Below are 71,881 nucleotides of genomic sequence, written 5' to 3'. Positions count from 1 at the left end.
GGTCTCTTTCCCACTCCCTCCTTCTTTCAGAGCCCACCTGGTAGCTAACTGCCGATTTTTTCTCCTGCTTCCATTCTTGGACTTGACACAGAGTTCAACTGTTTTTGTTTGGCCTCATGGCCCCTCTCAAGATGTACTTACAGCTTCACTTGTACCTCTTCTTATTAACAAGATTTCCAGGTCCACGAGGCAATGGTGGCTCATACCCATAATCCTAGCTACTCAGGAGATGGAGATTTAAGGACTACAGTTCAAAGCCAGGCAGGACAAAAAGTCTGTGAGATTCTTAGCTCCAATTAGCCATTAAAAGGCTGGAAATGGAGCTGTGGTCCATTAGTAAAGCAGTAGCTTCAAGCAAAAAAGCTCAGGAACAGTGTTCAGGACTTTAGTTCAAAGCTTTGGACCATGCATGCACACACGCATGTGCGCACACAAACACACACACACACACAATCTCCAACTCCATCTGGCTCCAGTCCAGTGAAATGAATCAGTAAATGCTGACTGTTGTGAAGAAATCAGTAGCTTAACACAATGCAAGTTTATTACTCATGTAACAATCAAATGTGAGTTTTCCTGTTCTGTAGGTGTCTTAGTCCATTTCCTGTTGCTTCAACAAAGTACCCGAGGCTAGGTAATTTATGAAGAAAAGATTCACAGTTCTGGAGGCTGAAAGTCCAAGGGCATAGGGGATAGTACCTGGAGAGGGTCTTGTGCTACTTCAAGTCCTGATGGAAAAGCAAGAGAGCTATGAACACTTTTGGAAGAAAAAAGCAAGAGGAGTTAGGTTCAACTTATGACAACTCCTATCATAAGAAAGGCATTATCCCTCTTGACTTTTTTTTTGGGGGGGGCTGGTCCTAGGGCTTGAACTCAGGACCTGTCCCTGAGCTTCTTTGTGCTTAAGGCTAATGCTTTACCACTTGAGCCACAGTGCCACTTCTGGCACTTTTTAAGAGCCACCCTTGTAGTCCCTCTTGCTTTAGTTATTTTTTAAGGTAGGGCCTCATGTTGTTGCACTTTTTAAGAGCCACCCTTGTATTCCCTCTTGCTTTAGTTATTTTTTAAGGTAGGGCCTCATGTTTTTGCCTGGGGGCTGGCCCCAAACTGCTATCCCCCTACCTACAGCCCCCTGAAGAGATCACACATGCACATCACTACATGCAGCTCTTTGCTTGGCCTGGTCTTTAGCCATACCTCTCTTGATCTCTTCTTCCTAAGTAATTGAGGTTACTGTTGTGAGCCACTGCACCTGATCTAAGTAGTCTGTAAATAACCAAATCCCCACTAATGCCCCACCTTCCAATACTGCCACAATGGCAATCTAATGTCAGCAAAAGTTTTGGAGGGGACAAATATACTCAAAGCATAATTGACTCCTTTGCACTTTCTGAGGGCCTCAGAATCCTCTTCCTTCTGTGTGTGTGTGTGTGTGTGTGTGTGTGTGTGTGTGTGTGTGTGTGTGTGTCTGTGTCTGTGTCTATGTGTCTGTGTATGTACACATACATGCTGGTACTGGGGCTTCAACTCAGGACCTGGGTGCTACCCTTTTTCTGCTCAAAGCTAGTGCTCTACCACTTTGAGCCACAGCTCCACTTGGGGCCTTTTGGTGGTTAATTGGAGATAAAGAGTCTCATGAACTTTCTTGCCCGAGCTGACTTCAAAACAGGATCCTCAGCTTTCAACTTCCTGAGTAGCTAGGGCTATAGGTGTGAGCCGCTTGCACCAGGCTTCAGAATCCTCTTTACCCAGCCCAGTGGGAATCTCCTTCTGGCCAGGAATAACATCATCACTTTCAAAGCAATTAATTCCCTTGCTGTCTGCTACGTATGCATCCCCACCTGAGTGAGAGAAAGGAAGTGTAGTTTGTGGGGAGTACTGGTACCAGTGGCAATGTCATGTAACATGGAACAGGAGGAAGGGCCTGGGCTTTGGTGCATAACTCGAAGCTCACCTGCAGAGCTCCCTGGAGAAGCTGCCAGTGGCTCCCATCATGGGCTGGGAAAGATACTGCACATTTTTCTCAGTATGATAGAAGTAGTCAAAACTCTCCATGGCAACTGACAGCAACTCAAATCAGCCAGAGATTCAAAGGCCTCTGGTTGTCTGTCTTAGCCAGCAAGTTCAGGTGGTTGAGGCAGCCTAGAGTATAATAGGAGCCAGCACTCACACATAAATATCAGGCCTCTTGATCTCCGTATCTGGGCTGAGCCCTCTCTCTCGGGCAGTTTTCTCCACATAACAAGGAAAGGTGGCTGACAGCTACCTTTGAGTCACATCCTCCCAGTTCCAAAAGGCAAAAGTCCCTTGTCCTCCAGCTCCAGGGTTTAAAAACCACAGAAAAGACTGACTAGCCTGGTAGGAGGATGTGAGTTCCTTTCCTACAGTACTGGTGAGGGCGAAGGGCAGGGCAGACAAAGCATGAAGTACCTGCCACTACATAATGCAGGCTCTTCTTTCACCTAGCTAGACCAGTCCAGGCCTTCAGCCTCTGTGCAGGCTCTGGCTGGGCAGAGCCTTTGAGACCAATGCACGCTTGTTATGCATGACTATGGTTTCTTTTGTTTGCTTTTTTTTGTTGGTGTATGTGTGTGCACATGCGTGGGCGCACACGCGTGCACAAATACTGGGGCTTAAACTCAGGGCCTCAGGCTCTTGCTCAGCCTTTTCTGCTCAAAGCTAGTGTTCTATCATTTGAACCAACACCCTCACTTCCAGCTTTTTGCTGATTAGTTGGCGATAAGGGTTTCTCAGATTTGTCTGCCCAGATGGCTTCAAATCATGCCTTTCAATCTCAGCCTCCTGAGTAGCTAGGATTACAAGTGTGAGCCTGCAGAAATGCTAGAAAGTAGGAGTTAAGTATGTTAAGTAAAGCCATAAGGTAGGGACTTGATCTGAGGGGGCTATGTCCTTATAAGAAGAGGAGAGAGCCACGTGCTGGTGGCTCACACCTGTAATCCTAGCTACTCAGGAATCTGAGATCTGAGGATCATGGTTCAAAGCCAGCCTGGGCAGGAAAGTCTGTGAGATGCTTACCTCTAATTACCCGCAAAAAACTAGAGGTTGAGCTGTGGATCAAGTGGTACAGTGCTAGTCTTGGGTACAAAGAAAGTTCAGGGCCAGTACCCAGGCCCTGAGTTCAAGCCCCAGGACTGGCCAAAAAAAGGAAGGAGGAGGAAGAGGAAGAGGAGGAGATGCAGGAGGAGGAGGAGGAGGACCAGGAGGAGGAGGAGGAGGAGGGACATGAACTAGGCCGTTCTGTCTCCTCACACGATGCCCAAGGGACTCTGCAGATATGTCCCACCAGCAAGAAAGTCCTCCCTAGATGGGATCCTTCTATCTTAGGCCTCCAGAACTATGACCAGAGAAACCCATTGTTCTTTTATCCTTTTGTTTATTTTGCTACTGTTTTTGTTTTGAGACATATTGTCATTATGTATCCTAGGCTGGCCTTTAACTCATGATCTTACTGTCTCTGCCTCCCAACTACTGGGATTATAGGCATGTGTCAACACATGGCTTAACCTTGACTTCATCTGTAGTATTCAATTATAGCAAAAACAAAAACAAAAAACAGCCCAAGACACTGAGACTGGGAGAAATTCCTTACATGCTCTAGAAAGGAAGATAGCCTGGAACAGTAGTGCACACTTATAATCTTAGCACTTGAGAGGCTGAAGTAGGAGGATTCAAGTTCAAGGCCATATTGAGTTCTAGGCCAGTCTGGGCTATGAGACACTATCACAACAACAACAAAAAGAGGGCTAGAGGGCTGGGGATATAGCCTAGTGGCAAGAGTGCCTGCCTCGGATACAAGAGGCCCTAGGTTCGATTCCCCAGCACCACATATACAGAAAACGGCCAGAAGCGGCGCTGTGGCTCAAGTGGCAGAGTGCTAGCCTTGAGCAGGAAGAAGCCAGGGACAGTGCTCAGGCCCTGAGTCCAAGGCCCAGGACTGGCCAAAAAAAAAAAAAAAAAGAGGGCTAGAAGTGTGGCTAAAGTGGGTAGAGCACTTGCCCAGTAATTCTGAGACTTTGAGTTCAATCCCCAATACTATCATGAAAGAGAGGGGAGAGTAGAAGAGAAGATAGAAATCAAGAGCCAAGAACAGATAGGACATGTTAGAATTCATTATGTATGGCCCAACACTTCTGGAATTAGGTACCACTGGAATACTGCCTCACCAGGTGAGCTATGGAGACCAGCGCTCTCTAACCCCTTTCTTTCTTAATTGCCACTTAGGTTGGGTTAGATTCTTCCCTACGAATGCACATCTCATTTTTCTTGTTAAGTCAATGGCAACTATTTTATATTTATAGAGACTTGTTTCGTAGTTATAGAATATGGCATGCAAAGGGAAGAGAATCTGAACTGTTTCACTCATTTTTTGTTTTATTTTTAGTAAGCTGTTCATTTTAGAATAATTTTAGGTTTACAGAAAAGTTGCAAAAGTAATATAGACAGTTCTTATATACCTTTCAAATTTTAGGTACTCTTAATGTTAAAAATTTTACATTACTGTTTTACATTTGTCAAAACAAAGAAACTGCCTGGCACTGATGGGCCATGCCAGTAATCCAAGCTACTCAGTAGGCAGAGATTTGAGGATTGTGGTTCAAAGATAACACAGACAGAAAAGCCTAGGAGACTTTTATCTCCAATTAGCCAGAAAAAACAAAAACAGAAGTAGAGATGTGGCTCAAGTTATAGAGCACCCACCTTGAGTGGAAAAAAGCTAGAAAGAGTGCAAGTCTCTGAGTTCAATTTCTAGTACTGGCATGTGTGTGTGTGTTTGTGTGTGTGTGCGTGCGTGCGCGCGCGCGTGTGTGTGTGTGTGTGTGTGTGTGTGTGTGTGTGAGAGAGAGAGAGAGAGAGAGAGAGAGAGAGAGAGAGAGAGAGAGAGAATGGGGGGAGGTCCAGAATACCACTTTGCATTTAATAGCTCTTGAGTTTTGAAGCTCTTTGATCTCCAGGCATGGATCAATTCTGTTTCTTTTCCCTTACTAAGTTTTAAACACTTCATGGTTCATTAGCACCTCCACTAGATTGTGAGCAAAGGAAGGAAACAGGTTTGAAATGCAAATTAGCCAAATGTTGTTATTTATTATTTTGTGGCAGTTAGCTCAGTTGCTAATAAGGCCAAGGTTACTGGCTTTGGTAAATGAGTCAGCTAGCTTCATAATGACAAGGGGAATTTTGTCTTGTGGCCATTATTTGTGCCTCAAACCCTATGCAATTTCTCTTTAGATGCAATCCTTTTGTCACAATGAGGAAACAACAAAAGTGCCTTTCCTCTTACCTGCCTGCTAAAGTGTGGTTCACAGACCAGCAGCACCCACATCTTCTGGAATTGTTAGACGGAAGTGCAGAATCTCGGACCCTCCCCCAAACCAAGAGTCAGAATAGGCACCCTAACAAGATACTCTTTTTTTTCAGATCAGATTAATCTTTTGCATTTTATAAGATGCCAAGGTGATTAGGAAGCATGACTATGATATTTATGACTGTGTATTGTGATCTATATTACCATCTGAGAATCTGCTCTCAATTGATACCGCTGCAATTTCAAAATTGGCAAATTACTAAGCTATAGTAGTCAGTGGTAGAACTCTTGCTTGTCATGTGTAGGGCCCTGGGTTCCATCCCCAGCACAGAGGAAGAAGAGGAAAAGGGAGAGGGAGAAGGAGAGGAAGAGGGAGGGGGGAGGGAGGGAGGAAGGAAGGAAGAAAGGAAGGAAGGAAGGAAGGAAGGAAGGAAGGAAGGAAGGAAGGAAGGAAGGAAGGAAGGAGCCCATCTTTGTCACCATAGAACATGTAATAAGTAAAGAATAACAATGACAATGCTCACAAGGACAATTAGATGATGAGAACCAAGCAGAAGACACAAGAGAGGCTGTTCTTGAAAGCTTTTTCTAGACTGACATACCTGAACTGCAGAAGAGTAAGCTCTAACTAGTTAAAAGGAGGAGGAACATACTGGATGAAAATAGAAAAAAACAAATCAGGGATGGGAGGCAAGGGAGACAATGATGTTTCCTGGAACTACACAGTGTTTATCACAGCTACCATGTCCAGTGCCATCCCTGGAAATTTGAAAAACAGCATCTGCAGATTTCCTCTCCTTTGTCTTCATCAGCATCATCAATAGATATTATCAAGCACCACACTGGGCCCCGTGCTAGGTATTGGGGACATAAATAACAAATGTTATATATGAATACCAGTCTAAGTTGGTTATATACTATAATAATCCAATGAACTAGAGAGAAGGAGTGTGTGATACATCCGAGGCCTCACAAATATGGACCAAGGATCTCCCAGGTAGAACAGTCCAAAGGAGGTTGTTTAGTCTTTCACAGCTCACCTCATGCAACATGTGCCCCGGATACTCAACATGGAGCTACAGCAAAGTTTGCCCTGCTGGGATTAAGTCTTGCTTTGTTCCAGTTTCATTTTATTTTCCTGTTCTTCCCTTTTGTAATGGGAATGTTTTACCCTATGCCTTTTTATTTTGGAAGAATATAACTTGTCTTTTGATTATTATAGGACTTATCTGTCAAGAGTTTGCCTTGAGTATTGGAGGAGACTTTTAGCAACACTATAATAGTTATGACTTCAGGGACTCTTGGTATTTTGGACTCTTGAACTCAATGCATTTTGCATTGCACAATGCACATGAGCCTTTGGGAGCCAGGGGGCAGAGTGCTACAGTATTCATTCATTCATTCATGTATGCCAGTACTAGTGCTTGAACTCAGAGCCTGGGTGCTGTCCCTGAGTTTTTCTCTCAAAGTTGGCATTCTACCATTTGAACCACAGTTCTACTTCTGACTTTTTTGCTGGTTAATTGGGGATCAGAGTCTCACAGACTTTTCTGCCTAGACTGGCTTCAAACTTAAATCCTCAGATCTCAGCTTCCTGATTAGTTAAGATTACAGGCATGACCCACCGTAGCCCAGCTCAGAGTGGAATAGCTTAGGTCTTGAATAACACCCCCCCCCACCCCAAGACCCATATATTAAAAGTTTGGTCCCTAGTTGATGGTGCTATTAAGAGCTAGTGAAACTTTTATTAGAAGGCCTCTAATGGGAATAAGTTAGAACATGGAGGATGTGCCCTTAAAAAAAGATAGGAAGGGGGGCTGGGAATGTGGCTTGGTGGTAGAGTGCTTGCCTAGCATGCATGAAGCCCTGGGTTTGATTCCTCAGCACCACATAAAACAGAAAAAGCTGGAAGTGGCACTGTGGCTCAAGTGGTAGAGTGCTAGCCTTGAGCAAAAGGAAGCCAAGAACAGTGCTCACACCCTGAGTTCAAGCCCCAGGACTAGAAAAAAAATAGGCTTGTTTTGAGCACAGGTCTGGCTATGTATCCCAGGCCTGCCTTGGACTGTAATCCTGCCTAAGACTCCCGGGTGCTATGATTACAAGCATGCACCATCAGGCCTGACTCTTTGAAAGGGATATTGAAACCCTGGCCCCTTTCAGTCTCTCTCTCTCTTTCTGTTTCCTGGTCACTATAATGAGATCCAGGCAGAGGTGAATCACTTCCTCTGCCACACATTCCTACCATGGTGTCCTGCCTTGCCACAGTTCCAAAAGGAATGGAACCAGGCTGGGAATGTGGCTTGGTGGTAGAGTGCTTGCCTAGCATGCATGAAGCCCTGGGTTCCACTCCTCAGCACCATATAAACATGAAAAACCAGAAATGACACTGTGGCTCAAGCAGCAGAGTGCTAGCCTTGATCAAAAGGAAGCCAGGGACAGTGCTCAGGCCCTGAGTCCAAGCCCCAGGACTGGCTTAATTAATTAGTTAATTAATTAAACAAACAAAAGGAATGGAACCAAGCAGCTATGGACTGAAGTCTCTAAAACTGTGAGTCTAAGTAAACTTTTCCTCCTCATAAGTTGTTTATCTCAGGTGTTTGTCACAGCGATGGAAAAATTGACCAAAATAAGAGACCAGGCTTGTGTTCATACAAGGCAGTAGAATGTGTCAAATATTGATTGAGGAGCTAAGCAAATGGGTGCCAGCTAAATTATCCTGTAGAAAAGGATACATGAGTCCCGTAGGAGCAGAAGGTGCTGCTGAGGTCAACACTGGGAAGATCATGGGAGGCAAATTCATTTTCTATTGCTCCATAACAAACTTAGTGCCTTAGAACGACACCCAGTTTATTAGCTTACAGATCTGTGAGTCAGAGTCTGGCTGGCTCACTTGACCTCTCTGCTTAGATTCCCATAGGGCTAAGCCAACATATCGATCAGGCTGGACTCTTATCTGGAAGCCCAGAGGACGAACATACTTCTAACCCCAATTTCTTGTGGCTGTGGATTGAGATTTTGACTTTGTTTTCGGCTGCCAACCAGAGTGTACTCATCACTAGATGCCATCCATGTTCCTTCACAAGGAGCCCCCTTATCTTCAAAGCAAACAATAAAGTCAGGAGCTGGTGGCTCATGCCTGTAACCCTAGGGAGATTGGGATATGAGGATCAAGGTTTCAAGTCAGCCCAGGAAAGGAATATCTGTGTGAAACTGTGTGTGTGTGTGTGTGTGTGTGTGTGTGTGTGTGTGTGTGTGTGTTGGACGTGGGGATATGGAGCTTGAACTCAGGGCTTGGATGCTGTCCCTGAGCTCTTTTTGCTCAAGGCTAGCACTCTACCACTTTAGTCACAGCACCACTTTTGGTTTTCTGGTGGTTAGTTAGAGAAAAGAGTCTCATAGATTTTCCTACCCTGGCTGGCTTTGAACTGTGATCCTCAGAGCTTAGCCTCTTGAGGCATGAGCCACGAGCACCTGGCTTGTGGAATTCTTTTTTCTAACAAATCAGCAAAAAGCCAGAAGTGGAGCTCTGGCTCACATGGTAAAGTAGTAGCCTTGAGTAAAAAAGGCAAGGGACAGCACCTTGGCCTGAGTTCAAGTCCCAGAATCAGCACAGAAAAACAATGTTAATTTTTTTTTAAGCAACAGTGCATAGAATTTCTTTCACCCTTTATATCTTGACTCCTCTTCAGATTCCAGCCAGAGAAGCTCTCTGCTCTCAGGAACCTATGTGGTTGGGTCAAGCCATTTAAACTCTCCATTTTAAATTCTTCTGTGCCATGGAACATAACATAATCTTATCACAGGAATGAAATCTCATCCTATTCAGAAGCTCTGAGAATTAGGACTCTTTTGAATGACCACTTTTGTTTTGTTTTGTTTTGGTTTGGTACTGGTCCCTGGGGCTTGAACTCAGGACCTAGGTGCTGTCACTGAGCTTCTTTTGCTGAAGGCTAGCACTCTACCACTTGAGCCACAGCACCACTTTCAGCTTTTGGTTAGTTTATTGGAGATAAGAGTTTCATGGACTTTGTGTCTGAGCTGGCTTTGAACTGTGATTCTCAGATCTCAGCTAAGATGACAGGCATGAGCCACAGGTGCTCAGCTTTGGATATTTCCTGTCCAATCCCCAGAGCTCCTTGGAATTGAGAGCTGGCACACAACTTGCTACGTGTTGGGTGCGGGAGGCACCTAGGGGACAACTTGTAAAAGGTGCAGAGCACAAGGCTATTACTTTCATAGTCATAGAGGTGTCAATAAAGTTTTGGCACATCATGTCAGTTTTGTCACTTGAATTGACTTAACCTGTGTTTGCAAGTATATATATCTTCACATTATATAAAAACTGACTTTATACACACAAACACACATCCCCTTCCAATGTATTCACAAAGATAACTTTTGGTAGCACAAGAAACTGTGTTTCTTTCCCACTTTTCCAGTGATTTCTTAGTTCATAGAAGGCAGAGCTACCGCTGACAGGCCATGTGCTAGGTGTGAACAATTGGCTCTCATCAGCCATTTCCTCTATCCTGAGACTTTCTACATGTCAAATGCTGGAGTTGTCAACTGTGCTTCTTAGACCCTCTGGAAGTTAGGGTTCTAGATGATTCTGTCAAATTAGATGTACTCATAAGAGATCTCAAAAACAAAAGGAAGAAATGGCAGAGTCCAGAGTTCTCTTTCTGAATGCTTTGGCTCTGCGATCCTGATGTGTCATGTGGAGGTGATGCGGGGATGATATTTCCTTATTGACAAGTGTCATGACAAATCAGTGGCAGAGGAGGTAGCAGTGGTACTTTACCTCTGGATTGGGGCCTAATAGTGGACTTTTACACAGAGCTGTGTTGTCAGTATTCTCCTAGTTATGGAGGAATTGCAGGTGTCCAAGAGAGCAGGTATCTAAGATAAAGCTCAGTTTCCAGCCCTTCTAATAATTTATAAAATTGTGAATCTCATTCTTACTAAAAATGTATTGGACATTTAGATTAGTTCCTGCTCTGAACCTTGACTTCAGAAATGAGATGACATAAAAAGAGTAAGGTTTTAAAATTTTTCCTTTCCCTTCCTCCTTCCTTCCTTCCTTCCTTCCTTCCTTCCTTCCTTCCTTCCTTCCTTCCTTCCTTCCTTCCTTCCTTCCTTCCTTCCTTTTGTTGCCAGTCATGGCCTGGGCACTATCCTTGAGCTTCTTTTGTTCAAGGCCAATACTGTACCACTCGAGCCACAGCCCCACTTCTGGCTTTTTCTGTTTATATGGTGCTGAGGAATCAAATGCAGGGCTTCATGCATGCCAGGCAAGCACTCTACCATTGAGCCACATTCTGAGCTCCCCCTCTTTTTGCTGCAAACAAACTATTTTTCCCCCCTCAAAGTTGATTACTACTTGGGCCACAGCTCTGCTTTGGCTTTTTTTGTTAACTGGAGGTGAGAGTGTCATGGACTTTCCTGCTCAGGCTGGCTTCAAAGCACATTCTTCAGATCTTAGCCTCCTGATAGCTAGAATTATGGTCACAAGCCCCAGTGCCCAGCTTTGAAAAATACAATCAGTACCTAAACTATGATGAATTGGAGCCTGGAATCATCTGCCTCTTATCTCTTAGACTTCCTCAGGATAGTGTTCCCAAAGTGTGGTACTTTTATGTAGTGGCACATGAGAGGACATTCTATAGTACGTGGGTGAACATTGCACAATTTCAGTGTGTATTTATTTTTATAGGTGCTAGAAAACAATTGTAAGTAACCACATATCAGAGCAAACTTCATGAATCAGTGAGTTCATCAATATTATTGTTTATAACAAGACTAGCATGGGTAACAATTGCTACAGCAAAGCATGTTAATTCATGAAAACTAGGAAATAAACAACAGATGGAGGGCACACAAATCTGGCAAAAATCATGAGGACAGTATTGAAGTGACTGCAATTTGAGAAACACTTTCTTAGTTACCCATTCAATGAGGCCCCTCGCTGTAGGAATGGAAAGGAAAACACTGGGATTATACCTCCTCTTCTACCTGTGCCAGGCCGCCATTCCCAAAGACTGTTCATTCATTCATTCATTCATTCAATGTCAGTACTCAAAGCCTCACGCTCTCTCTCACTTGACTTTTTCTTTTTCCTCAAAGCTGGAGCTCTACCACTTGAGCCACACCGTTAGTTCTGGCTTTTTGTTGCTTAATTAGAGATAAGAGTTTCATGAACTTTTTTTTTGGGGGGGGGGGCCAGTCCTGGGACTTGGACTCAGGGCCTGAGCACTGTCCCTGGCTTCTTTTTGCTCAAGGCTAGCACTCTACCACTTGACCCACAGCACCACTTCCGGCATTTTCTGTTTATGTGGTGCTGGGGAATCGAACCCAGGGCCTCATGTATACGAGGCAGGCACTCTTGCCACTAGGCCATATCCCCAGCCCCATGAACTTTTTTTTTGCCTGGACTGCCTTTGACTCTTGAGCCTCAGATCTCAGCCTCCTGAGAAGTGAGGATTACAAGTGTGAGGCACTAGTGCCCAATCAGACCACCATTTTTTTTTTTTTTTTTAGAACTCCAGCTACACTGGAAATGCAACAGTTTTGTGATGTCTTAGACAGAACACCCTATGTGATGTCTTAGGTGGAACACCCGAACCCTGTGGGTTTTCACATGCCCAGACTCCATGACCCAAGGGTGGAGAAGGGAGGAGAGGCTGCAAAATGAGCCTGGCTCCTGGAACACTATGTTTTAGCACACAGCCATAAGTTCAGAAATACCAGACTTGGGTGTGTTTGTTATGGAGACATGCTATAATGCAAGGGAGGACATGACCTGGGATTACTGTCCTCAAAGGAAAAGCTGACAACATCATCTCCCATGCATCCTCTCAGCCCTAGACATACTAACAAAATAAAGGGACAGCTAGGAGCCACAGACCCTCTCTGTCCTTGTTTTCATCCTAAAGACCTCAGAGGAGATCCTACAGATATTCGACTCTAAATGTAATGAGTACAAATGGCAATTGCCCAGAAGCTATGCCTTGATAATACTTACCTGCAATAGCGAAGAGATAAGATGAGAAACTGGACTAGAGGACATTTAGAAGAAAGGGTCGAATACGTCAGTTGTTTGTAAGGGCTGATCTGCAGAACAGAATCTGGCTGACTACAGAATAATCACCTTACTGAACAATGAGTGTATGTTTTAAAATCAGAAGTTCCATAAACTATTACAAATTCCAAGCCAGGCATGGTGGCATGAGCCCATAGTCCTGGATACTCAGGAGACTAAAGCAGCAGGATTACTAGAGTCTAGGAATCTGAGACCAGCCTGGGCAACACAGTGAGACCATCTCTACATGACCTGATGGGACGTGACATGACATAATAGTATATAACATGCAATCCTAGAGACTATGCAGAATTTTCTGGTTCAGGTTAGAGATAAATTCCTATGGTCCACATTTTTAACAAACTGTCCTGATGGTTCTAGTGCTTCATCAAGTATATAAACTACTTTTCAAGCCCCTTGAGCTTCACAGCTAGTTGATTCCTTCCATTCCTCATCACTCTACCCTGAGTCATTTCTTTCACAATAGTTGACCTCAAATTTCTGTTTCCTCTCCTTTCTTCTTTTCTTTCCTCCTTCTCTTCCTTCTTTTTCCTTCCCCTCCCCCAGTACTAAAGCAAAACCAATGATTCTTAAAAGACAGGAAAATCTATTTCATAGAAGAAAAGAGAAGTTAATGTCCAAAAAAGTCTCTTGGGAAAAGTTATTTTACCTCTCAAAACTTCAATTTCCTCATCTTAAAAATAGAGGTTAAACCAGGCACCAGTGGCTCATACCTGTAATCCTAGCAACTCAGGAGGCTGAGATCTGAGGATCATGGCTCAAAGCCAGCCTGAGCAAGAAAGTCTGTGAGACTCCTGACTCCAACTAACCACCAGAAAGCCAGAAGTGGATCTGTGGCTCAAAGTGGCTAGCCTTTAGCAAATGAGCTCAGGGAGAGCACCCAGGCCCTGAGTTCAAGCCCCATGACTGACAAAAAAGGGGGAGGGTTAATAAATATGCCCATATTATTGAGTTGTAAGGATTAAATACTGCTATTGATCCATACCTAGTGATATATGATTTAAGTTGACAGTATCTTTTCTAAGTTCAGAAATGTCCAGTGAACATATTAGTCTTCCTGTGGGCCAGCATGAATTCTTTTAAACCACTATCTTCCTTTCTTTGTTCTGTAGAATTCCAGAAGATCCAATCAGATTCTCTCCTGGGGATATGAATTTTGAGCAGGGATTTGGAGATGGGTTGAACTGAGTCATAAATTCACCCCCTGGAGATCCCCTCCTGCCTGGTCAGTTCTCCCTTCAATTCTACACATTTCCCAATATCTTCTCAGCAGGTTGCCTCTTTTTTTTTTTTCTTTTCACTTAACCCAGAATTGTTTCCTGTCTCCTAAAAGCAAAGAGCCCTAACACAGTTCCCCATTGACTACAGAAAAGTTCTCATTTCTGCATTACAGACTCCACATTCTGCTTATTTCACACTTCATGCCCTTGTCCTAACTAAGCTTTAAGCCCATGTGTATCAAACTCCTGCGAACTGGCTATGAGATTGTCTGTACTTTACAGGAAATGGAAGGAATCAACTAGATGTGAGGCCCAAATCCCCACCTTGCAGGGCTTGATAGATTTGGGTTGGATTCCATCAAGGATTGTCTCTGATGTTTAAAAATAAGGAAAGACATTCTACCATTTAGAAATAGTTACCAGAGGGCTGGGGATATAGCCTAGTGGCAAGAGTGCCTGCCTCGGATACACGAGGCCGTAGGTTCGATTCCCCAGCACCACATATACAGAAAACGGCCAGAAGCGGCGCTGTGGCTCAAATGGCAGAGTGCTAGCCTTGAGCGGGAAGAAGCCAGGGACAGTGCTCAGGCCCTGAGTCCAAGGCCCAGGACTGGCAAAAAAAAAAAGAAAAAAAAGAAATAGTTACCAGAAACCAAGACAAGGTCAAAAACGTGGGAGAACATGAATTTAGGGGGCAGGGTACTTTAAAAGTACATTCTAGATAAATACCATGCTAACATGTTTCAGGGAGTGGGTGAAGGGGGAAGACAGGAATGGAGGGAGGAAGGATGAGCAAATATAGTCATTATAGTCAATGTACTTATGCAAAAAAGGAACTGTGTAGCTTGAGGGTAGGGAGGTAGAGGGAAATTGGGGGAAAACAAAAGAAGAGATGACAATGACCAAGAAGCATTGTAATCATAACCTAACTTATGGAATTGTAGCATCTTTGTACAATTACTTAATAACACTAAATATATTCTGAATATTATATTCTATTCCTTTGGCTAGAAATTAAATTTGGACGTTTAAGTTAGAGGATAGGAACTAACTAGCCCACTGACTCCTCATGAAGCCTCTGGGTTATACAAATTAATGTTCATAAAAGTTATTCGTATCCTCAGGAGGCCCTGAAAGACCCTCACAGGTATTGTATTCTGAGAACTTAAATCAAACATATTACACCTACTTATATATTTTACAAAAGAAAAATAATGCTCATCCCTTTTTTTTTCTTTTTTTTTTTTTTCCAGTACTGAGGCTTGAGCTCAGATCCTTAGACATTTTTTTCTCAAGGCTCTGTCACTTGATCCACACCTCCACTTCCGACACTTTGCTGGTTAATTGAAGATGAGAGTCTCATGGACTTTTCTGTCTGAGCTGGATTCTAAACTATAATCCTCAGATCTCAGCCTCCCAAGTAGCTAGGATTACAGGCATGAACCTCTGGCACCTGGCTTCATATGCAAATTTGTAATAGATCAGAAATAAAATAAGAAACAAGGTTGATTCTAGATTGGTCTAGTGGTAAAATTGGTAGAAAATTCTCTTTCCCTTCCTCTTTTTCCCTATTCTCTCTGCCAATGTTATTAGCTTCAATGACCAATTAGCCATTGCTAACTGGGGCTGTGTTCACCAGTTCGTTTTTATTATTATTCCCTGAGAGTAGAGCGAAGCAGTGATCAAAGTGATTTTTTCAAGAACAATGCAGAGAATGAAACTTCCTTGGAGTCTAATAAACCTAGCTTTATATCCTGCTCTGGCACTTGTTAATAGCTTACCCTCAGGTAAGTTATTTCCCATCTCTAAGACTCCATTTCTTTATCTTTGAAATGGGGACAATAAAAGTGGCTGCTAGCCTGAAGATCCTGATTCTGTTGGCCTAGGGTGGTTTGGATCTTTGGAATTTTATGCGCAGTACCCAAAATGTCTTGTTGTGAGGATCAAATTTATGAAAAGCTCAAGAACAGTGCTTGGCACCAAATTAGTACTCAAAGAATGTTTCTGTCCCTTCTTCTTCAATGCCCCTTCCTTAGTATCATCTGTCCAGTTCTACCTTAGACCTGAATTATGTATATGTATATGGACTTAAACACATACATTTTAACATATAAACACAGCCTATGTACTTACTCATTTGTCCAACAAGGAGTTATGAAGAATCCATTGGTGCCAGGCACTAGGACAATGTTCTCATGGAGCTCACCATCTAGGATGGGAGCATTCCCATGATGAGACAGGGAGGGATAGATGTCGGAAACTGTGTAACCCAGGCAGGTGAGAGATTTCATATATATATATATATATATGAAATAAAAGTGATGTACAGAGGGGTTACAGTTACATAAGTCAGGTTAATAAGTACATTTCTTTTTTGACAGTGTCACCCCTACCCTCACTCTCTCCCAGTTGTTCCCTCCCATCCCCACCCACGAGTTATATAGTTCGTTTTCCCCATAATGTCTAGTGAGTACCACTGCTGCATTTGTTCACCCTTTGTCCCTCCATTTCTGTGCTCCCCCACTTACCCTCCCAAAGACAGATAAACAAACATACACAACAGAGAGAGAAGAAAAGAACAAAGAAAAAAAAACAATTTCCATCCCTGGAATTCATTTCAATAAATACTATTTCATGTGATCAGATGCACATAAGCATTGTGCCTTTGTGTTCCTCTCCTAAGAGTATCCTCCTTTGGTCTCACTGTGTGTGAATACCTAGAGTACTGTTTACTTTCTCATGTCCCAGTGTATTTTAGATGTAGCATCCACATATGAGAGAACAAATGAGCCGTTTGTGTCTCTGAGCTTGGCTTACCTCACTTATTCATTTAGCTTTGAAGATTGGGAAGTCCAAGGTTGAGCGGTTCTTATTTGGCAAAGGCTTTCTTATGCTATCACAGAGGGCAAGAGAGCATGCTTGTTCTGGGAGAGAGAGAGAGAGAGAGAGAGAGAGAGAGAGAGAGAGAGAGAGAGAGAGAGAGAGAGAGAGAGAGAGAGAGACTGAGAGAGAGAGGAGGGAAGGAGGCAGGACTTACCACTTAAAAAATGAGGAACCTACTCCTATCATGGAACTAGTCCATCCTTGACAGCAGGGCCTCCTGATTAATCACCCTTTGTAGGGGGCAGTGTTAGGGATTGTAATCAGGGCCTCATTGCTTCCTAGGCAGGCACCCTACCACTTACTTGAGCCACATCTTCAGTCTCCCTCCTTTAATTACGCTTATTTTTGAGGTAAGGTCTGGCCTGTGTCACTGGGGATGGCAGGCATGGACTACTGCTCCCAGCCATTGTGCTTCCCCTGCAACTGGGTAACAGACATAAGTCACTGAGAAATCTCTAGAACTTCTTTTCCCTCGGGCTGGCCTTGAGCTGTGATCCCCTCATTTCTGTCTCCCAAGTAGCTAGGAGTACAGACTTGAGCCACCACTTCAAGTGTAGACACCCATAATGTCTCGTGAACTCTCAGAGGCCTAGGCCCTCTGACATCCTGTTACCAGTGTTCTTTCCCAAAGGAGCTGAAATCAATCTCTATACTTTCCCTTGTGGAGTCAGTCATCTTCTTCCTCTCTCTTCTACTAGTTACCTCTCCCTCCACCCTTAGCACCACACAAGGAAATTCTTGGCAAAGGGGTGTTAGGGAAGCCAAATCCAGGAACTCTGGATAGGAAAGGAAAGGGTGCAGGGATTCTGTTGTTGTTGTATACTGAGGAATCGAACCCAGGGCCTCATGCATGTTAGGAAAGCACTCTACCACAAAGCCACATTACCAGCCTAGGGTGCAAGGATTCTGACCTTCTCCTCCTCCTTGATATCTCATCTAATAAGCTCTTGTACCCAGAAGCCACTGACACATGTTGCTTGAAGTGGTGCAGCCTTACAGTAGCTGTGAACATGAACTGCCTTCGCCCACCTAGTCCACTTGTTTTACCAGAGAATTTTAGAACTTTAGAGACTGTAGCATAAATAGTTTCATTCTAATTTAACCATGGGTTGTCAGGGAGGGAGCCAGATGCTAAATTTAGTGAGTTCTAATTTTCTAAGGCATTCCTAGAAGTATGAGAAGGAGGGAGGGAATTTGATCACCTACATTCTGGCAGTCTCTACATTATGTAATCTATACTCCACACAAGCTCTATAAAACAGATGCTTTTTAAAATTCTGATTGAGGAATTAGGGAACTGAGGCTCAAAAGGAGTAAAGGAAGTAAGCAGTGTCACCCAGCCCAAGAGTGCTGAGGGCCCAATGAGAACCAAGACTGGCCTCATGCCAAAGCCCATGCTTGGTTTGGAGCTGTACTATGTGCCCTTCTGGTACCCTCCCCTAGAATGTTCCTCCAACAGAGAGATAATCTTCATTGCCCCCTTTTCCACGTGACCCCATTGAGCCCAGGAGGCCCCAGGGGCCCAGCTTTCCAATTTCTGACGATCTTTGTTCATTACTTGAGGACCCCTTCTTCCTACTCTTCCAGCGCCTCTACCATCACCCAGGTTCTTCGATCTCTTCTGCTGTTCTTTCCCATGCTCCCTACAAACTGAGGCCAGTGTGTTAAGAAAGAACTAAACATTTCAGTTTAAAGGTTGGCCTTTTAGTGTTTTGTTTTGCTGGAGAGGTAATGGAAGGAAGTATTTTTACTGTCTGTGCCTTGACACATTGATTGTTTTGCCTGCTGTGCTATGTTTTGTGTGCCGATTCCTCAACATGGAGTATTGTCCCAACTACTCCAGGCCTGCAGTGATCTCTCCTTGATAGTTTGTACCCACACAATTAGCATTTACCTAAGCAGCAGACTTATCCTTAAGTGCTCTCTTGTTGCATATGGCTATAGAAAATCACTACCACCACTCACCCACCTCTGGTGGGTAAAAGGCTATGTTTTATACTTCCCTGTGTTACCTACTATATCCAATAGGTTTCAGGTTTTAATGTAGTCCTGGCCAGGTGCTGAGGGCTTATGCTTGTAACCCTAACTACTTAGGAGGCTGAGATCAGAGGATCATGGTTCTAAGCCATCCAAGGCAGGAAAGTCTGTGAGACTCTTATATCCAATTAACCATCAAAAAGCCAAAACTGGATGGAGCTGCAGCTCAAGTGCTAGTCTTGAGTGAAAAAGCTAAGGGACAGTCCCTCAGGCCCTGATTTCAGGCCCTAGTACTAGCATACCAACAATACTACTACTAATAACAACAATAATAAATGTAATAATAATAAATCTAATAACACTACTATAGTCTTGTCTTCCTGATCATCTGACCCTGTAGTAGGCAGGGACCCATAGTGTGCCAGCACCCCTTAACTTTTGGCTCCTTCAGCTCAAGTCTCTTATCTCAGGAGCTTTGCCACACCCCTTGTGCATCTTTGTTAATTCTATCACACACTTAGTCAGCATCATTCTCCTTCCACAGCGAAGGAAACTGAAGACCAGAAAAGGAAAGCAACATACTTCAACACAAGACAGCGAGAAATGGAATTAGAAGCCAGGTGTACTGTACCAGGTCATAAAGCATCAGAACATGTGAGTGTCCAACTGTGTGCTTCATCCCTACCAGATTGCCACTCTCCTGGGTGGGGACTGGGTTTCCTATACAAGACATTTGCATGGTAAATGTTTGCTCAGTAAATTGTCAAAGGAAGTTTACCTTGATTGTGGATTGGGTGAGAACTAGTACTGGGGAAAGAGGAAGTGTTTGCACAGTGATAAGGCCTGTGTGCCTGATGGTGTGCCCTATGCCCAGGGCCAGTAGGATGTAGGGAGCCGTGCCAGCCAGCATGAGACACCCTTCCCTGACAGAGGCTGAGCTGGGGCAGCCAGGAGACCTGGGATGTGGTAGGGAGGGTGGGAGGATTTGTTATTTTTTTTTTCTTTTTTTTATTTTTTTTTATTTTTATTTTTTATTAATTGGACATAAATTTTTTTACAAGGTGTTGTGCAAAGAGGGTGCAGTTACATAGTAGGGCAGTGTGTACATTTCTTATGATATCTTACAACCTGTTTTTCTATCCCTTGTCTAGGTCAGGTTGACATATATGCAATATACAATGTATCAAGAACATATACAGTATTCACAGACTTGGTCTCTACTGTCTCTCCGTCTCCCTTTGTTAACAGTCATATATCAGGGAGATCATGCCCCTTTGTTTTCTGTGTTCTAGGCTTGTCTCACTCAACATTATTTGTTCGAGTTCCGACCATTTCCCTGCAAATAACAATATTTCACCATTCCTAATCGCTATGTAGTATTCCATTGTGTATAAGTACCATATTTTTTGGATCCATTCGTCTGTGGAGGGGCATCTGGGTTGTTTCCATATTTTAGCTATTGTGAATTGTGCCGCGATAAACATGGTAGTACAAATGCCTTTTTGATATCTTGGATTTTGCTGTTTAGGATAGATGCCTAGGAGTGGTATGGCTGGGTCATAGGGTAGGTCTATATTGAGCTTTTTGAGAAACCTCCATACTGTTCTCCAAAGTGGTTGTACTAATTTGCACTCCCACCAACAATGGAGAAGGGTTCCTCTTTCCCCACAGCCCCTCCAGCATTTGTTGTTTCCTGAGTTCAGAGTATAGGCCATTCTAACTGGGGTGAGGTGGTATCTCAGGGTTGTTTTTATTTGCATTTCCTTTACTAGCAGGGATGTTGAGCATTTCCTCATATGTTTCTTTGCCATTTTTATATCTTCTCTTGTGAAGTCTCTCTTTAGCTCTTTTGCCCATTTCCTAATAGGTTTATTGGGCTTGGAGGGGCTTAGTTTTTGAGTTCTCTGTAGATGACCGATATCAGGCCTTTGTCTGTTGCTGTGCTGGTAAATATCCTTTCCCATATCGTTGGCTGTCTTTCTATTTTGGTGGCTATGTCCTTAGCTGTGCAGAAACTTTTTAATTTGTAGTAGTCCCATTTGTCGAGTCTTTCTCCTATTTGTTGTGCCCCTGGGACTCTATTCAGGAAGTTCCTTCCTGTGCCTATAAGTTCTAGTGTCTTTCCTACTCTGTCCTTCAGTAGTTTCAAGGATTCAGGTCTGATGTTGAGGTCCTTGATCCATTTTGAGTTGATCTTGGTGCATGGTGATAGGCTTGGGTCTACTTTGAGTTTTCTGCATATGGCTGCCCAGTTCTCCCAGCACCAGTAGTTGAAGAGGCTATGTTTATTCCATTGTATGTCTTTAGCTCCTTTGTCGAATATCAGTTGGCTGTAAGAGTGCGGTTTTATTTCTGGGTCCTCAGTTCTAATCCATTGGTCTTCCGATCTGTTTTTATACCAATACCATGCTGTTTTTGTTATGATGGCCTTGTAGTAGATCTTGAAGTCAGGTATTGTGATACCTCCTGCATTGCTTTTTTTGCCTAGAATTGCTTTGGCTATTCTAGGTTTTTTGCTGTTCCATATGAATTTATGGATTGGTTTCTCTATTTCAGTGAAGAATGTGGCTGGGATTTTGATAGGTATTGCATTGAATTTGTATAACAATTTGGGCAATATGGCCATTTTCACTATATTGATTCTGCCTACCCATGAGCATGGGAGGTCTTTCCATCTCCTTGTGTCTTCTTTGATTTCCCTTATTAGATTTTTGTAGTTTTCATTGAATAGGTCCGTCACGTCCTTGGTTAAGTTGATCCCTAGGTACTTTATTCTTTTTTTGGCTACTGTAAATGGAATTGTTTCCATAATTTCCTTTTCTGTTTGTCTATTGCTGGTGTACAGAAAAGCTGCTGACTTTTGTGGGTTGATTTTGTATCCTGCTACTTTGCCAAATTGGTTTATTAGGTGTAGGAGTTTGGGTACTGAGGTTTTTGGGTCCTTCAGATACAAGATCATGTCGTCTGCGAATAGGGATAACTTGATTTCTTCCTTGCCGATGTGGATCCCTTTGATGTCCTCCTCTTGCCTTATTGCTATGGCTAGGGATTCCAGCACTATGTTGAACAGAAGTGGGGAGAGTGGGCATCCTTGTCTTGTTCCTGATTTTAGGGGGAATGACTTAAGTTTCTCTCCATTTAATATGATATTAGCAGTTGGTCTGTTGTATATGGCGTTTATTGTTTTGAGGAATGTTCCATCTATTCCTGTTCTCTCCAAAGCTTTTAATAGGTATGGATGTTGTATTTTGTCAAAGGCTTTTTGGGCATCGACTGAGATAACAATGTGATTCTTGATTTTAGTTCTGTTTATGTGGTGAATTACGTTGATTGATTTACTGATGTTGAACCAGGAGGATTTGTTATTATTGACTCCTTTGGCACCTAGACCTAGAGGTTCCCCCCACCAGAAGTAACTACAGAGATAGGTGAAGAAGAGGCTTATGGGAGGAGTCAGCCAGAGGGACTGTATGTGTGAGAGGAAGCCTTTGGACAGGGCGAGCAGGAGGGATGGGGGATGGAGGTTAGAGCTCCACAGAAGATGGAGATGTATGGTCTTCTTTAACATCTCTGCAAATAGAGCATCTTCTTGGAAGACTCAGACCAAGAAGGTAATGGAAAAGCAAAGCATGAAGGGATCAGAAAAGATAGAATCTATGCAGGGACTCTGCCTAAGGGAAAATAGAGTTGGTTCAGGTCTGGCCAAGGCTGAGGAGGGTACAAATGACCTAGAAGTGCAGGGTAGCAGTGGAAGCTAACTAGGTATCTCACATCCTCACCTCCACGCCCATTGGCTGTAGGACTTTGGGCAAATTGCTTAACCTCTCTCAACCTGTTTCCCTATCTAGTTAGTGCAATATAATAACAGCACAGGCCTTCTACCATTGTAATGAGAGAAGACAAAGCATGAATAGCTTTTTCTAGATATATGGGGGGACTGCTTCCAGGACCCCATTCAGATACCAAAAGCTGAGAGTGTTCAAAGAAGTCCTTTATACAAAATGGTGTAGTCTTTTCATGTAACTAACCTCCATGCATCTTCCTGTATACTTTAAACTCATTCCTAGATGATTTTAGATGCATCCCTAATGCAAGGTAAATGCTGTGTAAATAGGTGTTCTGCTATATTGTGTAGGGAATAATGACAAGGAAACAAGTGTGCATGTTCATAATGGGTACCTTTTTTCCTAATATTTCTATCAGTGATTAGTTGAATCCTCAGATGTAGAGCCCATGGGTACAGAGGGTCAATACCATACAGCTTGGTATAGGATGTAAAAGAATAAAATAACCTTATTAAGATTCATAATAATTGATAGCGGTGGAAAGATCTGGATATATTCCTAGGAGGAAGTGGTCTATGAATATAATGAGAAAACAAGCCATCAACAGCCTATTCTATTAATAGCAATTTATCTTTGCTGGGTGCATACAATATGTCAGATTTTGTTTTAAGCCTTTTTGTTTTTTTCCTTTTTCTTTCTTCTTTTTTTTTTTTTCTGGTCCTGGGACTTGAACCCAGGGTACTGAGTACCATCCTTAAGCTTCTTTTGTTCAAAGCTAGTGCTCTACCACTTGAACCACAGCTCCACTCCTGCTTTTTTAGTAATTTATTGAAGATAAGAGTCTCACAGCTTTTCCTGCTTAAGCTGGCTTTGAACAGCAATTCTCAGATCTCAGCCTCCTGAATAACTTGGATTACAGGTATGAGCCACCAGTGCCCTGCTGTTTGAAGCCTTTTTTATGCTTTATGTCATTCATTTCTCACTACAGACTTAGGAAGCAGGCATTGTAATCACCCTCATCAACACAAGGAAGCATACAGAGAGAGTTCAGGAAATTAGACTGAAGTCACACAGTGGGCAGCAGAGCTTGGATTTTAGACATTCAGATAGACTTCAGGCATTCAAACTTTATGACCATGTGCCTTAATCTTGCCTGTCACAGTTTTATTAAAGCTAAGACATCTAGGGATCCAGCAGGAACTGGTTTTGTAGTTCCCAGCATGGTATGGAGTACTAAAACCTCATGTACATTGAATTTCCTAGAGAGACACTTAAAATGAACACTTCTGAGCCCTAGCAAGATTTGGTGCTGGTGGCTAGGGCAAAAGGAACTGAAATTACTAATTTTTTTTTCTGACTGAGATAGAGACATAGTAACTGATTCTTCTGCTCATTGGCTGATGCTTTACCACCCAAACCATTCCTCTAACCCCCAGAAATTAGCATTTTTAGCCAGCTCCTTATAAGTAATTCTGATGCAGGTAGTTCAGAGGGGGAGGACAAAGACATGAATAACGCAGGAGTACTCTTTGTGCAATACCTTATAATAATAATTTAACTTTAGTTAAGATAGGAGTAACCAGAGGCTTAGTACAGGAGGTCATGGCTGTGTGGTATTAAATTGTAAGACCTCTTGGGCCAAGTAGCATTTGACCTGGGCTTTAAGGATGAGTAGGATCTTGAATATTTCTACCTGTCTCTATTTGAAAACTGTACAAGGTTAAATTGTATCTTCCAAAAGACATGTTGAAGCTGGATGCTGGTGTCTCACACCTGTAACCCTAACTATTCTGGAGGCTGAGATCTGAATACAGCCCAAGTAGGAACCCTAACTATTCTGGAGGCTGAGATCTGAATACAGCCCAAGTAGGAAAGTCTGTGAGATTCTTATCTCCAATTACCTAGCAAAATCCTGGAAGTGGAGCTGTGGCTCAAGTGGCAGAACACTAGCTTTGAGTGGAAAAACTAAAGGAATGTGCCCAGGTACTGAGTTCAAATTTTCATACACACACACACACACACACACACACACACACACACACCATGTTGAACATGTGAATATGACCTGATTTGAGGGGGAAAAAGGACTTAGGAGAGATGTAACTAAGGATATTGAGATCACTCTGGATTGTTCAGTGGGTGCTAAACCCAATGACAAGTATCCTTGATAGACAACAGAGAAAGAGAGAGAAGGGAGAAGGCCACATGGAGCTGGAGGCAGCGGCTGCAGCAATGCAGATGAAAGGCAAGGACTAGAAATATACCCATGGCCTTACATATGAAACTGTAACCACTCTGTACATCACTTTGACAATAAATAAGTAATTATTATTAAAACAAAGAAAAAGAAAGGCAAGGACTATCTGGAACTACAAAAAAAAAGTGAAGTAGAAACTTCAAATGTTCACTCTTACTCTTATAAGTCACCCTAAGGAGGACTTTGAGACCTCTGAGCTATGGAAATCATAGCCTGCAGACAATTAGGACAACAGGCCTTGGGATGACAAAACACATTAGTGGATATAGAAGTCAAGGAGCCAGGCACAAGTAGCTCACGTCTGTAATCCTAGCTATTCAAGAGGCTGAGACCTGAGGATTGTGATTCAAAGCCAACCCAGGCAGGAAACTCTGTGAGACTCTTATGTTTAACTAAGCACCCAAAAAGCTGGAACTGGAGCTGTAGCACAAGTGGTAGAGTGCTAGCCTGAGCACAAAAGCTCAGGGACAGCACCTAGGCCCTAAGTTCAAGCCATAAAACCAGCACAAAGAAAAAAATAAAAGGCAAGATGAGACTTTATGCTTAGTCTCTGGCTTCACATTTTATGAAGGTATTCCAGTGTCTGGTTAGCATGGCACAGCCAAGATCCCTGTGTAAATCATACGTGCGTCCCTGGCAAGTCCATGACACTAAGACCTGGTTAGGACAATACTATATTATTAATTTCTCCCCAGAAAGAACTGGTTGCCTCTAGTGACTTTGCTTGGTGGTCTCATCCCTGACCAATATGTGGGTAGTGGCTCTCGACCTCTAGTTTAGAGACTCTAGTGGTTCCTTCTCCATAGATCGGTCTTCTGCTTTAAGGATGTAAGTCAGAAGTTGTCATTCAAAATGCAGAAGTTGGCCATCTGTGGAACTGACAAAACTGGTTGTGGTTTGTGAAACACCAAATGTTGGAGAAGTGTGTTTTTAGCGAAGTTATTAATACTTCCTTTGTCCACGTGCCTCAGTGACTTTCTGCAAGGGAGGAGGAAAGATCCCTGTGCCCATGGAGAGAGCTTCCTCCTGCTCTGGAGCCAAGCTTCCCATTCCTCCCTCTTCACCAGCCCTTCAGCTGGGAGCACATGGCCTCCAGAAGAATGACCCTTGTCCTCAAGCTAGTATTGCAAGCATGTCATTCCCAGAGGACACATTTTGTGTTGTTTTCTAGGTGAAAAGGTGGCAGTACTTCAGCAGGAAGATGGGAGATGCAAGTCAAGCAGGGGAAATAATATGTATTGAGAAAATACTCTCTGAGAAGCATTGCAAGGTTAGGTGCTAAGAGAAGAATGATGCCTTTGTTTTCATACCCAGATGCCTATTGGATCAGGGGGCTTGCTGATGCTCAGGGCATACAATACCAATTATATCAGGAAGTCTGGAAGTGATGGCCAGACATAAGTTGTTGGTTTTGTTGTGTTGCTAGTTCTGGGGCTTGAACTCAGGGCCTGGATGTTATCCCGGAGCTCTTTTGCCCAAGGCTAGCACTCTACCACTTGAGCCACAACTCTACTTCTGGCTTTTTCTGTAATTAATTAGAGATAAGGGTCTCCTACCTAGGGTGGCTTTGAACCATGATCCTCAGATCTCAGCCTCCTAGGTAGCTAGGATTACAGGCCTGAGCCACTGGATTTTTGTTGTTGTTTGTTTGTTTAGACCCCTACTGTCTAGGGATCTAAATGTACAGCAAAGTTAGGAAAACATAGAAACAAGCTATTCCCTAGTGCCATGCCTAGATACGGTTTTCATTCTTCTGTACTGGGCATTGATAGTTTTGGGGGGGGTGTCTTTTTATCTAGTACTTAATTGGAAATACAAAGTCACCCATGCCCAGCTCATTGGTATTAGTAGTAGCTGTTGTTGTTGTTAAAGCTGTATAAGTGGTTTTTTTTTTTTTTTTTTGGCCAGTCCTGGGCCTTGGACTCAGGGCCTGAGCACTGTCCCTGGCTTCTTCCCGCTCAAGGCTAGCACTCTGCCACTTGAGCCACAGCGCCATTTCTGGCCGTTTTCTGTATATGTGGTGCTGGGGAATCGAACCTAGGGCCTCGTGTATCCGAGGCAGGCACTCTTGCCACTAGGCTATATCCCCAGCCCTGTATAAGTGGTTTTGATATGCAGTTCTATTAGATAACAAAGGGATCATCAAAGTGCCAGGATCCTGTGTTCTTTCTCCACCTGTGTGATCCATCTCCCTCTTAGCATGGACCTCTTGTTGAAAGAGAATCATGTTGTGTTTTTTTTTAAGCAGATTTCAAGCTAGCTGTTGGTGGTGGACTTGAGACACTGACCATTTAATGGTATGAAAAGAAAAACGCACTGGAGAGAAAAACAAATACTGTCTCAAGCCTGGCACCAGTGGCTCATGCCTGTAATCAGAAGTCTGAGATCTGAAGGCTAAGGTTCAAAGCCAGCCCAAGCAAGAAAGTCTGTAAGACTCTTATCTCCAAAACGCTGCTCAAGTATAGAGCAGCAGACTTGAGCAAAAACAAAACAAAACAAACAAACAACAACAACAACAAAAAAAAAACCACTCAGGGACAGTACCCAGGCTCTGAGTCCAAGCCCCAAGCCTACCATGCACACGCACGCGCACATCCACACACACATCCAGACACACACAGAGTCTGTTTCAGATCCAGGTACAAATGCCTGTATCATGTACTTCTCCATTCTAGGTAACTACATTTGTTTTTTATTGGTCGTGGGCCTGGGCGCTGTCTCTGAGCTTCTTTTGCTCAAAGCTAGCACTCTACCACTTGAGCCATAGCACCATTTCTGGCATTTTCTGTTTATGTAGTACTGAGGCATTGAACCCAGGGCTTCATGCATGCTAGGCACTCTACCGTTAAGCCACATTCACAGCCCTGTCCCTGAGCTCTTTTGCTCAAGGCTAGTGCTCTACCACTTGGAGTCACAGCGCAAGCGCCTCTTCCCATTTTTGAGTGGTTAATTGGAGGTAAAAGTCTGATGGGGACTTTTCTTCTCTAGGCTGGCTTCAAACCTCGATCCCCAGATCTCAGCCTCCTGAGTAGCTAGGATCACTCGCATGAGCCACCGGCACCTAGAACTCCTGAAGTCAATTGAAGCCATCTCTGAAGAGACCTTCAGGTGGGGCAGTGCCCAGGAGGAGAGTGTAGCTAATTCTGAGGTTGAGCATTTGGATTTCCCATTCCTTCTTTGGAGAGTTTTCACTCTGGAACTACCTCACAGAGGTTTGAGTAATTTTCTCATTTCTTTCTCAAGTCCATTTCTCCCTTCTTTATGGCATAAACAGCTATGGAATAAGGCAAACCAGGGACCTCTAAAGTCCCTATCTTGCTATATTGCTGGTCCTACTTCCTGTTCCCTTAGAATTCCACTTATTTTTGTCCCTCAGTTCTTCAAATCCAGCAGATTTCTTTTTATCTCGTTCCTGATCTCATGTTCATCTCTCTGTACCAGGCTCCACCACTAATGTTCTCCATGAGGAAACACAGCATATGGGGAAGAGGAAGTGCCTGTCTTCTAGAACTTGTCCTTTCAACTTTGGTTTGTTTCCAAAGCATGGGAGTCCTGGTGATGGCTCATGTGATGGTTTTCTGACCCTTGTATGTTAGGGAGCCATTTTTGCTTGTATCATCTTTAAAATGTTGTCTATTTAAGAAATTGATACAGGTGCTGGGGATATGGCCTAGTGGCTAGAGTGCTTGCCTCGCATACATGAAGTCCTGGGTTCAATTCCCCAGCACCACATATACAGAAAACGGCCAGAAGTGGCACTGTGGCTCAAGTGGCAGAGTGCTAGCCTTGAGCAAAGAGAAGCCAGGGACAGTGCTCAGGCCCTGAGTCCAAGCCCCAGGACTGGCAAAAAAAAAAAAAAAAAAAAAAAAAAAAAAAAAAAAAAAAAAAAAAAAAAAGAAAAAAGAAAGAAAGAAAGAAATCAGGCCTGGGGATATAGCCTAGTGGCAAGAGTGCCTGCCTCAGATACACGAGGCCCTAGGTTCGATTCCCCAGCACCACATATACAGAAAACGGCCAGAAGCGGCGCTGTGGCTCAAGTGGCAGAGTGCTAGCCTTGAGCGGGAAGAAGCCAGGGACAGTGCTCAGGCCCTGAGTCCAAGGCCCAGGACTGGCCAAAAAAAAAAAAAAAAAGAAAGAAAGAAAGAAATCGATACATATTGTATTTGAAATGTAATATTTTGAAATACATATACAATGTATAATTATCAAATAAAGACAACTGCTATAGTCACCTGTTTTGTTTTGCTTTGTTTTTGTTGTTATTTAATCTACACTTCTTTCAGTTCACATACATCCTTAGAACTGGTGATCAGGAACTTAGAGGCTGGAGTATACAAGGCAGAATCTTTTTTTTTTTTTTTTCCCCAGTCCTGGGCCTTGGACTCAGGGCCTAAGCACTGTCCCTGGCTTCTTTTTTGCTCAAGGCTAGCACTCTGCCACTTGAGCCACAGCGCCACTTCTGGCCATCTTCTGTATATGTGGTGCTGGGGAATCGAACCCAGGGCCTCATGTATATGAGGCAGGCACTCTTGCCACTAGGCCATATCCCCAGCCCACAAGGCAGAATCTTGATAATTTATGTCTATACTGTTCTACAGAGGAGCTAATTGCCATAGGATGTTAGTGAGGGAATTAATATTTCCCATGTGGGAAGATATAAGTTTAGTATGATAGGAATCTGGAAAGGAAGATAAATCTCGTTCTGTTTAGTTTTTCCCAAACAACATGAAGTGAGAGGATCTTAATGAATGTTGTAAGTTTCAGTAGTAACTATTAACATCTTTGTATCTGTTCTGGGAGACTTAAAATCTATATAAAAACTACAAATGTACTTTGAGTATAAGTGTGGCTAAAGAAAGATGACAGAAATCTAAAGCTTCTTAACAGAGCATCAAGTAATAAAAAGCATGTTTTATCAGATGTGATGGCAATTATGTCTAAAGACTGGTCTGCAATCAAAAGTTCTCACATCTGTTTTCTTTTTACTTATTTATTTTAAGTAGTGTTATAAAGGGATTTCAATTCAACAAGTCAGACTATGTGTATAATATATCTTGATCAATGTCACCCTTCCCATTGTTTCACCCCATCTTTCCCAATCTCAGGTCTATTTTCAACTCTCACATTGACTCATGGTTTGAGGCAAGTAAGTTAGCAGCTTTGGACCTCAGCTTCTCCATATGAAAAATGGTGATTAAAATACTGCTAGATAGAGGAACTAGCATCTATTGAGCAATACTCTCATGTTCAGCCCAGTGCAGGATGGCTTACTCCTGTAACCCTAGCCACTCAGGAGGCTGAGAATTGAGGATTGCGGTTCAAAGCTAACCCAGGCAGGAATGCCTGTGAAACTCTCATCTTCAACTAACCACCAAAAAAAGGCCAGAAGTGAAAGCTCAGGGGCAGCACCCAGGCCTCGAGTTCAAACTTCCAGGACTGGTGCACACACACACACACTGGTACACACACACACACACTATGTTCATCATGTGCTAGGTTCTATGTTGTAGTACTCATTCAATCATACGCCAAATCTTTGAGCACCCACTAATGTCTAAGATGTTGTACCTGGTCTCAGATATATAGCAGAACAAAAACAAAGCCCTTACTCTTTTGGAGCTTAATTTCCAATAGAATAAGATGAATAAACAAGAAAGGAAACATACAAGATAGTGACAACTGCTATGCAGGTAATAAAAGCAGATAACATGATGGAAAGCAATCTGGGGACAGGGTCACTTGGGGGACAGACTGCAGTATCTAGAGTCCACAAGACAAGATCTGAGGAAGAAAGGTTCAGGGAGACAGTAAGTATAAAGGTTTGTGTGCAATAGGACCTTAAGCTGTTTGGAAGGCCAGAAAGTGGTAGAAGGTAAACAAGTAGGGAGTATGGGAAGTCTTCACTGGGTAGGATGAGATTAGAGAAGTAGGCAGGAGCCAGACCACAGAGGCTTTTGGATGTGGTAAGGTATTCAGGTTTCATTGAACTCAGAGTCTAATCATTGTTCCTGAGCCACTGTGCTCAACGCTAGTACCATAGTGCCACTTCTGGCTTTTTCTGAGTTATTTATTGTAGATAACTACAATTCTCTGATCTCAGCCTCTTGAGTAGCTAGGATTACAGGTGACAACCATTGGTAGCTAGAGAAACTTTTCTTTCTTTTTGCTAGCATCAGGACTTGAACTCAGGACCAGAGTGCTCCTCAGTTTTTCTACTTGAGGCTAGAGCTCTACCCTTTGAGTCAGAGCTCCACTTTGGGCTTTTTGCTGGTTAATTGGAGGTAGAAGTCTCACAAACTTTCCTGCTCTGGCTTTAAACCTCACTGTTCAGATTGCAGGTTCCTAAGTAGGTAAGGGGTACCAGACTATTTTCTTGTGTAGTAGAAAGGAGACCTTTTCCATAAGGGATGAGATGGTAAATATTTTGTGGGCCACATAGTTCTTTCTGTCACACATTCTTCTCTGGCTCCTGCTTTTCCTCGGGGTTTGTTTTTGTTTTTTGAACAACCCTCTTAAAAAAATAATCTTTGCTCTTGGGCAAATACAAAGACTGGAGGTTCTCGGCCAGATCTGACCTGCCTAGCAGATAGTAGGCTACAAGCCCCTTGCTTGTAGAGGAAAACTGATTAGCATCTATTTAGCTCATAGAACTGATAAGACTTCCTGATGAAAGGGAAATAAGGAAGCAAGGATGGTCTCAGGCACTAGGTAGAAGGTGATGCTATTTACTGAGTTGAGGAAGATGTGGACTTGAGAATTTGGGAGTGAGAAAGAAGTTACGAGTTAAGTATGAACTGCCTATTAGTCATTTAAGTTGAACTGAGCTAGGACCTCCATACAGACTGGAGCTTAGGGCTAGGTCAGAGATGGAGAGCCACATCTAGAAGTTACATGTGGATGAATACATTTAAGTTAAGGGATTAAACATAGTTGCCTAGGGAGCAGCACAAATATTCTGGAACCAGGTACTGGAGGCTCCAACATTTGGAAGGCCCATTTACTCTCTGGGTCAGAGAATATGACACATAACAAATATTGCCAAATCACTTCCCAAAGGGATCTTTGGGATCTTCCCAGAATCCATCTTGTCTTAGCTATGTAAATACACAATGTGGGTGTAGACATGACCAGGCAGGGACACTGGAGGAGTCAGGGATCCTGGATGCTTATGAGCTTATGAATAGGTTCTGGGGAGCCTTATGCTAACACTAAAGGATTAGAGTAGTTAAAAGTGACAGATGAGGCCCCATGTGTTTCCAAAGGCTCCCACCTACAGACAAGAATCACCAAGGCAGCTTGTTAGAAATGCTGTGTGTGTGCACACACATGCATGAGTTCTGGGGCTTGAACTCAGTGCCTGGGCACTGTCCTTGAGCTTTTTTGCTCAAGGCTAGAGCTCTACCACTTGATATCCACTTTCAGCTTTTTGGTGGCTCATTGGAGATAAGTCTCCTGTACTTTCTTGCCTGGGCTGGCTTTGAATCAAGATCCTCAGATCTCAGCCTCCTGAGTGACTAGGACTACAGGCATGAGCCAGCAGCGCCCATCTCCTTCTGATTCACTGGGTGGAGTGTACTTTAAATGTGTTTCATCTTTTACAGAGGTGAAGTTGAGAGCCTGTGGCTTATGTAGACTGGGGAGAGGCTGCATCCTCAGGGTGTTTCGTGTTCAGAGGCCCTGGTGGCTCAGGAGGCTCTTGGTGGGTCTGGCTGGGGAGTTTCAGTTTGACAGCATGCCAGAGAGCTTGCTGGCTAGGAAGAAGCATTTACTTGTCTGTGAGATATTTTTCATTTGGTTGGGATAAATAAGAGAAGGAATTTGCTTTGAGGGCTTCTGCTAATGTTGCTTTTGTAGAACTATTATTTATTGTGCCTAAGTTCTGAGCAGTATTTTAGGTTAAGGAGATGAAGCAGTAAAAAAAAAAAAAAAATCAAACAAACACAGATAAACCCAACACTGGTGGCGCACAGCTTTTAATCCTAGCCTCTCCAGGAGGCTGAGATTTTAGGATTGCAGGTTGAAGACAGCCCAGGCAGGAAAGTCCTTGAGACTTTTATCTCCAATTAATCACCAATAAAACAAAAATAGCTCTGTGGCTCAGTGGTCACTTGAGTGAGAAAGTTCAGAAACAGCACCCAGGCCCCGAGTTCAGGCCCCAAATCTACAAAAAAAGAAAAAAAAAGAACATAGAAATCCTTATAGTACATTTGAGTTAGAAGATAGACTGGTAAACATAATGAATAAATAAATAAATGTATTATATTAGAGGTGAAAGCTAAAGAAAAAAATGAGAGAAAGCAGAGACACAAAGGATAAGCACAAACACAACAGCAAAGAACTTGAGAGCTGTGACAGAAAAGTAACTCAGCTTCTCTGTGGCTCAATTTTTTCACCAGTAAATAAGGGTGTTTTGTATTTTGGTATGTATGCTGCAGAACTGGAGGTTGAACTCAGGGCCTCTAATTCTTACTCAGCTTTTTCAGTCACAACTGGTGCTCTAGCACTTAAGCCACATGCCTTACTTCCCAGTTTTTGCAGGTTAACTGGAGGTAAGAGTCAAATGGATTTGTCTGCCTGGGCTGGCCTTAAACCTCAATCTTCAGATCTCAGCCTCCTGAGTATAATTATATAATTATTTTTTAGCTGGCACTCAGCTAATTTTTTAAAAATGTAGTAAAGGACCATTTGTGTGTGTCTGTGTGTGTGTATGCGTGCGCTGGTCCTGGGGCTTGGATATTGTCCCTGAGTTTCTTAGGCTCGTCTAGTGCTTACCACTTGAGCCACAGAACCACTTCCGGCTTTTTCTGAGTAGTTTATTGGAGATAAGAGTCTTACAGACTTTCCTGTCCAGGCTGGCTTCAAACCTTGATCCTCAGATCTCAGAGCCTCCTGAGTAGCTAAGATTACAAGTGTGAGGCACCAGCACCTGGTAGACACGGGCTTTAATGGCTTTAAAACTAAGGGATTTTGAGTGCTGACTGATTTATTTTTTCCCCAAACTCTATTCAGGCTATTTTGAACTTCTTTCTCAATTATGTCCTAACTTTTGGACTTTTGTATCTATACCTTTTTCAGTTTTAATATCTCTGCCAAGTAGGCTGGGAATACCACCTAATGGCAAGAGTGCTTGCTTCGTATACCTCAGCACCATATATATAGAAAATGGTCAGAAGTGGTGCTGTGGCTCAAGTGGTAGAGTGCTAGCCTTGAGCAAAAAGAAGCCAGGGACAGTACTCGGGCCCTGAGTTGAAGGCCCAAGACTGGTGGAAAACATATATATCTGCCAAGTCACTTTAACCCAAATATCCCCTCACCTCTGATATTTACTGTTAGGAAAATGGAGGAGAAAGGAAGCAAACAGGTCAGACTCATCTCACAGGTGAGGACTGTTTATTGAAATACAGCAGCCAGAGACCATAGGCTTGGAGACTGTGTGGGGGTGAATTTGGGATCAGGTTTACATGGGGTCTGAGCAAGGAGGCAGAGGTGAATGAAAAAGCCCTTAGGTCTAGGAAGATGGGGACTTTTCAGTTGGGCCCACAATGAGCTGTTAACAGCTGGGCTTAGGTGAATTGCCCTGCCTGCACATCAAAGCAGGCCCACACATAGCTGGGTTTTTGCCTGGTGCCTGTATGGGCTTGGGACAATAGGGTGGGGGTCAATCCTTCCTTTACCCTAAGTCATTTTCTGCCCACTGACCTAACATGATCAATTGTTAGCTGTAAATCTCTACTTTCCCTTGTACTTCAAGTTCAGATTGATCTCTCTCCCCTACCAATTATCGTTGTCCATCAATCACCATAGTTTCCTTGAATTAGTAAGTGTCATGAATGATTGTTTCTTTAATACCACGAAAGTTCCTTGGATTTTCTTATCCTTAAAGTCCCTTGTCTGTAAAGTGAAAAGACTTGCCCAGACTGTTTCCCAAATTTTTGGAAAATGTCAAGTCACTAAGATATGTGAAAAAGGCCCAGCACGGCAATGCATCCCTGTGATAACAGGATTCAGGAAGCTGAGGCAGGAGGATTGAGACTTCTAGACTAAACTGGACTACATGGCAAGACCCTGATTCAATGGGAGAAAAAAAAAAGTGTGAAAATATCTTAAAATACATAAAACATTGTTATATAAGATCAAAATGAAAAAATAAAAAGGTAAACACCCACAGAGGCATTCCATGGACTGCAAATCTCTTCTTACTAAGGGTCAGTAGAGCCTTAGGAGTCTGCAGAGTAAACCATGAAGTAAATAACTGTTTCTACAGATTCCCTCAGCCTTGGCAGGGAAAACACCAATGCAAATTAGCAGGATGTACTCAGTAGAACTAGCAATCTTATCGCAGATCAGGGATAAACCAATCAAACCAAATGTTCCTAAGTGGATACCTCATAAAATAATCATTATAGGGCATTAGTCAAATTTAAAAATGTTTAACAACTCCTTTATGTTTGTTCTTGTTTTGTTTGTAGGACTTTAGTTCCAGGAAAGGAACTAGATGGACTTGATGGAGGGTTTTTTTGTTGTTTGTTTTTGTTTGTTTTTTAAAAGCTCAGCCAGCCCAGTGGCTCCTGCTCAGGAGGTTGAGATCAGAGGATCAAGCTTCAAAATCAATGTTGGGCAGATAAACCTGAGATACTCTTAGATGCAATTAATCAGCAAAAATCCAAATGTGAAGGTGTGGCTCAATTGGTAGAGAGCCAGCCTTGAGCAAAAAATAACTAAGTAATAACTTGAGGCCCTGAGTTCGAGCCCCAGTTACCAAAACACACACAAAAAAGTGTATTCATTTAGGTTTTTAAGGTCAGGTAGTTCATATTTCTGGGTATTTCTGCTGATGGTCAAAAAAGATTAATCAAGCTAGATGATTAAAAGCATAGACTATTGCGTAATCCTTGGTCTCTTTCATGGTTTTTAAGAGGTAGGGGCTATGTTTCTCAAGCTGGCTTCTAACTTGGGACCAAGCTGTCCTTCTGCCTCAACTTCTCCATATAGCTGGGACTATCGGTGTGCACTGCTGGGCCTGGCTTATATTACTTCATATATTCTTCAGCGTTTAGTCTGTGGTAGTAGTATCTAAATAACAATTTGTTAAATATGTGTAACATACATGCATTATACAGTGCTGACACACCATGTATACTCATCATTTCTGAAAGAATGCAGGATTACCACGCAAACATGCTTACTATATACTAGCCTGTTTGAGCCACAAATAGTGCATTTGAAACACACTTGTCTCCTCTAGTAACCTGGTAACATTTTATGTCCATCTGTCAGACTGGGCCATAACATGGTATTTTACTCAACTTAAATACAAAATTAAAAATTTCTCCAAATACAGCCTGGCATAGAAGACACTCAATGTTAAATCAATAAAATTCCAAAAAGGGTGAACAAATGTAGCAGTGGTACTCACTAGACACTGTTGAAAATGAACTATATAGCTTGTGAGTGAGGATGGGAGGGAAAAACTAGGAGAGAAAAAGGGAAAGGGTGACCTTATACAAAAAGAAATGTACTCATTACCTGATTTATGTAACTGTAACCCCTCTGTGCATCACCTTTATAATCACAATAAAAAGTTAATATAGAGGCTGGGAATGTGGCACGGTGGCACGGTGGTAGAGCGCTTGCCTAGCATGCATGAAGCCCTGGGTTCGATTCCTCAGCACCACACAAACAGAAAAAACCTTTAGTGGTGCTGTGGCTCAAGTGGTACAGTGCTAGCCTTGAGCAAAAAAAGCTCAGGGACAGTGCCCAGGCCCAGAGTTTAAGCCCTACCACTGGCAAAAAACAAACAAAAAAAACTTCACATAAATAAAGATAAATAAATAAGATTCCCAGTGAGAAAGCCAAAGTGTTGTTACTCCAGCCCGAATTCCAAGGTCAGGGGTGTGAACTAAAGGCTTGGCGTTCGTTCACTTGATGACCTCCGTACCGCTTCTCTGAGATAGTGGTCCACATACACTAATAACCACATTAAAATTTTCCGGGGAACTTTCCTCCCAAGTCTTCACTATTCCAGCCCGGGTGGCCACCTCCTCCTCCTCCGCGCCCCGCCCGCCCGCGGGCGGGAGGCCGGGCCCAGCCAAGGGCCTTGTGGCTGCCCCCTATTGGGCCTTGGTTGCTATGGTATCACGGGCCTTAAAAATCTCACAGGTGTAACTTCCGGAGGTTAAGTGGGAATTACTTCCAGGTCTGCCCATACTTGCCATGGCTGCCTCCGACGTTCTTAGCCGCAACAGAAACGGAACTGTAGACGTAAAATCCTGGCAAACCTGCTCTAACCACTTAAACTCGTCGTTGTGACATGGTACCGTATCCTTTTTCCCCCTTTGAAATTATTTGCTGTAAACTCGTCTCCTGTTAGCCAATCTCCAAAATGGCGCCGACGGCATCGAAAGGTCAGAGGTGAGTCACGTGGGCCCGCCCGGTTCCGGCGTGGTAGAGGCCCCGGGTGGAGAACAAGTCTCCGGCACCATGTCTGGTTTGTCCGACCCACTGGCCTGGCTTTGCCCTCGCCAGTTGGCGTTGCTGTTTCTCTTCCTGCTTGGCCCCAGCTCGGTCCTCACCATCTCCTTCCATCTGCCCATTAATTCTCGCAAGTGTCTCCGCGAAGAGATCCACAAGGACCTGTTAGTGACCGGCGCCTACGAGATCACCGACCAGTCTGGGGGCGCTGGAGGCCTGCGCACCCACCTCAAGGTGCGGCCCCGGGCGGCGCGGGGCGGGCGGGAGAGGCTCGGGAGGCCGAGTCGGGGAGGTGAGGGGGTGGGGGGGGGGATGGGGGCCGGCGGGGACGCGCGGAGGGGACCGCCCCCTCACTTCGCGGGGTTGGCGGCTTGGGACGGGGCGGGGCGCGGCGCGGCGCGGCGCCCGGGGCGGGAACTCCCTGAGAATGCTGCGCTGCGTTGACGGAAGTAGGGACCAGCCAGCCAGGGCGGCCTGCACTTAGAGTGGTTGCCAGGCCCCTATGCCTAATAGATCTGATGACCTGAAGAAATCTGGACGTTGAGGATTTGTAGGAGTTGACATTAGTGACACGCCAGGGTATCTACAGGGAAATAGCGGAAGACAATAAAACGTACCGCAATTGATAACATTTAAAAAAAAATATGTATCTGCTGTGTGCCTCACTTTAGCCTAGAAGGAGTTCGGTGAGGATAGGAATGTGGCTTAGCTGTAGAGTGCTGGCCTAGCATGCATGAAGCCCTGGGTTCGATTCCTCAGTACCACATACACAAAAAGACGGAAGTGGCGCTGTGGCTCAAGTGGTACAGTGCTAGCCCTAAGCAAAAAAGCTCAGGGACAGTGCCCAGGCCCTGAGTTCAAGTCCCAGTACTGGCACAAAAAAAAAAAAGAAAGAAAAGAAAAAGAGTAAATAGGTAATTAGTTCCATTTGGCAAGTGTGGAAACAGGCTCAGGTAGAATAAACTGGTGTTACAGATGGTATTTGTCGGGGGAACCGTCCTGTAACTTTATTCTTCTGTTCTTGTAATTCGCGGGATTGATTAAAGTCCATTGGTTACATAGTGGTCTTAGTTTCCAGTCTTTTCCTTGACTTACACCATACTGTGGACTCTTAAACTGGCGACTTGTTACTTCCCATAATGCTCTTTTATCATTTTCATGAGACTATTAGTATCCTGAGGGCAAGAATTACTTTCATATTCATGTTACTGCCTGGCTTCTGGTAAGCACTCAATAAAACTAGGACCTTAGTTAAATCTTGTGGGAATGACATCTTAATCTAAGGCTATTGAGAGGATCTTATTTCTTCAGTTACTCTACCAAGTCTGTTTTCTATTAAAGGTGGATGTTAGACACTAATGCAGAGTAGTCAGCAAACAAGAACTAATTGGACCAGATAAGCAGTGTTGACAAATGGGGGTGGTAGAGACTTAATTTGGAATATCGAGTCCTTTATAAACAAAAGCAAAAACAAACAAAAAAAAAAACCAGCAAGGGGCTGAGATGTAGCTCAGTGGCAAAGCCCTTGCCTAGCCAGTGCGTCCTGGGTTCGAGCCCCAGTACCAAAAAAGAAAAGACAAAAAAAAACAACAACAAAAAACCACAACAGCAAACAAACAGGGTCCTACTTTGTATTATAAGTTGGTCTGAAATTTGTTATGTAGCCCAGACTGGCATGGAATTCTCCAGCCTCCTGGGTTAGCTTTCCAGGTGCTGGGATTGTAGCCAGGTGCCATCACGCCCAGCTGTATGCACTTCTTTTTTTTTTTTTTTTTTTTTGGCCAGTCCTGGGGCTTGGACTCTGGGCCTGAGCACTGTCCCTGGCTTCTTTTTGCTCAAGGCTAGCACTCTGCCACTTGAGCCACAGCGCCACTTCTGGCCATTTTCTATATATGTGGTGCTGGGGAATCGAACCCACATGAGGCAGGCACTCTTGCCACTAGGCCATATCCCCAGCCCTGTATGCACTTCTTAAGGAGATTCCTTATGCAAGCACATGGGTCCTTTCATATCTGATTTTTTTTTTTTTGCCAGTCCTGGGGCTTGGACTAAGGGCCTGAGCACTGCCCCTGGCTTCTTTTTGCTTAAGGCTAGTACTCTGCCACTTGAGCCACAGCGCCACTTCTGGCCGTTTTTTATATATGTGGTGCAGGGAATTGAACCCCGGGCTTCATGTATACAGGGCAAGCACTCTTGCCACTAGGCCATATCCCCAGCCCCATATCTGATTTTTTTAAATGAAATTAGAAATCTAGATTTTGATGTTCATAAAACAAACTAGACAGTTATAAGCATGGATTATCGCCTAATCCTTGGGGTTTCTTTTTTTCTTTTTCTTTTTTTTTTTTTCTTTTTGTTCTAGTCCTGGGGCTTGAATTCAGTGCCTAGGTCCTGTCCCGGAACTCTTTTACTCAAGGCTAGTGCTCTAGCATGTGGGCCACAGCTCTTCTTCTGTCTTTTTTTTTGGCGGGGGGGGGGGGGCAGTCCTGGGGCTTGGACTCAGGGGCTGAGCACTGTCCCTGGCTTCATTTTGCTCAAGGCTGGCACTCTGCCACTTGAGTCACAGCGCCATTTCTGGCCATTTTCTATATATGTGGTGCTGGGGAATTGAACCCAGGGCCTCATGTATACGGGGCAAACACTCTTGCCACTAGGCCATATGTCCAGCCCTTCTTCTGTCTTTTTGATGGTTAATTGGAGGGAGATATGAGTTTCATAGACTTTCCTGTCCAGGCTGGCTTTGAACCTCAATCCTCAGATCATAGCCTCCTAAGTAGCTAGGATTAGGATTGTAAGTGTGAGCCACCAGTGTCTGATTTTGTTCATTTTAATTTTCTTTTCTTTCTTTCTTTCTTTTTTCCAATCCTGGGGCTTGAATTCAGGGCCTGGGTACTGTCCCTAAGCTTCTTTTTCTTAAAGCTAGCACTTTGCCACTTGAGCCACAGCCTCACTTCTGGCTTTTCCTGTTTATGTGGTACTGGTGAATCAAACCCTAGACTTCATGTATGGTAGGCAAGTACTCTACTACTGAGCCACATTCCCAGCCCCTTGGTTGGTTTTTTGTTTTTTGTTTTTTTTTGTTTTTTTGTTTTTTTTTTGCCAGTCCTGGGGCTCCACAGCGCCACTTCTGGCCGTTTTCTGTATATGTGGTGCTGGGGAATTGAACCCAGGGCTTCATGTAAACGAGGTAAGCACTCTTTGCCACTAGGCCATATCCAGCCCCCCCTTGGTTGTTTTAGGAGACAGGATCTGGGCTATGTTCATCAAGCTGGCTTCCAGCTTCTGGGATTAAGCCACCCTTCTGCCTCCATCTCTCAGTAGCTGGGACTACAGGTGTCAATCACTGGGCCTGGCTTTATTCCATATTTATCTTTATATATTCTTCAGCTCTTACTACGTGGTGGTAAGTATCTCTAAACTCTTTTTAATCTAGAGCAATCCATTCTTCTTAGGGCTTCTTTTTTTTGTTTTTTTTTTTGCCAGTCCTGGGCCTTGGACTCAGGGCCTGAGCACCACCCCTGGCTTCTTCCGGCTCAAGGCCAGCACTCTGCCACCTGAGCCACAGCGCCCCTTCTGGCCGTTTTCCATATATGTGGTGTTGGGGAATCGAACCAAGAGCTTCATGTGTAGGAGGCAAGCACTCTTGCCACTAGGCCATATTCCCAGCCCTTAGGGCTTCTCTTTTTTTTTTTTTTTGACCAGTCCTGGGCCTTGGACTCGGGGCCTGAGCACTGTCCCTGGCTTCCTTTTGCTCAAGGCTAGCACTCTGCCACTTGAGCCACAGCGCCACTTCTGGCCGTTTTCTATATATGTGGTACTGGGGAATTGAACCCAGGGCTTCAAGTATGCGAATTAGGGCTTCTTTTTTAATGCTTGCAGTTTGTTTTAATAGTTGTCCTTGATAGATGCCCTACATTTTGCATTTATCTTGTTTTCTTTTGGATGTATCATTTAACCAATTTAGCCTCCCACCATTTCTTGTAAATTATAAGGACAAAATTAGATTCAGTTTTATCTTTTGGTTAGAGTACTTCACATGGTGTGAGGATAGGAACACGCACTACTTTTTGTGCCACTAAACGTGGTCACTGTGTTTAAATGTGTACTAGAGTCTTACTGCTACAGTAATGAGTTACCACAAACTTAGTGGCTCATAGACATTTAGAGGTCTGGAGGTCAAAAGTCCTAAAATCAAGGTGTCACACGGGCTGTGTTCCCTGATTTGTACAGCTTCTGTAACTATCTACATTCTTGGCTCCTGGCTAATTATTTCCTCCATCTTCAAAATCAGTGCCATACTGTCAAGTCTTTCTCCTCTTTTTCTGTCCCTTTTTCTCTCTTGCTCAGAAAATATTGACTCTTGCCTCCCTTTTATAAGCACTCTTACAGTTATTCTACCCCTAAGACCCTTAATTTAACCAAACCTGTAAAATCCTTTTTGCAGTAAAATATTAAGCAGTTTTGGGGGATTAGACTGTGGGTTTCTTGGTGAGAGGTCAGTCATATATCTGCCTCCATTGTAAAGCTTCCCATTAAGCTTTCACTTATACTTGCCTAATGACTATTAAATGAATTTATTCATTAAGCTTGCAAAAAGATGATTTTCTAATCTTGTTATTCCACATTTAATAACTAGAATTATTCTTAGGGAATTTATGAGAATTATTTGTGTATGGTTAGGTAAATGGTTTTAAAGAATACCATGTAGCTCTTTAAGAAAAAAAAAAAAAAAAAGATGCAGCCAGACACAGGTGGCTCCAGCCTGTAATCCTGCCTACTCAGGAGGCTGAGATCTGAGGATCACCATTGGAAGCCAGCCCAGGCAGAAAAATTGGAGAGACTCTTATCTCCAATTAACCACCAAGAAAATAGAAGTGGAGCTATGGCTCAAAGTGATAGAGCTCTAGCCTTGAGCAAAAGAGCTTGATAAAGAAAATAAAAAAGCTATAAAGGATTGGATGCCTGACTCAGGTAGTAGAGTTTAGCCAGTATATGGCGCTGAGTTCAAACTCCAGTACTGACAAAAGAAAAAAAGGTAGGGGGAGGCAGTAGATCCACAAATTCTGGCATATTATATGTAGGATCTACTATAAAGAAAAAAAGTAAGTCAGGGGAGAAAACAAGGGAAGAGATTACTGTTAAAAAATAAATGGGGCTGGGAATATGGCATAGTGGTAGAGTACATGCACGAGGCCCTGGGTTCAGCACCACATAAACAGAAAAAGCTGCAAGTGGCATGTGGTTCATGAGGTAGAGTGCTAGCCTTGAGCCGGGAGAAGCCAGGGACAGTGCTCAGGCCCTGAGTCCAAGCCCCAGGACTGGCAAAAAATTAAAATAAAATAAATGTAATTAGTACCTGACTTATGTAACTGTAAACCCTCTGTACATCACCTCTATGATAACAATAAATTTTTGTTTGTTTTCTGTTTTTTGTTTTTTGACTAGTGTATAAAGGTAACTTAGAGGGATACAGTAATTTTCCTGTGTCTGTGTGTGTGTGTGTTGCTGGCTAGTGGTTGATCTTAAGTCATTGCGCCCATATTCTTCTTATACAGCCGGCAGCCTAGACAGTAGAGTCCTCTGTGAATTGAGCCAGCTGGCTTCAGACCAGAATTTGGGCTTCCAAACAAGCCTCCGACTTGGGGGAGATTGATGTCATCTGCTTTATCCTGTGCCCCCAACCTCATTGTTCAGTATAACATGTGGGAAATCAAGAGACTAGTTGTGAAGAAAGAACAAGGCTTTGTTTGTGCCTAAAAGGGTCATGCTAGAGGTTTTTACCGTAAATAACTTTGGAACAGTATGAAAAAAAACATTTGATCTGGCGTCACCCCCACAGTAGTATTGTTAGGGCATTCTCATTCCCTCCCCCCTCTATCCCCTTTCCTTCCCTGCATCCCCACCCTCTCCAGGGAAGAGTGACGTATTGCCTATGTTAAGTTAATGTAGCAAATGCTGATAGAAGCAGGAAGACAGCATCTATCTATTATCTTAGCAGTGCCTGGAAATTTTCCATTTCTGGTTTTCAACACTCTACAAAAAAAAAAAAGGAAAACAACAATAAAAAGACTCCTTGATCAACTAAAAGGAAATACCTACTGTGAACTATTTTGTATCCCTTCAGCTTTTAAATCTTGCTTCTTTTCCCTTGAAGGTTCGCCTGCCTGCCTGCCTACCTACCTGCCTGCTTCCTCCCTCCTCCTCCTCTTCCCTCCTCCTCCTCCTCCCTCCTCCTTCTCCTCCCTCCTCTTCCTCCTCCCTCCTCCTCCTCCCTCCTCCTCCTCCTCCCTCCTCCTCCTCCTCCCTCCTCCTCCTCTTCCTCCTCCTCCTCCTCCTCCTCCTCCTCCTCCTCCTTTCCCTTCTCCTCCTCCCCCCTCCCCGCCCCCAGGACATTAACCGTTTGGGCCCTAACCACCCTTGGGGTTGATGGACACAGCCTACTTTACCTAATCTATTAGTACTGGTAGGATAGAAGTATAGTTATTTAGTAAGTGTTTATAGAGTTCCGAGTTGTCATTAACAATCATAATAGTAACCTTTACTGAATGCTTGTTATGTGAAAGGCACCTCAGGAAGGATGTACAGATACTGTCCTTATTTTGCAAATAAGGCACAGAGAGGTTAAGGGACATGATTAAGAGTTAAAGGCCTTTTTTTTTTTTCACCTAGTGTCATCGCAGTGATTTGAGCAGATCAGAATCAGACTCTAGAACTGTCCACTGTAACTATTAGGTTGTACTATCTCTCAAAGGGAGAAAGCTAGGTGTTTCTATTTAGTTCCTTTCTTATTTTGCATTAGAATTTCTGTTCAGGAACTACAAGTTTAGTGGTTTTGAAATAATTGTATACCACATATTGTACCGCAGACTGATCATAACCTGAAGAAGACACAGTGCAGGCAGGAGCCATTTTAGAGGAAATTACATTCTCATATTTCTACCAAGGAAACCAAAGCTACAAGCTGGTTTACCTCTGCTCTTCCCAGCAAAGACATTTTGTGTTTAGTTTATTTTTCTTTTTTCTTAGTACAAAGAATTGAATCCAGGGCTTTGTGCATTCTAGGCTGTGGTTGTGCCATGTCCCCAGCCCTGTTTTTCATATTTTAAATGAATCAAGGGAGAATACTGTTGAACTGTTAGGATATAGAGCTGATGTTGGCAAATAAAAGCATTGTGTTACTGTGCCAGTAGCAAAACAGACTTGCCACCTCACCTGTGATTCGTATGCCATCTTACATGAGTAAGTGTAAACTTGTTAATAAACTATGTGCATATACCTCAAAAGTATGTGGTGCCTGTGGCTACCTGAGAGGCTGAGAATGGGAGGACTATCCCTCGAGGCCAGCTCAAGCAGAAAAGTTCACAAGAGTCCCTTCTCAACCTGTAGGTGGGTTCAGTTTCACAGCTATTCCAGGCTGCATGGGAGGCTGAGATGAGGAAGACTTCGATGCCAGCCAGCCTAGACAGAAAAGTCTTGAAGCCTTTGTCTTCACAGAGGAAAGCTGTACCCAGTGGTGTGCTTGTGTGATCCCAGTAATGGAGGGAGGCCTAAAGTAGAAGCTTGGGCAAGTGACTCCCTAGAAAATAACTGGTGAAAAACAGGGCTAGAGGCATGGTTCATTTGTATTGTGCCAGCCTAGAAAGCTTGCTGACCAATGTTCAAACCCCAGTATCCCCACAAACACAGAGTGTGAAAGTGCTTGCTTGGCTCTGGCTTACTTACATTTGAAAATCTGGAGATGTATATGTGTTTGGCTTGACTTTTTTTAAAAAATAAACTTATTTTAGAAGTTTGAAATTGAAAAAATAGTGAAAGAAAGTTCTCACATACCTCACACCTAGTATCTCCTTTTGTAAGGAAAGTGGATAGTGATCGAGTAGTATTTGAGCCAATATGGATATATTATTACTAATCCAAGTCCTTATATCTTGTGAGGTAGGTGTGTGTGTGCGTGCGTGTGCATGCATGTGCGTGCGTGCGTGTATTGGTACTGGGGCTTGAACTCAGCCTGGGTGCTGTTGTCCCTTAGTTTTTTTCACTTAAGGCTAATGCTTTACTGCTTAACTGAGAGCTCCACTTTCTACATTTTCCTGGTTAATTGTAGCTAAGAATCTCACAGACTTTTTCTGCCCAGGCTGGCTTTGAACTGCAATCCTCCAGTCTCAGCCTCCTGAGTAGCTAGCTAGACTTAGACTAGGGGCACACCAGTGCTTGGCTCTTTTTTTTTTTTTTAAAGAAGGAGTTTCAAGGTGTAGCCCATTCTAGCCTCCAACTCTTTATGGCCTTAAAATTTCGATACTCCTGCCTTGGACTCCTGAGTAACTCGAATTACAGGTGTGCACCACCATACATAGCTAGACTCCATCCTTGGTCCAAATTTCCATTGTTTTCCCCATGTAATACCTCTTTCTGTTCTGGGATCCCATCCTGGATAACATTTTAGTTATGTGTCCTTGGGCTCCTTTAGTTTGTACCAGTTCCCTTCCTTGTTTTGAATACCTTTCTGAATTTGAGAGGTACTAGTACAATATTTGTAGGCTGACTCTCTCTTGGTATTCTTATCATATGGTAGATCTATGGGTTTGGGCAAAGACCACAGAGGTCAGATGTCATTTTCATTACATTGGACTATATTCATATCTTTAGCAAGAGTAGTTGAAAATGATGACTTTCCTAACAAATTATTGTTCATGTTCCAGGAAAATTGTCCCTGAGATAAATTTGTTAACTTTCATCAGAAAACAAATGATGTGTAGCCCAGCTTATTTCTCTTTTATAGTCTTTTTTTAATCTTGGCTTCCAGAAAACTTGAGCCAGATTTATTGTGCAATTCTCATTTTCACTTGAAACACCTATTTGTTTCTTCCTCCTGATGACCTCCATTCTGTTTTACTCCTCATTGTTTTTATTGACCTAAGCTACTTAAAGCTCCTTTTGTATTGGGCAGGCTATTATCTTGAATGTTTGGTAAAGGAATTGGGCAGGCTTGAGAAGCAGGATCTCAAGAACCTCCTTTCAGTCAATTCTTACAATGGTCCAAGAAAATAGATTTTTTTTTTTGGTGGGTGATAAGGCTTGAACTCTGGGCTTGGGCATTGTCCCTGAACTCCTCAGCTTACAGTGTCACTTCTAGTTTTCTTAATTGGAGGTAAGAGTCCCAGGGACTTTTCTTCAGGCTGGCTTTAAACCACGATCCTCAGATCTCAGCCTCCTTAGTAGCTAAGATTACAGGCATGAGCCACAGGTGCCCGGCTAAGAAAATAAAATTTTAGGTTTATTTTCCTAGTGATCTTTTCCATATTTGACAATTTCAGTGTGAGCATTCATATGTTATTTATATCAGCTACTCTGCATATACAATTAATGCCTTTTTCACTGCTTTTTAAGATAGAGACTTCAGTTTGCTTTTCTTGAGATGATATTTAGAAACAGATATCTATTGCTTCCCATTCTTTGATGACCTGTTTTATAGCTTGATATTACCTTTGTTTAAATAACTTTTTAAATAATGTAAGTATTTGGTTAAAAAAAATTTTGAGAAGTTGCTATTATAATGTAGGGAAAGCAACAGCTGTTTAGCCAAGAAATTTTTTTTTTTTTTATTCTGAGGGTCAAACTCAGGGCCTGTACATGCTATTAAGCTCTACCACTGAACTATATTACCTACCCTTTATTAGAATTGTGTGTGTTTGTGTGTGTGCATGTATGCGGGTCCTGACACTTAGGTGCTCTCTCTAGGCTTTTTTGCTCAAGGCTAGCACTCTGCCACTTGAACTACAGCTCTACTTCTAACTTTTTGCTGGTTAATTGGAGATAAGAGTCTCATAGAGTTTCCTGGTTGGGCTGGCTTTGAGCCGAGATCCTCAGGTCTCAGCCTCCTGAGTAGCTAGGATTATAGGCATGTGCTATGGTGCCCAGCTTCCTTTATTAGAATTTAAGAAGAAAAAATAAAACCAGATGATCTTTGGGCCCGACTTAGAACATTTTACTTTTATTTTTTTGGCCAGTCTTGGGCTTTAAACTCAGGGCCTGAGCACTGTCCCTGGCTTCTTTTTGCTCAAAGCTAGCAGTCTGCCACTTGAGCTACAGCGCCATTTCTGGCCGTTTTCTATATATGTGGTGCTGAGGAATTGAACCCAGGGCTTCATGTATATGAGGCAAGCACTCTTTCCACTAGGCCATATTCCCAGCCCATCTTAGAACATTTTAATGAAAGGAAATTTAAAACCATCATTTCAGCTGGAGTTTACCAGCTCTGATTAGTCTCATTCCTAGTCCCTATTTTTTAGCTACTTACTGGTTTATGTAGTGGTATTGGAGTTAGGAATTTGCCTTTGTTTTGTTTTTCTACTTAGCTCTATTTTTCTTTTTATTAGCATCAGTTCTAGAAAGGAGAGTTCATTTCTTCAAAATTATGATGTTTTGTGCCTCTATTGGGTTTGAACTTAGGACCTTGAACTTACCCACACTTTTTTGCTCATTAATTGGACATATGATCTGTTTATGTTCTCATTGTATAACAGAATTATTCATTGTGTTAACTTTGCCCCTCTCCCCTTGCCCTCCTCCAAACAGTTACATAGTAAGACTCATGTTTTATGTCCATATGTATATATGTAGATCTATGTGGGTATATATAAAAATGCATACAGATGGAAGAAGACATAGAGTATAAGTTTGGCTTATCTCACTCGACATGTTGTTCTCCAATTTTTAAAAATTATTTTTATTATTTATTTATTTTGGGGGGAGGTCAGTTGTGGGGCTTGAGCTTTGGGCCTAGGCACTGTCCCTGAGCTCTTCAGCTCAAGCCTAATGCTCTACCACTTTGAGCCACAGTGTCATTTCCTTGTTCTCCAATTCTCCATGGGAATTATATAATTTCATTATGGCTATATAGTAGTCTATGGTAGATCTACCTGACCTTTTCTTTCTTTCTTTCTTTTTTTCCTCCAGTCCTAGGGCTTGGGACTCAGGGCCTAAGCACTGTCCCTGACTTCTTTTTGCTCAAGGCTAGCACTCTACCTGTTGAGCCACAGCACCAACTTCCAGCTTTTTCTGTGTATGTGATGCTCAGGAATCCAACCCAGGACTTTATGCATGCTAGACAAGCACTCTGCCGCTAAGCCACATTCACAGCCCCTCTACCTGATCTTTATCCATTCCATCTGTTATTAGGCCTTTCTGATTCCACTGTTTGTTGTGAACAGTGCTGCAATAAACTTAGTTATGCAGGTGTCTTTATTATTTTTTTATTATTAATTAAAAAAATTTTGACACGGTGTTGTGCAAAAGGGGTACAGTTACATAATAGGGCAATGTGTACCTTTCTTGTGATATCTTACACCCTGTTTTTCTTTCCCTTCCCTAGATCAGGTAGACATATATACAATACACAGTGTACCAAAAACATATACAGTAGCCACGTGGCCTTCACCAAAGGAAATTCACCTAGGACTTTAAATGTAACATCAACAATAGAGTTTGCTTATCCTTGTCTTATATGAACATATATACATAGCTTTTGAGCTATTGTGATCCACTGAGAGGTCTGTTTTTGACCTTTATATATTGAGTAGTTGTTTGGTTTTAGTTACATAATGTAGGGTCGCTGACCCAAACTGGTGGGAAATACCATTTGACAAGAAGTTTTTGGTTTCGCAGACCTGGTCTCTACTGTCTCCCCCTCCCCCCACCTTAACAGTCATATATCAAGGAGATCATGCCCCTTTGTTTTCTGTGTTCTAGGCTTGTCTCGCTCAACATAATTTGTTCAAATCCTAACCTGTGAATTTCCAATATTCCCTGCGAATACCAATATTTCACCATTTCTAATCGCTATGTAGTATTCCATTGTGTATAGGTACCATATTTTTTGGATCCATTCATCTGTGGAGGGGCATCTGGTCGTTTCCATATTTTGGCTATTGTGAATTGTGCAGCAATAAACATGGAAGTGCAGATGTCTTTTTGACATCTTGAGGCCTGTTGTTCAGGATAGATGCCTGGGAGTGGTATGGCTGGGTCATAGGGTATGTCTATGTTGAGCTTTTTGAGGAACCTCCGTTATGCAGGTGTCTTTACCTTTTGTTTTGGTTTGTCTTTGCCAGTCCTGGAACTTGAACTCTGGGCTTGGGTGCTGTCCCTGAGCTTCTTTGTGCTCAAGGCTAGGGCTTTAGCACTTGATCTTTGTACCACTTCCAGCCTTTTCTGAGTAGTTTATTGGAGGTAAGAGTATCACACTTTCTTGCCCCGACTAGCTTTGAACTGCAATCCTAAGATCTCAGTAGCTAAGATCTAAGATCCTAAGATCTTGAGTAGCTAGGATTTACAGGTATGAGCCACTGGTGCCCAGCACAAATGTCTTTCTTACATATTTCTTACATATTCATTTATTTTTCTTTTGATATATGCCCCAAGTGGTATGGTAGGATCATCTGAGAAGTTTTTAGTTTATTGACTTCCATAGTGATTCCCATAGTTACGTTAGTTAACATTCCCACCAACAGTGTTATGAGGGTTCCTTTTCCCTTTACGTTCTCACCAGCATTTGTTGTTTATTTTCTTGATGGCTTCCATTCTGACTGGGATGAGATGAGACATTAGTGTGGTTTTCATTTACAGGATTCCCTTTGTGGCTAAGGATATTGAACATTTCCTCAAGTCTCTTAGCCATTTGTAAACTGTCCAGGTTACTTGCCTATTTATTTGTTGGATTTTTTGGTTCTTTTGCTCAATTTTTTTTAGTGCTTTGTATCTTCTGGATATTAATCTTTTTATTTTTATTTTTATTTTTTTTGGCCAGTCCTGGGCCTGGCTTCTTCCCGCTCAAGGCTAGCACTCTGCCACCTAAGCCACAGCGCCCCTGCTGGCCGTTTTCCATATATGTGGTGCTGGGGAATCGAACCGAGAGCTTCATGTGTAGGAGGCAAGCGCTCTTGCCACTAGGCCATATTCCCAGCCCCTGGATATTAATCTTTTATCTTTTGAATAGCTAGTGAATATTTTCTCCAGTTCTGTGGGTTCTCACTGGGCTCTGGTTGATGTTTCTTTTGTGGTGCAGAAACTCTTTAATATAGTCCCATTTGTCAGTTCTAGCTCCTATCCTCCAAGTTCTGAATTCGCATTCAGACAAGAAAAAATCATTGTCTGAAACTTTAAGAGTTTCTCCTATATTTTCCAGATTTTAAATTTCAGTCTTCTTTGATTTTTGTACAAGGCAAGTGAAGTCCTGCAATACCCAGCTTTCCCAGTACCATTTGTTGAAGAGGCTGTCTTTTCTGTTTATATGGTGCTGAGGAATCAAACCCAGGGCTTCCTATATGCTAGGCAAGTACTCTATTGCTAAGTCACATTCCCAGCCCAGAGGCTGTCTTTTCTCCAGTGTGTTTTTGGTTCCTTTGTTAAAAAAAAATCAGTTGGCTTTAGCAGTGTTGTTTTTATTACTGTTTTCTATACTGTTTCATTGGTCTTCAGGTATGTTTTGTGCCAGTTACCAAGCTGTTTTTGTTATGATGACTCTGTGATATAATTTGAATTCTGATATTATGATACCTCCAGCTGTGCTTTTTTTCCTAAACTCAGAATTGCTTTTACTATTTGGAGCCTTTTATGCTTCCATATGAATTTGCTTTTCCTATTTCTGTGGCTTTGATGGGTATTGCATTGAATTGATTGTTTTTGGTAGTATGGCTGTTTTTCATGATAATGGTTCTGCCAACCCATGAACATAAAAGGTCCTTTGTCTTCTGATGTCTTCTTTGATTTCTTTCTTTAAGACCACATTTTTTTTTTTTTTTTTGGCCAGTCCTGCGGCTTGGACTCAGGGCCTGAGCACTGTCCCTGGCTTCTCTTTGCTCAAGGCTAGCACTCTGCCACTTAAGCCACAGCGCCACTTCTGGCCATTTTCTATATATGTGGTGCTGGAGAATTGAACCCAGGGCTTCATGTATAGGAGGCAAGCACTCTTGCCACTAGGCTATATTCCCAGCCTAAGACCACAATTTTTGACACCCTGCTTTTTTTTGGTAACCACAAAAAGCAAAAATAGTTTTAATTTCATGTTAATATTTGAGCCTGAACTCAGAGCCTTGCACTTTCCCTTAGCTTTTATGCTCAGGGTTGGCACTCTGTCACTCAATTTCTGGCTTTTTGCTGTTTAATTAGAGGTAAAAGTCTCGTAGACTTTTCTGCCCAGGCTAGCTTCAAACCATGATCTTAACATCTCAGCCTCCTGAGTATATTACAGAACCACTGGCACCTGGCAGGACTGTAGTCTTTCTTGTAGAGGTCTTTCACTTCTTTATTTTCAAGAGTTTTCTTGTTTTTAGGCTACTGTGAATGGATTTATGTTCCTAATTTCTTTCTTAGCCTGTTATTGGTATATAGAATAGCTACAGAGTAAAAACATTATTATTATTAAGGTAATGTACAGAGGGGTTATAGTTGCATAAGTCAGGTAATAATACATTTCTTTTGGACATTGTCACTCCTTCCTTTGCTCTCTCCCATCCCCAAGGCTACAGATTTTTGGGAATTATTTTTATATCCTGCTATATTTCTGAAGGTGTTTACTAGGTCTAGAAGTTTTTTTTTTGGTAGAGTTTGTAGATTCTGCTAAGTATAGGATCATATAATCTGCAACAAAGAATAGTTTTACTTCTTCCATCCCTATTTGAATCTCTTATTTTTCTTGCCTTATTCATCTGGCTAGGAATTCTAGTACCATATTGAATAAGAGTGGGGTGCGTGGACACTAGATACTATACTGTTTCTGGACTTTTGTGCTCCAGGCTAGTGCTCCAGCCACTTGAACCACAGCTTCACTTGCAGCTTTTTTGGTGAGTAACGAAATGAGTCTCACAGATTTTCCTGCCTATGCTGGCTTTGAACCTTGTTCCTCAGCTCTTAGCTTCCTGAATAGCTATGATTTCAGGCATAAGTCACTGGTGTGTGGTAAATCAGTGGTATGTGTATATTTTATGTCTGGCATTCACATATAAGAGAAAAGATAAAACTCTGTGTGTGTGTGTATGTGTGTATGTTTAAGCGTGTGTGTGCACATGCCAGAACTGGAGATTGATCTCAGGCTCACTCTCTCACTTAGCTTTTTTTTTTTTAATTAAAAAATTGTATTGTTACTATAAAGGTGATTTACAGAGGGATTATAGTTATATCAGTTGGGTAGAGTACATTTCTTTTTGGACAATGCCACCTGTGGCTTTTTTGCTCAATGCTGGTGCTCTGCCATTTGAGCCACATCTGCAGTTCAAGCATCTTGATGTTTAATTGGAGATAAGTCTCATGAATTTGTCTGTTTGGGATGACTTCAAATATCTGCCTCCTAAATAATTGTGATTATAGATATACATCACTGCCATCTGGCTGTTACCTATTACTTTTTCCCCATAAGATTAATATAGTTTTGTTACTAAATATCTGTGAGGTTACAGGAACTAGGTAGAAAACAGGTAGGTAGGTAGGATATGTTAGAATCTCCCAACAGTCCCAAGTGACCCGGCCCAACATAAAAGGTTAGTTGTCAAGTTGCCTACCTGGATTTTCAAATATCCATATAAATATTTCTTTAATTTTTTATATTTATTTATTTTGCCAGTCCTGAATCTTGGACTCAGAGTCTGAGCACTGTCCTGGCTTCTTTTTGCTCAAGGCTAGCACTCTGCCACTTGAACCACAGCACCACTTCTGGCCTTTTCTATATATGTGGTGCTAAGGAATCGAACCCAGGGCTTCATGTATAGGAGGCAAGCACTCTTGCCACTAGGCCATATTCCCAGCCCCTATATAAATATTTTGACACAGTTTCTGGGAGATAAGTTTTCTGATAGAAAGCTACAGTGTGAGTCCTTTGCTTGCAACCTCTAATAGTTCAGTTACATCTCCTTCCTAGAATGAACCACTAATAATTTTTCAGGTGACATAAAGTAAATGATTCTTTGGTGATTTCAGTTCTATGCAACTTGGAAGAGGACAGTTTAAGCAAGGTTTGCTCCTCCTGTATATTAGTTGGAGGTATGGATTGTTCTGAAGTCATTCAAAATATGTGACAAATTTCTTACATTAATTTTGCCAAGCACTCCAGGAAGCTTTTTTTTTTAACCAGTGTCCTAATAAGAGTTTATGACTTGCATTTAAGTACATTTATGATCTAGAGACTCCTTTCCTTAAGGTAAAACGTGTGTGCATGTGTGTGCTCTTAAGAGTTGTAATTACATTTGTGGGCTATGGGAGTAGGAAAGTGAGTGCCAGAATAGGTGAGCTGATCTGAAGAAAAGAAGAGTGGTACAACACTGGTGACCTCACATTACTTTGGTATTTGATTAATTCTCAGACCTGTTTACCTTGTTTTAATATGTGTTAGCCAATGTTTTCCATTAGTCCTTTTTTATAGTCTTTCTTTTTGATTATTCAGAAAAAGTATCTTTAGAGCTAACTTTTCCCTTATAGATTATGTAGCTCTTACTGACTTCAAGGTCTTTAACCTTGTGGCTGCTTGCTGATCTCTCAAGGTGAGGATGATAATGTTGTTTCACATGGGAGGACTCAGCTCTCTGATTTGTACTGAGTTAAAGGATCCAAAGAGTGTGTCTCTCTTGACTTCTGGCATTCCACTTGACTTCATATTTGCCATCTCCTCTACCCTGAATGTCTTTACTCCTATTCTTCCTTTGGTTAAGATTCATCCTTCAAGACCCAATGTATGTTACTGCCAAGTATTTTCTGACCCTCCATAACATGGTATCTGTCCATATCTTTAGTAGAGCACTCTTTTTTTTTTTTTTCATTTCACTTGGTATAATTGATAATAGAAATTGTGGGCTGGAAATGTGACTTAGCAGTAGAGTGCTTGCCTAACATACATGAAGCGCTGAGTTCAATTCCTTAGCACCACATAAACAGAAAAGGCCAGAAGTGGCACTGTGGCTCAAGTGGTAGAATGCTACCTTTGAGCAAAAAGAAGCCAGGGACAGTGCTCAGGCCCTAAGTTCAAGCCCCAAGACTGGCAAAAAGAAATTTTATATATATATATGTATATATATTTATTCAAAAGAAATTTTATATATAAATACATATATTCAAAGTAAACAACTTGCTGCTTTTATATGCATTGTAAAATGATTACCAAAATCAATTTAATTAGCATTTTATTGCCTCATACAAACAGCCAATTGAGAAAAAGGAGCCCAACCTCACTAATCATCAGGCAAATACAACTCAAAACCAAAACAAAAGTCCTGTTTTTTATCCCTCTCCTCATGTAGGACAATAGTCTTAGTTTGAAGACGAGAACTTTCTTACTTATTCTTTGGAACCAGTGATCAACGTAGATCTAGATATTTTAAATATTTGATAAATAAATTCTTTTGGGTGACAGAAAATACTATATTAACTGCTATTAGAAATTTTAGAAGATGTGTCATAAAACCTTTTTATTAACACATCCTTTCAAATTTATCAGCGATAATTTTCTTTAGTTATTATGGAACTTAAAAAAAATTAAATACTACTTTTGTCCATACGTTTGACATATGTTGTTGTGGAAAGTAAAAAAAAAAAAAAAACAGGCACTGGTAAGCTAACACTGTAGTCCTACTCAGGACATTGAGATCTGAGGATCTCTGTTCCAAGCCAGTTTGGAGAGAAAAGACTGTGAGACTTTTATTTTCAATTAAGCCAAAAGCCAGAAGCCAAGGTGTGGTTCAAGTGGTAGAACACCAGCTTGAGTGAAAAAGCCAAGCAAGGGCATGAGGCTCTAAGTTCATGGCCCAGTACTGGGGTACGCGCACCCCTCCCTTCCCCACACATACAAAGAAAAGGCAATCTCTTACCATTCATAACTAAGTACTGTTAGTATTTATAAATACATAACTTAAATGTAGTACTAAATTTTCAATTTTAAATTTTCATTTATAAAAGAATTCTATTTTTAACAAATAGTATTAGAACATCTGGCTTAACATAACAAAGCCACTGCTTTCTATTGCAAAGTAATTTCCTGTCTTAGGTGATGAAATATGCCTCCCCCAACCTCCTATTCAGGGCTTCATGCTCTTGCTTAGGTTTTTTGCTCAAGGCTGGTTCTTTCCCACTTAAGTCACTCTTCCATTTCTGGCTTTTTAGTGGTTAATTGGAGATAAGAAACTTTTGAATTATCTACCCAGGCTAGCTTAGAGCCAGGATCCCAAAACTTCACCCTCCTGAGTAGCTAGGATTACTAGCATGAACTACTGGCACCTAGTGAAATAGGCCTTTTGTTCAGATAGCAGATGCTCTCAGCTAGAAATGACTATGTCACAGCCAGGTATGGGTGGCTCACATTTATAATCTTAGCTACTCAGGAGGTTGAGGTCAAAGGATGTAGGTTCAAAGCTAGCTCTGTCAGAAAAGTCGCTGAGACTCTTATCTCCAATTAACCACACACACACACAAAAACAACCACCAAATCGAGAAATTGAGCTATGGCACTACTAGTGTTGCGCAGAAAAGCTCAGGGATAGTGCTCAGGCCTGGAGTTTAAACCCAGGACAGGCACAAAAAGAAAAAAATATCAGGTCATACCCATGTTTTATATGTGGCATTCACTTAAAATTCTGTGCCCCTTCGTATGTCCTAATAGTCCATTCTTTAGAAATGGAGCTGTTTAAGTTTAAAGAACTGAAGCTGAGAAAAATCTACAAGGAAGGAATGATAATTTGGAAGCCAAAGATAGATTTTTTAGGACACCTCCCCCCATACCCCCTTGCTTCCACTCTATGTGCCATTGATGTAACTAATGTGAAGTTTATGGAAATAGACCTGCCGTAGAGATGGTCTTCTCCCCCTCTCCCCCCAGCCAATCCTGGGGCTTGAACTCAGGGTCTGAGCACTATCCCTTGCTTTTTTTTCTTCTCAAGGCTAGCCTTCTACCTCTTGAGCCACAGACCACTTCCAGCCTTTTCTGTTTATGTGGAGTTGAGGAATCAACCCAGGGCTATGTGCATGCTAGGCAAGCACTCTACCACTAAGACACATTCCGAGCCCAGAGATGGTCTTCTGTAAGCATGTTTCCTTCCGCCCCCGCCCCCCCCCCGCCCCCCCCCTTACTATCAGCGATCTAAGTCCTTCTCTATCCCTAGTCTTGCTCCAATAAATACAAGTAATTGGGTAGATCATTGGCCTGATATTTGTTGCTGTGGTAAGGTATCCTGTAACAGCAATAGGTAGGTTGTTTGAATGAGTGAAATTTATTATTTGGGTTTTATTTTATTTTCCAATCCCGTTCCTATCCTTGGGGATGGCCGGAACATACTTATCCTGCAGAGAGCTGTTGACTTTTTTAATCACTAAAACTTTCAGTTTCTGCAAATAACCTTCCTCAGTGTTACTTGCTGACTATACTTACTTACTTTTTCATTTTAGATCACAGATTCTGCTGGCCATATTCTGTACTCCAAGGAAGATGCATCTAAGGGAAAGTTTGCCTTTACTACTGAAGATTATGATATGTTTGAAGTGTGTTTTGAGAGCAAGGGTAAGAAATCAGAATGTTTGTATGGATTAAGCATCTTCTCTAACTCTAGTGCTTCCTACTATAGTCAGGTATAGTTTCAATTTGTATTTTTATGTATTCTCGTATAGAGACCTGATACCTTGTAGCTTCAGAGCATTTCTCAAAAGTTTGTGTAGGTGAAATAAGATGGAGCAAGAATGACAGCTTAGAGCACAGGGTTTTTAGAACAATGAAAATATTTTGTATGACACTGTAATGGTAGATATGTTTCTCTAACCTCAAATTTGGGGTATACACCAAGAAGGAACCTAATGTAAACAGTGGGATTGGGGGAATAATGATGTGTTTCATCATTTGTAACACTCACGGCACTGGTAGCAGATGTTGACAAAAGGAGAAGTAATGCATGTGTAGGGATAAGGAAAAAGAGGAAATCGATCCTCTCTTCTTTTTTTTTTTGCAAGTCCTGGGCCTTGGACTCAGGGCCTGAGCACTGTCCCTGGCTTGCTTTTTGCTCAAGGCTAGCACTCTGCCACTTGAGCCACAGCGCCTCTTCTGGCCGTTTTCTATATACGTGGTGCTGGGGAATCGAACCCAGGGCTTCATGTATACGAGGCAAGCTCTCTTGCCACTAGGCCATATTCCCAGCCCGATCCTCTCAGTTTTGTTGTGTACCTAAAACTACTCTAATAAAATAAAAAGATAATCTCTTTGCCAGGCAAATTCATAAAGAGATATTACTGGAATGGTTTTAATGATGTCAGCTGAGAGTATGAGCTGACTGTTCTATACAAGAGACTGTATAGTTTAGACTCAGACCAGCCAGCGCTCTGTCGCTTAGTGGTTTCATTTGGGCTTGAAAAATGCTGAAACTGGGCCTTTAACAAACAGGGAGACAGAGGACTCTTAGATCATAAATGGTCACTTGAACAGAGTAGGGGGTGGGAACTACTAGCTTCTCAATCATACACCCCTCCATATTGGGGTTTGAATTCAGGGCCTTGGCCTTGTGCTTACTAGGATGGTGCCTTTACCATTTGTTATACCTCCAAGTCCTCACACTTTGTACATGAGGAAGGAAAGAAAAAGCTTTTATCTTCTGTGGGTTATATCATAGTCAGGATTGTCCATCTTGATTTGAAGAAGACTGCTGTGGGTACTTGGTTTTGTTTGAAGGCTTGTGGAGGTCTGAGAGTATAGGTAAGTTGTGCAGGGTCTAGCATGCATGAGGAAATTGCAGCTCAACAGGTATCTGAAATACCTATACTCTTTTCCTTTCTCCTGCCTGATGACTTAAGATTAGATTTCCCTTTATCAAGGTAAATTAAGTCAATTTTTCTAATATGAATACTACATTATTGGCACTATTGTTTCAAATTGACACTTCTATGAAACATCCCTAAGAATTGTACTCTCTCTCTCTTTTTTTTTTGGCTGGTCCTGGGGCTTGTATTCAGGGCTTGGGCTCTGTCCCTGAGCTTCTTTTTGTGCTCAAGGCAAGTGTTCTACCATTTGTGCCACAGTGCTACTTCAGGCTTTGAGTCGTATTGAGTAGTTTATTGGAGATACAAATCTCACAGATTTTATGCCTGGGCTGGCTATGAACAGCAATCCTCAGATCTCAGTCTCCTGAGTAGCTACGACTACAGGTGTGAGCCACCGGCACCTTTTAAGAATTGTACCTTTTTTTTTTTTTTAACATCAAACAGATAACTAGGTCTATGTTGTAACAAGGACTGAGGGTGGCACATGTCATGCAAGCCCATGAAAACCCTCTAGCATATTGAGCTGGAAAAGGATCTGCGAATTGTACTCTTACTGTGAACTTATTTTTTAATTTTTTTTCTTAAACTTTTAAAAGATGTTAGTGGGAATAACCCTTTTAACATTTTAATCACACATTGATAAGAATGTTTGAATTAATGTGGAATAATAGCTAAAATCTGTATTTTCTTTACTCTTTTTTTTTTGCCAGTCCTGGGCCTTGGACTCAGGGCCTGAGCACTGTCCCTGGCTTCTTTTTGCTCAAGGCTAGCACTCTGCCACTTGAGCCATAGCGCCACTTCTAGCCATTTTCTATATATGTGGTGCTGGGGAATCAAACCCAGGGCTTCATGTATACAAGGCAAGCACTCTTGCTAGTAGGCCATATTCCCAGCCCTCCTCTCTTCTTGAGCCAAGGTCTTACTATGTAGTGTAGGCTGGCCTCAAAGTCATGTTCCTGCTGCTCTGCCTCCAGAGTGCTAAGATCTCAAGAAACCTGTTTGCAATTCTGAAGATTCTATTAAGTAAATGCAAACTTTGCAGATACTCAAATTTGAGTGATTCAATGACATTCAGATTTTCAGATTTTTTTCAGAATTTGACGGCATTCTTTTCAGATGTGGAAATGTGTATTTTCAACGTATATTTGTGTCCACTATTGATCTGTGTGACAGTTTCAGTGCAGTAAGCCCATGTGTTTTCTCCTGTTCTAGTCCTCTGTAGCACCAGTTGCAGTATCTTGTGTGCCTGCTCAAGAGTTGTCTGCCAGCAGTGTGTTCTTGCTTTCCCGCACCCACACAGATAGAGGCATTGTCTGGAATGTTTGTGATTTCAGTCTGAGCCAGGAATTTTCTGCTGCTGAGTAGGGGGAGGAGTTGTAGCTTTTTCCCTTTATTGAGAAGATAGGGTTTGGAAGAGGGAGGGTAGGCGGGTGATTTCCCGGAATTTTAAGTATTCTGTACAATGAATCTTTTGATTTCTTTCTCAGGAACAGGGCGGATACCTGACCAACTCGTGATCTTAGATATGAAGCATGGAGTGGAGGCAAAAAATTATGAAGAGGTATGTGCTGCTTTTACATCCAGAGGTGGCAGTCTTGTGCTAGTGTATGAAGCTTATGTGACCTAATAAGGTCAGCAGGCTAGTCTTTGCCCAGAAGGCTATGGCTTTCTCAGCAATAGTGATAGCCAGCTGTGATCTTAGTGACACAAAAAGCTGTATTAACAGGCTTGAACAGTAATTCTGGCTATGCTCAGAACAAGTCTCAGTATAAGCACTCATGCATATGCCATTAGATCTTATGGGTGCTGAGCCCAGATAGTCATGGCTACTTTTTTTTTTTTTTTTTGGTGCTGCTCATGGGGCTTAAACTCAGCCTGGGCACTTCAAGGCTAGCACTCTACCACTTGAGCCATAGCTCCACTTTTGGCTTTTTTGGGGTGGGGGAGGGGAGAGTTAATTAGAAAGTCTCATGGACTTTCTAGCCTTGACTGGCTTTGAATCTTGATCCTCAGATCTCACTCCTCCTGAGCTACAATTTCTTTCTCTCTCTCTCTCTTTCTCTCCCTCCCTCCCTCTCTCTCTCTTTCTCAATCTCTCTCTCTTTCTCAATCTCTCTCTCTCTCTCGCCCTGGGGCTTGAACTCAGGGCCTGAGCCCTGTCCCAGCCCTGAGCTACAGTTTCTAAAAGCTAAAGTCTACTGGCATGTTAGTAATATCCAAAGTAAAGAGGAATGCTTTGGGGCTGGGAATGTGGCTCAGTGGTAGAATGCTTGCCTAGTATTCATGAAGCCCTAGGTTTAATCCCTAAGTACCACATAAACAGAAAATGCTGGAAGTGGTGCTGTGGCTCAAGTGGTAGAGTACTAGCCTTGAGCACAAAGAGGCTCAGGGATAGCCCCTGAGTTCAAACCCAATGACTGGCAAAAAAAAAAAAAAAAAAAAAATGAGTACTTTGTTTTTAGTTCCTGAGGTTTCTTTCCTCAGAACCAACAGCTTAGGGAGATACAAGGTTTTCCTGTAGGTCATGGATTCAGCCCTGTTTAAAGTTAAGCAATAATACTGCCTTTGAGAAGTGTTGATAATCAAAAATACCTTGTATCAAAATAGTTCATTTGCATTATGATAATATAATGAAACCTATTAGAGTTAAGAAGGTGTAGTGGAGTTGATCAGGATTCATTGTATGTATGTGGCAATGTTTCAGTGAAACTACCCTTCATACGATTAATATATGCTAATAAAAATGCCATTTAAAGTAATTCCAGACTTTGTAAGATGAAGACACAAACCCTATTAGAGATGAGAAATAGTGATGATGAATAGAGAGATGAGAGACAGTGATGATGAATAGAAATTTGATATTGACTAAGAACTATTATAGAGTAATAATAACTGGTATCTGAGTGACTGATGTAGAAGTGTGCTTGGGACAAGAGGAAACCCTTTTTTTGACTAGTTGAGAGGCAAAAAAATGGCTCATCAAGTGAATATCTTTTAATAACTACAAGAACAATTTAAAACGAGACTTGATGCTTACAGAAAGATAATAAATAGGTTGTTTTTTATTCCACCAAATAGTCCTTGAGATTATGAAGGAGAAGTGAGGTATCGGGAATGTTATATCTTTTGTAAGGTGTAAACTAAATAAATAAAGGAAGCTTAAGTGATTGAAGACGATTTTCTAAGAATGGTAGAATAGGAGAAATTGCTGTCTTTGGTCAGGACTTTGGAAGAAGATTTCAAGTGTTTGGTTATTCTACTACAGGAAGTAGCCTTACATTATAACTTTTTGGGTCTTTTCTCTCTTTCATTTTCCTTGTTCAGGAGGTCAGTTGAATGAAACTTGATATGAGTTAATTGGAATCAGTAAATAGGAGCAAGTGGTACAGTACTGAGTAGATGATAATTCCTGGTAGAGATTTTAAATGGCTTCCTTTTCTAGGCTAATTTAATTAAGAGAAATCAAGTAAGAGAGGCTCTTAATTTGGTAAACAAAAGAATAAATTGAAAAATCTTTTAAAATCTTGATGACTGAAGACTCTTAGTTATTTAAGTAATGTATGTTAAAATGCTGTCGTACAATAAAGTACCAAGAAAAAATACAGTTAATGAGGTGCAAGAATAGGTAAAATTATTTTCTGTGTGGTTACTGCTGCTCTTCCCATCTATGAACCATCTCTAAACAAGTGCCCAGAGCATATCACAACTCATATAAATAGGCAATCATTGCCTTCTACTATATGAATTTCACCTGTTGTAAACATTCTTCAACCTAGCAGCTATCTTTAAGGCTTATATATTAAATAGTAGAGCACATGATGCACTATTAAACTTGAGACCTACCTGTACCATTCAAAACTTTTGGCATCATGGTTGCTTTGCATAAAGAATGATGTGGACATCACTGTCATATCACATTTTAGTCAAGTACTCTGCTACTGAAATAAAATACATCCTGCTTCATTTAACATTTTCAAACCTCTATACCTCCCAGAATTTCTCTAATCTTTGGGCTTACTGGGAAAGGCTATATATTTTTTTTGACCTTATGCTTCACCCATAGGGGAATCCCTAATAGAAAGGAAACTACATCGCTTCCTTTGCCTGCTTCCTGCTTTGGCTGTCTGGCACGTCCTCAGCTTTTCTTTATGCACATGGTTACAACACAGATTTGAGGTTCTGCTTCCTAACCAAGAGTTTGTCTCCACTGCTGTTTAATGTCCCGTCCTTCCAGTCTCTAGCAGCAGACCAGATTGAGGCAGAGAAGTTGGGCCAAAGAACAGCTTTTTTTCCTCAATCTATGACTAGGCTTTCTTTAACCTTGCTTAGAAATAGCTGTAAATTGTCCCTGAGCCTCTGACAAAAACATGGATAATGGAAATGTTTTCTTCACTGATTAAGAGCCAGAGTGCACTAAGCTAATATGTAGTATTTGAGGCACTTGATTTTAGGCCCTTAAGATAATGGAAAGCCTTTATCCCCAAAGCATTAGGACACTTTGGCATTACTACTCCAGAAGGCAGCACATGAATTTTCTTCACATCCACACATCTGTTCCTCATATATGTGAGTTGTAGTCCTCAAATCCTTGCATACTCCTATAAAATTCAGTAACAGTCAGTGTATTTGATGTTGTTGAATCAGGGTCTCACTGTGTACTCCAACTGGCTTGTAACTCTGTAGTCTAGGTTGGCCTTGAACTCCAGTTCTCCTTCCTTAGCCTCCCAAGTGTTGGGATTACAGGTATTGGCAACCATGCCCAATATAATCAGTGTCTTAATAGCTAGACACAGTACCACAGTATCTAGCTAAAACGTTATGGAGATTTAATTAGTGCATATGAAATATTAACAAAATACGAATATGAAATGATACTAGTTGGTAGATATTTTACATGTTATGAAGAAGCTTAAAATCTTGCCAGGTGCTGGTGGATCATGCTTATAATCCTGACTACCCAGGAGGCTGAGATCTGAAGTGCTTCAAAGCCAGCATAGGCAGGAAAGTCTGTGAGACTCTCATCTCCAATTAACGCTCCCAAAAGCTTGGGAGTGCAACGTGGCTCAAAGTGATAGAGCACTAGCCTTGAGCAAAAGTGCTCAGGGACAGTGTCCAGGCCCTGAGTTCAAGTCCCATCACACACACACACACACACACACACACACACACACACACACACACACACACACACATCTTGTAGCTTGAATTCTTAAAAGAGAAAGAATATTTATGTCCCCAGAAATAAACACTTTTGAGTCTCAGTGTTGTATTTTTAAGGACTTCTGACTACTGCCTTGTTCTTCCTCTACAGAATGGGAGGCATCTGTTAGATTCACTGTGTGATTCTAGCCATTTTTTCATGGGTGCCATTATACTGAGACTTGCTCAGTTTTTTCACTCATGAGTGATGCTTTATAATTTGAGCCATGCCTCCAGCTGTAGTAACTGTTTCCAGGGACTTAAATCTGATTGTGTAGTTGAGGGAAGGCAAGCAGTTACTTTCCCACAAAGAAGAGCACACATTCTCTAACTCCTAATTTCTGTATGTCCCTCAGGTTGTTCCAAGGGAATAAAGTTCTGTTTTGCCTATGGGTTCTATTAGTCTGCCATTTGCAAAACCATTGCCCTAGTTAGAGCCACAGCCAAAGACTTTTCTAAAAGCTGTATTCCTCTGAATGCCCTTAGGAGGAAGGAACTCTCTTTTCATGTACTAGATCCAGAATCCCTTTTTTGGCATACATTAAATGAAAAGACATAAATGAGGCATGTGACACATAGTCCACCCAATAGATTTGAGCTCCTTTCTCTTACCCATTCTGAAAACTACCAAGTAGCCATAAGTTAAGAAAAGTTTTTTCTAAATTTCATTTATCTCTAAGATTGAGAGTATTATCTAAGACTTATTTGGGCACCCTCTTGACCTTCTAAACTCCTGAATAGGCTTGTGACTCATATGTCATTCCCCCTTCCCCAGAGGCCACTAGATTTGTTCTTGGATGTTGCTTGACCCTCTTTACCTTGATGAATTTAGGCTAAATGTTTTTCACACTTATTGCTGTCTTTGAGTTTGTAAGATCTGTTATAGGGGGCAATGGAGGTAGAAAACTAATTGGACTGAATTTGGCCTTGTAGCAAGAAGCTTCTCTCATGAATCCTAATTCAAGAAAAAAAAATCTAGGGAATCTCAAGACGTTGATTCACACTCAGGTTTTAGGAAGGTTCTTGTTTTTGTTTTGAGAGTTAGCAACTCTCCTTGGTAGTTAAGTATAACCAAACTGTTTAGGTTCTCATCCTTACAGTGGCAGATCTGAACACAGTTTAGGAAGAGTTACTGATATGTGGTAGGCATTGTAGATGTACAGATGTAATTTCTAACTTTTTCAAGCATACCTATGAGAATTGCATTTACTACCTGTGAGAATGGTAGATATCTACTGTAGTAGAGAGCTTTCTCTAGGCAGTGGGTCTCATGTACCAGGTATTTAGGACTATGTAAGTTGTAAGTCATGTTAATTTCCTTAAGTTCAAGAGCTAAACTATAAGAGGGAAGGTTTAAAAAGTCAATACAGCCAGTTGCTGGTCACATCTGTCATCCTAGCCAGCCCAGGCAGGAAGGTCTGCAAGACTGATCTCCAGTTAACCACCAAAAAGTTAAAGTGGAGCTGTGGCTTAAGTGATAAGAATGCTAGCTTTGAGCACAAAAGCTCAGGGAGAGCACCCAGGTTCTGAGTTCAAGAGTGACACACACACACACACACAGACAAAACAGCTTGTGAATGTGACAGTGTGTGATTATTAATTGTGTGGTGCAGTCCAAGTACGTAGGGCTTTAGGGAAGAGGCTGCCAGTGAAGGATTTGGGTAGAGCTGAGAGTATGCTGTATGCTCTGGAAGTCAAGGATTCCGTTCTGGAATTTTTACAGCAGGACCTTTTTGAGGCTAAAGGTTTGATGACTGGGTAGGGGCTCAAGAGACTATATGGTACTACTAGTTTTGGTCTGCCACTCAAAAATTAAGCAACTTTAGTTTCCTCATTTGTAAAACAAAGTCTAGCTCCACCCTTTGAGTTAGTTCTTAAGGTACACATTCCTCAGGCAAGTACCACCCCCTAGTGGAGAACTTTGCCTTTATCAAGATAAAACACAGCATGCTTACTGCCATGAAAGAGAGAAGTAGACTAGAATACTGACCTGTCTTCAGGAAACATGTATAATCTGTCATTCTTGAAGATAATTTGAGCATTAAATCAAAGGTTTAGAAGAGCAGAACAACAGCCTGGGGATTTTGATACTGAAGTCTGTCTTTTAGGTAGTATGTGTGTATATACCATTCCCCTTCCCCCATCCTGGGGCTTGACCTCAAGGCCTTGAGCTCTTGTTTGGCTTTTTTACTTTTCTGCTTAAGGCTAGTGCTCTACCATTTGAGCTGTGTATAATTGCACTTCTAATTTCTTGGTGGTTAATTGGAGATAAGGGTCTCATAGACTTTTCTGCCCAGGGCTTCGAACCACGATCTTCAGGTCTCAGCCTCCTGAGTAGCTAAGATTACAGGCATGAACCACCAGTGCCTGGCTTGATTATTTAAGCTTTTTGTATGGCTGTAATATATTGAATATTGAGTTTGAGAATATTTACCAGGACTTATTTTACATTTTAACCTTGAAAAACTAGATGAATAACAGTAGGAAAGAAAGCTACAAAGTTTATGAGTCAAACTTTACTAGTCAGATAAACTAAAACTTAGCCCAGTCCTTCTGGCTTAGTTATTATAGCTTGTCTTGGGGTTTTTGTGTGTGTGTGTGTGTGTGTGTTTTGTGTGTGTATGTGTGTTAGAAAGGATCTGTTTTAGTGTAATAGGATAAAGTAGAAGGAGTTAAAGACCCAAAACGTGCTTCTTCTCAGTAGCCTTTATGCTTTTTAAAATATACTCTAATCCTTAGACAATACTTTCAGCTGGGTACTAGGGTGGAGATGTTATCTAGGCTTACTAGAGATCCAAGGATAGTTCCCTATCCTTTTACCCATTGTAAAGAGTGTACAATTTTTAACATCTGAAAGAAGGCTGATGTAGTTATTAGTCCCTTTATGTCTTCTATTCTCCTAACTTAACATCTAAAAGTAGATAAGTTGGGGAGAGAGAGCTAGGGTGTTTTGTTTCTTTTTGTTTTTATTTTCTGGTTCTAATGTCTGAATCTAGCTCTTCTGATATTTATTCATCTTAGTTTCCTATCTTCCTTAGCTATCCTGCTAAACAACTTTGGTCCCTTTTAATCTTAAAAGAGGTTCAGAGGGTCAGTGATCCATCTTTAGTAGCAATTTCTGAGCTGAAAGTGGTTTGCTGGCCTTACCTAGAAAAGGAATCAAAAAATTGTCTCCCTGTCTTACTTGGAATGTTAACAGAGGAAATTCAGTTGACAATAAATTCAGTTGACAGGCTGCCACAATCAAGACCAGAAGACTTCAATTTATTCTTTAACTTGTGAGATTCAAGTCTTGGTTTCAGACTTGCCAGTCTCTGTTACCAGATGATGGATACCAGATTCTCTCAGCTTCCCAGTTTCCATACAGAATCACTGGTCCTTGAAAACAACACATGAAAAGATGTCTTAAAATAAGGAGAGTCTCACAAGTTGGAAGTTTTAGCAAGAATTTAAGAACATATGTATGTGTTGCTTTTGCCACTAAAAAATACTGTAAAGATTAGGGTTTTTTTTGTTTTTTGTCTATAATCTACAGTTTAACCATCTTTATTAGTACTGGGCTTAATTCTGTCATGCTTTTTGGGTTTTAGGCTTTAGCTGGTTTCACTTCCAGTTCCTTTTAAGTTTCTATTTAGAGAGCCTGAAATAATTGATGTCTAAGAAGTTTCAGGCCAATGCCTTCCTACTATCTCATTCAGAAGGCTTTGGAGGGCGAAGTATAGAGGAAAGAAAACAATAAACAGACTAAAGTTCAGCTTGTGTATTATCTCTTGTATTGATATGTTTTTCCTGGCGAATTTTTCCCCCCTGCATCTTACATGAAATCAAACAACTATATGCACTAGGTTTGTGTCAAACCTAGCATTTGGAGATTTTGCTTAGTAAATAACCACTGGTTAAATATTAGGCCAACACAAGCTGTTCTGTAGCTGCCATATTATTAACTCTGTGCAACATTTTACAAATGTAAGATAATGTGCATCCAATGAAAAGAAAGGCTTAGGTGTTTATTGTAAAATGTAGTGTATATTGCAAATTCATTACCATGTTTTTATGTACATTAAATATCAAACTCAGTTTTTTATTGCTGTGTTTTGCTTTAGTTCTGGTACTGTAGCTTGAACTCAGAGCCTTGGGTGCTGTCACTGAGTTGTTTTGTTTTATTTTATTTTGTTTTTATAAGACTAGTGTTCTACCACTTGAGCCAGAGCTTCACTTCAGCTCTTTGGTGGTTAATTAGAAATAAGTTTCGGGCTGGCTTCAAACTGCGATCCTCAGACCTTAGCCTCCTGACTAACAGGGATTACTGGCATGTGCCATTGGTGCCAGACTTAAGTATAAACTAACTCACTCTCTCTTTCTCTCTTTCTCTCTCTCGCTCTCTTGCTCTCTTTTTCTTTCTTTTTGCCAGTTTGAGGGCTTTTTTGTTTTGTTTTTGTTGCCAGTCTGGGGCATGGACTCAGGGCCTGAGCACTGTCCCTGGCTTCTTTTTGCTCAAGGCTAGCACTCTACCTCTTGAGCCACAGCACCACTTTTTGCTTTTTTCTATATATGTGGTGCTGAGGAGTCGAACCCAGGGCTTCATGTATTCGAGGCAAGCACTTTACCACTAGGCCATATTCCCAGCCCCTAGTCTGAGGGCTTGAACACAAGGCCTGGGCACTATCCCTGAGCTTCTTTCTACCACTTAAGCCACAGTGACACTTCTGGCTTTTTCTGTGTATGTGGTATTGAGGAATTGAACCTAGGGCTTCATGCATGCTTGGCAAGCACTATAACACTAAGCCATATTCCCAGTGATCATTATTGGTTTTTGAGATAGTCTCCTCCCTCTCCTCACTGTTGTGCCAAGTCGCAAGACCACCCCCAAGAAGACCACCGAGATTCAGACACTCCGAAATGCAAAAGCAAGGCAAGGCTTTATTTAACGAGCTGCCAACTCGGGCCTCGTCCTACCCACCGACACAGCGGAGGTTAGGAGGGAGCCCCGAGCTGTGTTTACACAGGGCTTATAAAGGCAAAGAACAAGGTTACAACAATCAGCTGTGCAAGCAAGATTAGAACACAGGTACAAATCTGATTGGCTCAGGGTTCGATTCTAAAATGGGGTTCACGTGGTGGGGCCTGACTTCAAAGTCTGGCACCTCACTCACCTTTTCTTTTGTGCTAATCCTGGGACTTGAACTTGGGGCCTGGGCATTGTCATTAAGCTTTTTTGCTTAAAGCTAGCACTCTACCTCTTGAACCATAGCTCCACTTCTGACTTTTTGCTGATTAGTTGGTTGATTTTGCTGGTTAAGTCAACTGTGATGCTCAGATCTCAGCCTCTTGAATAGCTAGGATTATAGGCATGAGCCACTGGCACCAGGCAGTCTCCTTTTCTAGCCCAGGTCAGCCTCATCTATTCTCAGTCTTTCTGCTCTGCCTCCCAAGTGCAAGGATTGTCACCATGCCCAGCATAAAGAGGTTTAAATTTGTTTTTAAATCCCAATATAAAGAGTTTTGGGTTTCTTGGGGGTTTTTTGGCCAGTCCTGGGGCTTGGACTCAGAACTTGAGCACTGTCCCTGGGTTCTTTTTGCTTAAGGCTAGCATTCTCCCTCTTGAGCTACAGCTTCACTTCTGGCCTTTTCTGTTTATGTGGTGCTGAGGAACCAAACCCAGGGCTTCGTGCATGCTAGGCAAGCACTCTACCATTGAGCCACATTCCCATCCCCACAGAGATTTTAATTAAAAATACTTTTACACTAGCACTGGTGACTCATGCCTGTAATCCTAGCTTTTCAGGAGATCTGAGATTGCAGTTCCAAGCCATCCCAGGCGGGAAAGTCCCTGAGACTCTTATCTCTAATCAGGAAATCAGAAATGGTGCTGGGGCTCTGAGTGGTAGAGTACTAGCCTTGAGCAAAAGAACTCAGGGACAATGCCCAGGGCTCAAGTTGGGGGTGGGGTAGGGGTATTTTTAGAAAAGTCTTAAGATGGAAAGGTAGAAATTCAAATTGTAAACTAAGTGCTGTTGGCTCACTCTTCTTAGTTATCCTACCTACTCTGGAAGTGGGTATAAGAGCATTATGGTATTATGGTTCAAGACCAGCCCAGGCAAAACGTTTACTAGACCCCCTTCCCACATTTCCACCCAGAATTCTATAGCGTGCCCTTGTCATCCCCGTGCATAGAAAGCATACTTAGCAGATCAGAATCCAGGCCAACCCTGGGCAAAAGTGAGACCCTATCTCAAAAATAATGAAAGCATGATTTTACCAAACTCCTAGTCACTCTCTCATATTGTTATCTACATCACAACTGAAGGATCTCATCCCAGCATCTCATTCAAGTGATTTTGATCTTATTTTACTCAATATAATTGTAACATAGTTATAAATAAAAATGAACTTTTTTTAGGGCTGAGGCATTGAAAATGTCCTCATTTCAATAGGACTAGAATATGGTTAATAACTTACTGCCAAAATAAATTCATGTTTTTATCTTAAAAAGTAAAGCAGGGGGTAGGGGCTGGGAATGTGGCCTAGTGGTAGAGTGCTTACTTAGCATGCATGAAGCCCTGGGTTCAATTCCTCAGTACCACACAAACAGAAAAAGCCAGAAGTGGTGCTGTGGCTCAAGTGGTAGAGTGCTAGCCTTGAGCAAAAGAAGCTAGGGACAGTGCTCAGGCTGTGAGTTCAAGCCTCAGGACTGGCAGGAAAAAAAAAGGAAAGCAGGGCTGGAGGCATAGTTCAAGCAGCAGTGCACCTACCTGGTAGAGGCTCTGATTTCAAACACCAATGCAAAAAAAAAAAAAAAAAAAGCCAAATTGTTAAATGTGCTAGGATAACTGACAGGGAAGAAAGAATTTAAGTTTAGTAAACTTGTTTAAAAAAAAAAAAAAGACTCCTATGTTGCTTTGTGTTCTTTACCAGAGCAGTTTCTCCCCCTCCCCCCACCCCTCGAAAAAGAGTTCTTAATTCCTTTCTTTTCTAGATTGCAAAAGTGGAGAAACTCAAACCATTAGAGGTGGAACTCCGACGTCTCGAAGACCTTTCAGAATCTATCGTTAATGATTTTGCCTACATGAAGAAGCGGGAGGAGGAGATGCGTGACACCAATGGTGAGAGGAAGGCAACATGTTTCTCAATAAGTGAACCAGGAAGGAGACAAGTCCCCAAGTTTTAAATTCTGGTGTACCCTTTACTCAGTTTTGCAAAAGCAGGGTGTGGTGTCTGGAAAGAAAATTGCTTGCTTCAGTGTCATTGCTGTTGAAGAGTAGAACGCCTTGTTAGATTCTCATGAGGAATGATTTTTTTTTTTCCCTGTGATATACACTGACAATATTCTCTTTAAGTTAGGCCTATCTGGTTAGCAAATTGATAGCACTAATCTTGGTATGTTTTTATCTTTTGTTTTCAGTGCTGGGGATCACACCCAAAGCCCTGTGCATGCTAGGAAATCACTTTGCCACTGAGCTACATCCCTAGCTCTTGGTTTCTTGAGCTAATGTCTCTATGTAGCCAAGTCTGGCTTTGAACTAGCAGTTCTTTGCCTTCTCCTCCCAAGCCTTGGGATCACAGGCCTGCACCACTACACCCAGCTTTATTTATTTATTTATTTATTTTTACTGTTAACTATAAAGGTGATATACAGAGGGGTTACAGTTACATAAGTCAAGTAATGAGTACTTTTCTTTTTGGATAATGTCCATACCCAGCTATTAAAAAAAAAATCTGAAAACTAAAATTTTACTCTTAAAACTAGGGACAGGATAGAATTAATCAATTGCCTTTCTGGTCAGTAGAAGTTAATCATTTACTCTGTAGTTCGTATTAGCCATCTGATGAGGGTCACTTCATTACATTTCCAATGTTTTTGTTTTTAGAGTCAACAAACACTCGGGTCCTGTACTTCAGCATCTTTTCAATGTTCTGTCTCATCGGACTAGCTACCTGGCAGGTCTTCTACCTGCGTCGCTTCTTCAAGGCCAAGAAGTTAATTGAGTAATGAGGCCCAGTCTCCTCCCCACTTGTTTGTCAGTCAGCAGAACAGCACTGGAACATGTGTGGCCTAATCCAATGCCATCCTACCACTAGCATCATCAAGGCACAATGGAGCTTTCCTGCAAGAACTGATCTCTCTTTGTGTGGGAGGACATGGGGTACTACCTATACCCAAAAGTCAGTGAGGGACTTCCTTTTAACTTGGTAGGATTTGGACTGGTTCTGCAACAATAAGACTATTGTTATTATTAGAGTCATCTATGACAAAAAAGAAAAAAGAATAGAGGTAACCTAGATAATGCCAAAGCCTGCATTTGTCCTGGGTTTCCTCATGTGATCTGTTTGAACCATGTTTGCTTTCTTCTCCCACTTACACCCCAGCTTGGGCTTTCACTCTAGTTCTTTTACCAAGAAATGTATGACCATGTTGAACTTGTTTCATACTGATTGTCCTCCTTGGGTTTCCTTGTGAAAACATCCAGAACTTTCTCTTTGCCCTTAGGTGAAATGTTTACATAGCTTCTGGTGATAGCCTTTCAGAATTGTATGTCCCTAAAAGGGTTTCATGGATGTGACACCTCATAAAAAGTGAGCTTTGAACTGTAGATAAACCCTTAATGAAAATCTCATTTCATACTATTAAAATATTTGTGCTCAACTGCTTGAACTTTTTTCTTTTCTTGTATGTATTTCGTTCTGTGCAGTTTTATCATGTGTAGATTCATGTGACCATTACACAGTACAGTACAGTTCCATCACAGACCTTTCATGCTGTCCTTTTGTACCACAGTCACTCCCTTCCTTACCCAGTGACCTCAACCTCTGCTGTCTACCCTGTTCAAAAGTTCCTATAATTTTGTCATTTCCATGTGTCATGTAAATGGAATCAAACAGAGTGTATAACCT

General features: G+C 42.0%; 1 protein-coding gene and 1 non-coding gene across 2 annotated transcripts; one reads left to right on the top strand and one right to left on the bottom strand.

The window, feature by feature from the left end:
* The first annotated feature begins 36,960 nt into the window (after nt 1-36,960).
* On the top strand, nt 36,961-71,633 carry Tmed10 (transmembrane p24 trafficking protein 10). The gene is made up of 5 exons (XM_048362312.1): nt 36,961-37,249; nt 56,435-56,546; nt 59,278-59,351; nt 69,966-70,092; nt 70,858-71,633. The coding sequence occupies exons 1-5, from the start codon at nt 37,025-37,027 to the stop codon at nt 70,977-70,979; spliced, it is 660 nt and encodes a 219-aa protein (XP_048218269.1). The 5' UTR covers nt 36,961-37,024; the 3' UTR covers nt 70,980-71,633.
* LOC125363712 lies at nt 58,225-58,325 on the bottom strand. Its single transcript, XR_007213304.1, has one exon. It is a non-coding gene; the product is annotated as a small nucleolar RNA U13 (small nucleolar RNA).
* Nucleotides 71,634-71,881: the final 248 nt, after the last annotated feature.

This window comes from Perognathus longimembris, chromosome 14 (assembly GCF_023159225.1).
Source record: "Perognathus longimembris pacificus isolate PPM17 chromosome 14, ASM2315922v1, whole genome shotgun sequence".
In the NCBI taxonomy this organism is placed as follows: domain Eukaryota; kingdom Metazoa; phylum Chordata; class Mammalia; order Rodentia; family Heteromyidae; genus Perognathus; species Perognathus longimembris.
The sequence above is the reverse complement of the archived record's forward strand: the minus strand, read 5'-3'. Positions and strand labels throughout refer to the sequence as shown.

Excerpts from the sequence above, each read along its gene's own strand:
- Tmed10 (XM_048362312.1), top strand. The coding sequence starts at position 37,025 with ATGTCTGGTTTGTCCGACCCACTGGCCTGGCTTTGCCCTCGCCAGTTG. Across the intron at positions 56,547-59,277 it reads AGTGTGTTTTGAGAGCAAGG|GAACAGGGCGGATACCTGAC; the intron begins GTAAGAAATCAG and ends TTTCTTTCTCAG. Across the intron at positions 59,352-69,965 it reads AGGCAAAAAATTATGAAGAG|ATTGCAAAAGTGGAGAAACT; the intron begins GTATGTGCTGCT and ends TTTCTTTTCTAG.